This window comes from Poecilia reticulata, linkage group LG9 (assembly GCF_000633615.1).
Source record: "Poecilia reticulata strain Guanapo linkage group LG9, Guppy_female_1.0+MT, whole genome shotgun sequence".
NCBI lineage: Eukaryota > Metazoa > Chordata > Actinopteri > Cyprinodontiformes > Poeciliidae > Poecilia > Poecilia reticulata.
Window position 1 is genome coordinate 7,920,065 of NC_024339.1, and position 70,564 is coordinate 7,990,628.

Consider the following 70,564-nt stretch of genomic DNA (forward strand, 5'->3'; position numbering starts at 1 on the left):
GTATTTATTTTCTTGTAACAAGAAAAAAAAAAGAAATCTGAAATTGTAAAGTGAAAGAAAAATTATTCATAATCTTAACCATTTTTTTAAATCTGAAAAGTGTTGCATGCATTTGTATGAAGACTTTAACTACATTTTACTACAATCACAGTTACATGAATGTTTCCAACAGCTTTGCACTTCTAGGGAACAATTTTTTTTTTTACCCACTCTTTGCAAAATAACAAATTAAGTTCAAATTCAAAAGTACTTTATTGAACCCAGCTGCTCTACCGGAGAAAACAGGACGTTAAATATATTTCACACTAATGTTAAGGATTCATAACCCAAGCTCAATCAGAGGATAGAAATCACCTGTAAATTTTCAAGTTAGGTCTGGATTTAAACTGGAATATTGTAATTAATTAATGTTTTTTTTTGTATTGTTATTTTAAACCATTCCATTGTTGCTCTGACTGTATGTTTAGTTTGAGTAAGGTGTGTACAGCATCATTAACTAAATATTAATGAGTGTTTAAAATGTCTCCACAACCACTCACCAATTCATACCAACTGATTGATTGTCCTCCTGGAAGGTGAACCTCACTCTGACCTTTTGCAATTATGAACAAGTTTTCTGTCAGGATTTTTCCAGGTATTTAGCTTTAAACATCTATCAATCCTGTGCAGCTTCTCAGTTCCTGCTGATGAAACGCCTTCTCACGGCATGATGTTGCCGCCACCATGGTTTATAGTGACGTGCTGTTTTAGCTTTCCTCCACAAGCCGTGTTTTCCATGTAGCCCAAAAAAGTTCTAATTTTACCAGAGCATCTTTTCCCACACCAACTCATGCTGTACAAAGTGCTTTACAAAGAAGAAGAAAAACCGAAACTTTCACAACATTCAGAACAGTTCTTTCTTCTTCTATTTTTTTGTGTTAGCAAGCTGTACAATCATTTCATCTCCCTTTTCCACCAGAAACTGGAGTTGTTGACGCCTCCTTCTTCTCCTTTAAACTATTCCAAGTCTCCCCTCCCTTTGACATAGTGTGCCCCCGGAGGAAGCAAAGAGTCGTAGTATGTGGAGGATGAAACGCGGATGGAGACTCAATGTGTGAAAGATAAAGTGTGATAAAAATAATACAGCAGTGCTTTGATATGCTACATTTACAGGGGATCTGTGCCCCACTGTGCCCTCAGATGCACTAAGACACACTAACGGAGCTGTTTAGGCGAGGCAAGTGGGAGAAGGATTTACGGTGTCTGTTGTAAGAGACATTATCACTATCACTGCAGCTTTTTTGTAATCCAGTGAGGAAGCATTTGCAGTATTGCTGTCTCTTGTAGTGATGAAATGAGAACTCAAAAGAAAGCATCTTTTACAAAGTATGACGTCTAACAATTAATTTGACTGCTTATTTGGTTGGATGGAGTTTGTAGCAAGGGAAGACGATAGATGCTGGTAGACTGTGGCTTGTTTTATTTACAAATGCAATGATGTGATGAGTTGGTATCAAGGGTATTTCAAATGAATCAAACATAAACCAGTCTTTATGGTCACAATCAGTGCCTTGTAAAAGTATTTATACTGCCTGAACAGCCACGAGGTTCAATGTCTTCAACTCGAAGAAGTGCATAATTGTGTAGAGGAAAGAAAAGGATCCATCCATTCATTCATCCATTGTGTTCTACTTGCTTGAGTTTGCTTAGCCAGACATACTTGTCATGGTTGAATCTCTTCACTTGTCCTTATACATTTCTTTGCAAGAAGGGGTTCACCAGCGAGTTTTGTGTGAGCCAGGGTCTTCTCTTTTAAGAGAAGACCAGGAGACATCCTGATTGGATGCCCCAAACACCTTGATTGTCTTTTTTGGATGGAAAAGAGGACCGGTTGTACTCAGAGCAAGGGTCAGACAGTGGAGCTTTCCATCCTATCTCTAAGGGGAGGCTCTTAAACCTATGAAGGAAGCTCCTTTAGTTCATGTCTTACAACCAGAGATGAGGGTCCATATGCAGACAAATTGGTCAACTGATCACTTCCCATTTTTGCTTCACAGCATTGGGCCCAATACTGCAGACAAGTTCCCATCTATCCATCTCCCTCTGCACCCAACCATCGCTTCTGAAAACATCAGACTGGGTAAGGTGTGTACATGTCACAATCTGGTTTTGGAAACGTGGAATGTACTTTCACTGGCAGAGAAGAAGCTTGAGTGTACGGTTGAGTGATACCAGCTATAAATACAGTAGATAACCTCATCACAAAGCTTTGGTTCTCCTTGTCGACAATTGTAAAGAAAGAGAAGCACTGGCCTGGATGTACTGTCTAGAGATGGCTCCTAGGACTTGCTGACAATGTTTAAGCACTAGATGTTTCATACCTGTACCTGGTACCAGATAGCCTTGTCCTTCCAATTGGTCTGTCCAGACAACATACATCGAAGATTTCAATTTACGTTTTGTGCTTAAGTGCTTTTAGAAGACTCTGGATGTGGTTATGTTAGAGAGATAAAGTGGTATCCAGGGCAACTTCCGACACATCAGTCAGAAGCTCAAACCCATGCTCAGGATATGTGTATTTATCTAAATCAGAGAGAAGAGGAAGTAAAATAGTCCAAATGTGAATTTACGTCCTGGGTTTACTTGGGAAATATCAAGTGATCTTTATGTTTGACAAGTGGGATGTGAAAATCTCTGCAAATGCCTTAGAGATGCCCTCATCTCCACCACCTTGCTGCCAAAGAATAAACAGTCTGTCCTCTGTCAAGGTTTTAGTGCAGGGAGATATGTCTCTCTTCCTCTCTTCATCCTCTTCCACCTCTCTCTCTCTCTTCCTAATGAAATAATGGCATTCCTCTCTTCCCCCCAAAGCTCCCCCACTCTTCTTGCCACTCTGCTTAAATCGACACTTGGCTAGATTCTCCAGTGCAGCAGAAGCTGAGTCATAAAGGTTTCAGTGGCCTGATTTATGGACAGTGATGTGGATGAGGGGCTGGTGTGTTGCAGGTTGGGGGGAAGGGGAGAGGGTGGGCGGAGCGGTGGGTGAAGCATCGGAAAAAAACACTGGCATCAGCTCGCTGATCACAAAGACATATGTCAGCACAGAAACCATCTGCTGATTTCAGACGAAGACGGAAGGAATGCAGCTGCAGATTGAAACATGATAAAATGTTGATTGTGCAAGTTACCAGGAATCTGTTGCTTTGCTTTGTTTCATATTTAAATCTGGAATTGGTGTCTGATCAACCTGTATTTTTTATTTTATTTTTTTTATTTTTTTACTGCATCAATTGACTTGCTGACTATGCTGGTCTGCTCCAACACACACCCCCACTCCTCTTTCAGCCGTGGGCCAATATATCAATGCGGATACCAGCTATGGACTTCTGCCCATCATTTACGTTCCTTTTTTCTCCCTCCATTAACCTCCATTAACATTCAGTTGAAAATTAGGTGTGTTGTTTTAAGCTCTGAATAAACAGGCAGCTCCAGGCTAAAAAAAAAAAAACATGCATGCAAAATCCTTTTTTCTTGTTTGTGAGTCACACAGCTTGGGTATTGAGTCTAATTTTGTGAATATGCATTTTCTGTGTGTGGCGGAGATGATTTGAATTGACTCCTTACTGCACCCGCCTGTTTATGTAAGTGTAAAATGAGAGGCGTGGAGGCAGCTTCAGGTTGACAAGGCTTCAAGGCTTTATTGGGGTTCAATGCACATTTTGAGACTCAAAGCACTCGGTGGGGAGTTGAGGTAAGGCATTTTTAAACCGCGCGTTGCACCCAGAGACAGTTGGATAAGCACATTTTTGGTGACAGTTAAAGCACCTGCGAATAGATCCACACACAGCAGAGTCTATTCCTGACATCTCCTGTCTTTATTATTTCCCTTTGTTGTTGCCATGTAAACATGTGCATACATGCTGTTAGTGTTTCAAGTAAAACATACAGAGGCCTCAGTGACCAAATATTCCGAGTTCAAGAGGTTTGTATCTTTTGTTTTTCTTCTTCTTTTTTTTTTTCTTAGATGAGGCTTCTCTGCATATTGAGCACCAGAAAATTGATTTGTCAGTCTAAACTTTCTTGTCAGTTATTTTTGCTGATTTCTCTTCTTCGGCTTCTTTTTCACCTTCTTCCTCCTCCTTCACACCCTCTTCATCGCCTTCTTTTTGCTCACTGTCACCTTCCTCTTGGGGTTGGCTTTCTTCTCCCCCTTCTTCCTCCTCTTTTTCGTCTTTACCCTCCTCGTGATCCTCTTCATCTGTAAGGAAACATTTGAGCACAATGGAAATGTTCTATTCATTGTCAGAAAGGTAAAATGGCAACACTAACCTTCACCCTTTCCTTCCTCTTTTCCCTCTTCTTTTTTCTCTACTGCTTCCGCCCCCTCTTCTCCCTCTTCTCCTTCTTCCTCCTCAGCCTTTTCTTCATCCTCTTTCTCCTCTGCTACTTCTTCCTCTTCACCCTCTTCTCCCTCCTTCTCCTCCTCTTCCACCTGCTCTCCCTCCTCCTCCTCCTCTTCCTCTTGAGGAGGGCTGGACTCTGCCTGCTGGGCTTGGCTTGCGGTTATCACGTCTTCAGTGAAAAGCGACGGAGAGTACAAGCGGGAGCTGAGCAGGTACGGAGCCGCAGAGCTCAACAGGGACTGGGTGGAGACCTGCGCTCTTCCGTAGGCTGGGGCAGGGCCCATGGCCTGAGAATAAATGCTGAAGGATCCTTGTTTTGGCACGTTCAAGCGATTCTCCTCCCCTTCAAGGAGCTTCCTAGTGAGACGAGACAGCAAGCGAAGGTCTCATGGTTACAATGTGCTGCATAAAACTCTGCAGTGAGTGTGACTTGAGCACTTACCTATATGCTGCAATCTCAATATCCAGGGCCATCTTTACGTTTAAGAGGTCTTGATAGTCTTTTAGGTAGCGAGCCATGTCATTCTTGTTTGCCCTCAGTTCCTCCTCCAGTTGACCTATTGTGTCCTGCAAAAGGAGAAAGCACGGTAAAGTTCAAGTTGATCTGACAGCTAAGATGAGTTTACCCATTGCTCTTCTCCCCTACTTTCCAAAGTTGTGTTTGCGTACCTGCATTGCAGAGATCTCGCAGCTCTGTTTCTCCTCCACCTCCTGCAGCTGGTTTTCCAGAGCCTGGATCATCTCCCGGCAGGCGTCAATCTCCAGGGTTCTGTCTTTGAGCAGTCGGCGGTACTCTCCTGCCTCGTCCTTGGCACTGCGTGCACTCTCGGTGCTGCGCGTGGAGCCTACTGTCATCACGCTCATCTTGTTGCAGAACCAATCCTCTGCTGCTTGCAGGTTGCGTTGTGCCATCGTCTCGTACTGGCCCCGAATGTCACGGAGAGCGGCGGAGAGGTCTGGCTTGGAGACCTCCATCTCCACAGCCACCTCGACGCTGTACTGAATTTGGGCCTGCAGCTCGGCGATCTCACTCTCACAGAGACGCTTCAGGAAGGCCAGCTCGTCCAGAAGGGTACCGACCCTTTTCTCAAGCTCAGCCTGGCCCAGCACGGCTTCATCCGCTCCCTTCCTGGCGTCCATGAGCCGTCCTTCTGCCTCCTCTCTGCCAAGGACTTCGTCCTCGTAGCGCTTCTGGAGGTTCTTCAGCACATCCTCCATCTCATCTCTGTGGTCCTGGGCCGCTTGCTTCTCGTGGCGGGCCTCTTCCACAGCGGCACGAAGCTGGCGGATCTCGTGTTCGTACAGGGCCCGAAGATTGGAGGGCTCTGCCTGCCTCTGCCTGAGCAGCAGCAGCTCCGTGTCCAGCAGCTTGTTCTGCTGCTCCAGCTCATGGACTCTCTCAATAAAGCTCGCAAAGCGATCATTGAGGTCCTGGAGCTCAGCCTTCTCCTGGGTCCTCAGCTGTTTGAACTCGGAGCTAACTTGGACCGCTTGCTCAAGACGGAGCTCGGTGGCAGCTGCAGCAGGAAGGATGTGGGAGTAGCTCGAAGGAGCTCTGGTGGATGTTGTATAACTTCTGCGTGAAGATACATAAGACGGCATTGGGGCTGAATGCGTGGAGTAAGCAGACCTGGATCCAATTCCTCCTCCAGCTCCATATCCTGCATTGCGCACAACTACTCTCCGCTTGTAAGTGGAAGGTAGATAAGGGTCAAAGCCAGTTGAAGTCATGATTTCGGTGATCTGCCGCTTCGTGCCAGGGTATGTAGCTGTGTTGTCTGCACAGTGAGTCTGCATTACTCTGGCTTTTATAGAGCCCGTAATGACTGTGACTGTGACGTAAGCTTTTTTTTTTTTTCTCCATCCACAATGCTGACGGAAAGAATCGATTATGGTCCTTGCCAGCCAGCAGAGATGGGGAGGAGTGTGTGTGTGGGTAGATGAGGCGGGGATAAGTAACGATGGAGCAAAATGGGCTGCAACACACAGGGTCACCGAGGACATTAACAGTCTACTGTTACTCCTGAAAACTGCAGAGGAAGCTACAGTTTTACCGCATAAATCCTTAGGAAGATATCAGACTATTGATATCAGTCTATGTAGCATTTTTTGAGTTTTGCATCATTATTTTATATTTCACGTGACAGGAAAAGCTTAGGGATCAAACAATTGGGTGGTCCTGTAAAAGAAAGGGAAAAGGAAGGAATGCAGGTAGGAGGGTAGGACAGAAAAAAGGACAGAAGCAAGGAAAGAAAAAAGAAAAATGGAAGAAAGAAAGAAAAAAGAAATAAAGTTAATTGAAGTACTTCATGAACACGATTGCCCTCTAGCGGCCATGTGTTTAGTATGCAGCTCGAACATTACTGAGACATTTAAGTTTAAAAACATGTTAGTTTAAAAACGAATGATACAAATTCATATTTGTACGTTACTTGCAGTTTTTATATTATACCTTTCGTACGAAATAAAAAAGATCATAAAAAAAATCATACAGTGTCCTAAATGTATTTATTGCAATGGTCAGAAAACAACACCTTATTCACCCCCAGATATGCTACATTGTTGTAAATTCTCTAACAGCCAGGACGTACAGTTCAGTTCTCATAAACTCTTTGTATAATTGGTAATACATGTCAAACATTGTCAAAAATACATCGAATGTGATAAAGCGGAGGTACTGATCATTTTTAAATAAGCTAACAATTTATTTCTTCACCCCACTTTATCACAAAACATTTTTTTCTACAAATAAATTCACTGTTCTATGGTCATGAATTGGTTGGGTACGCTTTTTAACACTCGGGCGAGGGAGGACCTGGGGAGAACTGCTGACAAAGTGGAGTGGGAGGAGTTCTCATTTTAAACGGAGACAAAGCATTTTTCTGACAAGAGAAGGTCAGAGACATCTTACCCATATTAAAAACCACAAGGCGTAATCATTTGCACAATTAGCAAATGATCAAGATGATTATCTGGTTTTAACTTTAAAGAACACCTGCTGAAAATATGGGCAAACCAATCCGGCGTAACGATTTGCTTTCCCGGATGACGAATAGTGCGTACCCACTTTCCACATTTCTCTGTTGTTTATGAAATTCTACTTGTATCGAAGCATTTCATTGGCTACATCTATACACTCACAGAGTTTTGACCAATGACCGAGGATTTTACTAATTGGCGGGTAGCAAACGTCTTCTGCTGCAAACGTCCCGGGGTCCATGACTTCCAGCAACAAAGGATGATGAATAAAGTTGATTTCCTCATTTATCACTGAAATATAACCACTTCCGCATGGGTTTAATGTCCCGCTGATGTGTCAGGAAACTAAAGCAGGCACCTCGACGATGGACGGTAAGTTACAGAGGTTAGGAAACGACGATTTGCTCTGTGAGACACAAGCTAATGTTAGCTCCCTGAATTTGCTTTTGCACAATTAGCAAAGCACTATATAAATATAATTTAACATAATGTAAAGCATTGCTCTATATTATGTGAATTATAGTTATAGTCCAAACTAAAGAGCAACCATTGTGTTCGGGGTTGTAGTTCTGTTATTCAAATACTGAAATAAGTCCTGTGCTGTCATTATGCTAACCAGGCTATTTGAAGGGACAATTCGGTAAAGTTAGCTTAGCTGATACGGCTTGTCCTTTTATTTTAATTCTGTGTTTGATGTGTCTTCTGGGGCTATTATTATCCAGTAAATAGAATGAATAACTCACTAGTGAGCTTGCATTGGATTATGGCTGTTTTATTTAATGTTACAAATCTATTAGGTCTACTACAATTAATGAATTTATCTATAACTACAGTACCCGGTTAATGTCAGAAAAAACAGACATAATATTTCTTTTTTTAAAGAATAAAACTGACCTGAGTGGGATCATTGTGCTGTTACAACAGCGAGCGGGTGTTCAGAAGTTGCAGAAGTTGGAAACAGTTCCCAATTTAATATTCAAATACGTTCTTACAGCACTCCAAACCATAGCATTATGCTCCCACTACCATGCTTGAGAGTTGGCACAGTGTTACTGAATCTGAAAACCTTGGCATTTCTAAGAGTCTTTTTTTTTGTCTGTTTTTATGGCAGAATAATTAAATCTTTGTCTTTAAACGAGTTAATATTCATTTGACGGTGACAGTTGGGGCAAGATGGTGGAAACTTCCCAAACAAACTTCAGAACCGGTTTTGAAAATTTCACATTAGAATTCTCCTAAGCCCCAACTTCAATGCTATTGAAAGTTTAGGAATTACATGACTAAAAGCGGGAGAAACCAAACAATTTAAATGAGCCCTAAGACAATGGGTAAGAAGAAACTTTAAATATCCACATAGAAAAATGATAGAAAACTGAAAGAGTGTGGTTTCTTTGCAACAATTAAACCAAATATTAGTTGAGGTGCATGTATATGTATCAGCCAGCATGTATTACCATTATATTGAGTAGATTAGAGAAGATTGATATTAAATTTAAAGTTGTATTTTTGGTTGTATGGTCATGTCATTTCCGCCTTGATGAGTGTATGTAAATTTCTGACTCGCATCGTATCATTTTTTCAAACCTTCAGAACCGGTCGAACATTAGCCGTAACAGCAGAGGGGCTGCTTTAAAGATATTAAAATGGTAAGCTGCCATTCCGTTTTGCCTCGCCCACCATGTCATGTGATTTGTTGCTGCTAATGAGTTTGTTGCCGTTGACCTTTGCAGATTCGAATTGCGGCTCTAAATGCTGCTTCGACAGCCGCCGATGAGTGTCAGGACCCGCTGAGGAGCAGCAAGAGTCAGACGAAAGAGGCTCAGGTACAGACTGAATGACGCTGAGCAGCATCTACGCCGATCTTTGGGTAGAAATGAATGACCTCTTCTGACCTTTAATTGACTTCTGCAGGAAGCCGAAGCTTTTGCTTTGTATCACAAAGCTTTGGATCTCCAGAAACATGACAAGTTTGAGGAGTCCGCCAAGGCCTACCATGAGCTGCTTAAAACGCCGCTGCTCAAAGAGGTAAACTCATCATTTAAGTTGCCATATATGGTTGTAACCTGATGCTTCTAAGCTGGTGATTTAACGCTGCTGAATTGCCGTTTCTGTGCTTTGCCCTCGTCGTTAAATCTTATACACTGTTTAATATTTCAGGCCATGCCCTCAGAGGATCAAAGAGTGGGTCTCAAGCATCCTGGACTGATGCTGAAATATTCCACCTTTAAAAACCTTGCCAGTATGGCTGCATCCCGGGATGACTTGGAGAAAGCAATGGAGTTTTATTTGGAGGTAAACGCTCCATTCTTATGGTTAATTCTGAATATTTTTGTTCATGTCCCTGCTTTGCTTAAATGTTTAATTGATGTGAATAGTACTGATAAATATATATTACTACGGTACTTTGTTTTTTTCTTCAGGCTGTCATGTTGGACTCAACTGATGTGAACATGTGGTATAAAATCGGTCAGGTGGCTGTGCGACTTGTTCGCATACCTCTGGCGCGCCACGCGTTTGAGGAGGGCCTGCACTGCAACCCGGACCACTGGCCGTGCTTGGACAACCTCATCACTATTCTGTACACCCTCAGTGACTATACCTGTAAGTAATGCACATCAACACAAGCTTAATTCCCAAAGTGGATGTTTGATCCCCGACACCGACTTTTAAGGTTAGGCATTTGATACCGAGTCACAAGTCCTATTGTCCTCCGACCGCTTCCTGTCGTCGTCTTCGTCTTTTCTACCAGTAGTGGTTGTTAATGACTCAACTCGTGAGATATGAAAAGAGTATTTCCATTGCAGTTTTGCAAACCACACTAATTTCAATATAGCCGAAAACCAACCTCATCCTAGCACAAAAACCTCTTGTCAAAATATGTGAATGTTTTTCAAAGTTGTGTTTGTATTAAGCAAATTTGTTTTCATAATTCTAATTTGTTTAAATATATGGTCAATGGAAACACAACAACAGTTTAGATCCATTAACTTGATTTTAATGTGTCTAAAGGCCTGTAAAGTGAAATTTTGTCTCAAATTTTGGGTAACCTATTAAAAGCTACTGTAATGTTCATCAACTGAAACCAACACAGATTTCTACTTTTTCTAAAGACGCCTGTGTCTGTCTGTCTGTCTGTCTGTCTTTCTCTGTTTCTTTTTTTCTTTCTTGACCCATTCAGCTGCAGTCTTAACCTCTTGAGCTGCTCCTGTTGCTGATCTTTTAAAGCTGAGTGGTTTGCTTTAGTGTTAGGCTAACGTTCAGCATTAGTTTTTGTTCTAACTCTTTATAAATCTCATAGCTGATTTATGAGGCTGGAAATTTTTTTGTTTTCCAGCCTCATAAGTTTACTGCTTTTTGAACATTATAAAATTTAACGGCTTTGCTCCATCTACTCTCTGTTATATCTCCGATAATCTCAGCTGGTGACATGAACACGTGATCTCTCTTTTACGCTGAATGTCAATGTGAAGGGTTAAAAACACTTTAATTCGGAGAGAATAGCCCAGATTTGATTATCTTTAATCCAGTTTGGCTCACCATGCAAGGAGGAAAGGAGTCTGTTTTTTCGCTATTAGAGGTACAAATCATGTTATTAGTTTTGTCGAGGACTCCAGATAGTGTTTGTTAAAAAATGTATGTGATCAGCTTAAAGGGAACGAAGCGAGACATTTTTCCCTCTATAGTGTAAAATATTAAATATGCCAAGAAATTTGCATTTTTGCAGATTGTTTATACTTCATTGCCAAAGCCCTGGAGAAGGACCACTGCTACAATAAAGGCCTTGTGCTGAAAGAGAAAATCTTTAAGGAGCAGCCCTGCTTGAGGAGGGATACGATGCAGATGTTTACAAAATGGTAAAAAAATCTTTGATATAAGCTACATACCGTTAGTCTAAATCTGCACAGCACTGAAGGTTTTCATGCATTTTTCTGTTGAATTATTGCAGTGATATGTCCATTCACTATGTGGAAGTGGAAGAGGAAGAGCGCAGATCCATCATTGAAGAGGCTCTGGAGATAAGGAGGCGCAGACAGACCCTCTCTCACTATGAACCGAAACCAGACCTCGTCCTGGTTCAGCCACTGCACTGCCTCTCGTTAGTTCCTGTTTTGAATTACTCGAACTAGAAAAAGTAGTCCCAGTGGAATTAAGAATTTAAAATGGCGATCTTTTAAACCATGAGCAGACATATTTGTTTCTCCAATGAGTATATATTTTTTATGTTTAAATTTGAAGTCTCTTCTGTTTAACCTCAGGTGGAAGCAGGTCGGCGAAAGCTTTCTCGCAATGTACAAACATCAGACGACCTGCGAACCTCCACGACCGAGTTTGGGCTGCAGAATCGACCTGTCGGCGTACCACGATCCCAACTTTCCCCAGAACCTTCCCCAGCCAAGTAGCCCCGTGAGCACGGGCTTGGCCACGGTGCTCAGCAGCCCCAGCTCGTCCCTGCCGCCGGTCGCCTTCAGTGAGCCCGCCGTCCTGCCCCAGCCGGGTTCTCAGCCTCAAATCACCCTCGGTCAGACGACTGTGGAGATCACAACTACAGCTCCCCCTGCTGGTTAGCGTTGCTGGTTTACGTAATCTCTTTTGGGGAAAAACAATGCTGATTTACACTAACATTCTGTAATTCTTCATTTTCACACTTCTTGATCCTGTTTTATTTACCGCACTGTAAGGCGCACCTTCAATGAATGTCCTATTTTAAAACTTTTTTCATTATAAGGCGCATCGAATAGGCACTACAGTTACGGTTGCCACCTGCCCCGTATTGAACCTATACGGGACGCGATTTGTTCCTTACTCTACAAATGTGGATGTGTAATAATAAAGAAATGGTTCCCGAGTACTTTATATAGTAGTCTGCCCCAGTCATTGTTTCACTCACGGTGTGGGTGTTGCGATATTGTGCCCAACTGCTTTCTGGGTAACACAGAACAACCGACACGCTGCTGCCGCAGTCTCTGTCTCTTCCCCCGCCCCTCTGCCCCCCCGGGCTTTAAATGTATAGGGGCTGGTCCCTTGGTAACCCAGGTCGAAGCACCCCGGATGAATGTCTAAAGCCACTTTGTTGACATAAAGAAGGTTAAAAAAACAGTCCGACTCGGGTCGGCGAGRAGAGCCTTCGGCGACTGGGCCGGGGCGTGGCCGGACGATGGTCACCCTTCTCCGTTCACGCACAGCATGTTCGTGGAGAATGTGGTGCTAAATGACCTGCAGACGACCTGATTATCAGGTCGGGAGGTAGATAGGTSAGTCAAACTTTATTAACAAACCAGCGTTCTGACAGCTATCCCAGCATGCACCGCGCGCTGCTTCTTCTACGAGGGAAAATGAAGTCGGCGGCTGCTTACCGTAGTTGCTAGACCTGTTGTGGCTCAATATTGGTGCATATATAAGGCGCAGCGGATTATAAGGCGCACTGTCGGCTTTTGAGGAAATTGAAGGTTTTTAGGTGCGCATTATAGTGCGGAAAATACAGTATATTTTGTCTTGCTACAATTACAAACTGCTGCGTCTTTGTTGAAGTTTGTAGGTAGACCAACACAAGGTAGTTCATTACAAGTGGAAGGAAAACGATGTATGATTTCAAACAAATTTCTGAGAAGTATACAGTGCTGTTGGATTAGTATGCTCTTGATGCACGTTTTGCTGCAATTACAGCAGCATGTCTGCAGGGGGCATGTCGGTGCCAACTTTACGCATTTGGGAAATTTTTTTTCCCCATTTAGGTTTTTTGAGAATATCTCCAGGTCAGTCAGATTTAATGACTGAACACACATTTATGAATAGGGTTGCAACTAATAATTATTTTAGCAATTGATTATTCTGTCAATTATTCTGACATTTGATGGATTAATCAATTAGTCAGATTAAAAAGTTGGCACATCCTACAAATTGTTAATTTGATCTCTTAAGCTTTTTTTATACAATATTAAATATAAATTAAAAGATGCAAATAAAAATTTGATTCTTTTTTAAAAATAATTTAAATTTACTATTTTCATGAATTTGAACTGGATAAAGCTAAAACGTGAAGTGTTTTGGGTGTTTTTGTCTTAAATGCAAAGTATATATTTATTTTGTACAGTTTTGGTTTTATCACAGCTCTGACAGTGGTGTTGTTTCAGCAAATAACTTTTTTTATTAGCCTGTATACGCTTTTTTTTTTTTTTTGCGATTATTCGATGACCAATTTACTTGACAATTATTTCAATTATTAATCATGATTAAGCTGATTAATCGTTTCAACCGTTTAGAATATACCTAAATACAAATGCCGGTTACACTTCTCATTTAGATGTTTCCTTGAAAAAATTATTTGACACTGTGCATCCTTTTTATTTACTTCACTAATTTGTGCTACTTGTGTTGGTTGATCACACAAAAGCCCAACGAAATGCATTCAAAATTGTTTGTAATGTGCCAAAATCTCAGAATGTTGAAGTACTATGAGGACTTTAGCAAGCCAGTGTGAGTTTCTGTTTTATAATATTCTGTTATGTGTACAGCTGCAGGCATGGACATTTCCCTGGTAGATAAAGTGAAGAAGGCTCCAAAGAGAAAACGTGTGGTGGAGGACAGCGGCGAGACGGCCAAGCGTCGCTCGGCACGTGTTCGAAACACAAAATGCAAGAAGGAGGAGAAGATTGATTTCCAGGAGCTGCTTTTTAAATACTTACCTTCCAGGTAGGTTGAGCTAAAATGTCAAACCCTAAATATAAAAAAAAATATGTTGTTACATTATTTTCTTGTCTGTTTCAGGCTAAAGAAGTTTGATCCCGACAACGACGACGAGAGCCTGGGGAATCTTGAGACGCAGTGCGAAGGGAAGGATGACGTTCAGCCTGTTCACTGCTTACCAGCCGACTCTGTTGAACTCTTGGAGTCTGGTACGTTGTCCATGCACATCTTTAAAGTGGAGGCAGGCTATGCATCGAAACACGCTGATAAGTGAAACAGCTTTTCGTTTCTCTTTGTCAGAGCAACAAGATGTTCACAACTTCTTGCTCAATAATTTGAGCAACGGTGGCATCCTGGATCTGATGATGCGCTACCTGAAAGCGGTTGGTCAGAAGTTCATGGAGGAGTGGCCGCGGGGGCTGACCGCTGTGGTGCTGGAGGTTTATCAGACCTGGAGGAAGCACAGCATGGGCCTCCCCAACCCTCTTCTCAGGGACTGCAGCAACCAGCACATCCAGGTAAACAAAATAAGTAAACAAAGCAACCAAAAAAAAGACTTGTTAAATTCCTATCTCGGCCAAAACTATCAAGATGGCACAAACTTCAGGTATCAGTTACGGAGAGCTTTTCCATGCTGTCTTGCAACAAAATGGTTAATGTTTAGCAAAATTAGTGATAGGCCAAAACCTCATATAAGGAATATATACAGAAAAATTACAATTATGATTACTTCTGTCAAAACAGCCCTCAATAAAGAATCTGAAATGGAGATTTTGAACTGATTTTTATATATTTGTTAAATGAGTCAAGTACATCTAGTACATGTTATTTAAGTCATGTACTAGATGTACATGACTAGTGAACCAAATTCAATAATTTCCAGATCTACTGACTCAAACTTAAAATGTTTTTTCTTCTAGCAGTCAATGAATGCATCGTACGTAGGCAATATCAGGTTATGCTGATGATACTCTTCAGTGTGGATGTTGTTACAGTGGGAAGACAACTCAGAGTAGCTATTTTCAGTGTCAGCGAAAGAGCAGTAGCTGCTCAGAGCTAAAGGGAGCCATTTTCTATGGAGCAGTTTGGATGGTAATTCAGTGGTCTGGTTACTCTTTGACACCTTTCTTTTGTTTTGTTCTTTCATTACTTTAGATATTATTTTTTGTTATGTACAGGAAATGCTGACAATGAACTTGGCCTGTATGGAGTTGCAGCTGGAGCAGTGGTTGCACAACAAAGGGAAGATTGGTAAGTTAGTGATTTCACTCACTTGGTGTCAGGTTGTTTTTTGTTTTATTTATTGATAAAATTTGCCAAAAAAACCCAAAACAAGTTGACAAATTAAGTTTAACTTGCTTAGGAGCGGGTCTGAAATTAAAATGATAATATTCCTAAAGTCTCAAATGTAGCTTACTAAAGTTTGCATAAACCCTGTAATTGATGTTCTTTTGGATTGCTGCTAAATCTAAATATGTTTTCGTATATTTGGTATTAGGGGTGTAACAATAAACACATGTATCAGAACTTTTCAGAAAAGACCTTTCAGATTGGCCTCCATGTGTACCAAATGAATATAGCTTTGTTTTAAGGCTGAACACAAGCTGTTGAAGTGTGGAGCTAAGTTATGATTTGTAGTGCAACTTGTAAAACAGAACAACAAAACAAAACAGCGTCAATATAGAAGGAAATGAGGCCTAAACTAAAGGGTTGTCAGCATTATTCAACAAATAACGTAATTATTCAGCAGAAGGAACTTCAACCCCAAATGTAAGTAAAGCTGGTGCTGTAGGAAAGCTTGACTAAGGTTTAAATCCTGCCATCTAGCAGCATTCAACCAGCCTTAAAGTGCTGCACAGCAGCAGACATGTTGGCTGGATTTTCTGACAGCCAAACTTTTATGGTACATTTAGGGACTTCTGTCCACTGGATTGTCTACATATTGAAATGACTCCAAAGTGATGGGAACATGTTTTATTCTGCAATATCATCACAGTCTTATTTAGAAATTCCTAAGCAACAACCTTCATAATTTTCAGGTGGTTTTGTTGTTATATAATTTATCCAGGCCTTGGATTTACCTGATTATCCTTTCTTAATTGAAAACAATAAAACGAAATTGTCAGTTCTTCGGTAGCCACCCTCTTTAAATTTCTAAAACATCATAGGCTCAGACTATTTTAAAGCAGAGGAGTAAAATTTGTTTCTCATTATCAAAGTGTAACAAAAACCTTATGAACTGTTCCTTTAAAGCATACTGAAACAGGTGAACTTTTGTCCCACACTAGCTGTTCGTTATGGTTGGTTTTCAGTCATGTTGTTCTGTCTTGGCCAGTTATCCCAAGAAGAAATTGCGGCGGTCCCAGCAGTGAGACGGGTGACTCCGAGTTTCCCGGGCAACACTTCCAGGGTGACTTATTAATCCTGGCCCTCGGCTCGTCCCAAAGAGATCTGTTTGGGAGCAGCTGGTTGGACGTCATGGTGCGGGTCTACTGGCTGAAAGCACGATTCTTGGCCCTGCAGGTAAAAATCCAAGGTTCCTGGTTTTGTCTTTTTCACACAGTCTAGCCAGAGCTGATGTGTAATGCTGAATTTTTTTCATTTTCTTGACAGGGAGATATGGATTTGGCCCTCGAGAGCTATGATGTTTGCATAGGGCTGTTGCAGAGCAAACCAAAAACCGCTGATGGGAAACATTACACAATCAACCTGCCAAACCTACGTGTAGATGCAGCCATATCCGTGGAGGAGGTTGGTAAACGCTGAAAAGACATGGTCTCAAATCGTCTATATTCCATTACTCAAAGTCTTAATGGATTCAATAGATGCAATGTTGCAAAGTTCATATGAGGACTTCCTGCTCTGAATGATTTTTTTTCCCCTGATCCCATGTACAGATCGACAAGAGGCTGAAGTCGCTGGAGCGTTGTCAGTCTTTAGAGGAGATCCAGCGACTCTTTGAGTCGGCAGACTTTGAGTCTGTTGTGCGCCTGCTGCAGCCAACTCTTAATTATGAGAACAGGAGCAAATCTCTGGAGTTTGTCAGCTCGGCGCCAGAGCGTCCCGCCCAGCTGATGCTACTGCAGGTTGGAAGTGCTACAAAGCTCTTCACTCAGCGCAGAAATTGTGGGTTTAGTTACCACATAACAACATGGCAGCAGATTATTTATTAGTGGATCTCAAATGCATTGAGAAATATATATATTGTAGACTTCATTCTAGGAGTGCACAGATAAATTGGTTCCACTTTCCTTAATTTTTTGTAGGTTGATTGATACTTGCATGAGAAACCAATCTTTTCCACTTATCTTATCTGCATCCACTGAATGTCAGCCAGTCTCCCTTCTGTCTGCTGTGAGAGAGGACTGACTGACAGACCTGCCCACATGTCTACACACAGCAGTCACTGCTCTGTTGCCAACTTGGTAACTGTTGTTACATTTACCTCCTTTTCATACAAAAAACTCAGCAGATCAGGCTTTTTAAAGATCGTGATAGACCAGAAAACTGCACTCAGTTCATTCCTACTGGATCCTTTTCCCCCTTTGTCTGTATCAGTCAGTCTGTCCATCCATCCATTTATGCAGTCAGGTTATTCATCCTTCTATCAATCTATCGATCCTGCAGGCGATTTATCCTCCCTATGACTCTAGCTGGCTCCATATTGAATCCTTCAAAGTTATAAGAAAGACCACCATAAATTAACGGGGAAGTTTTACATTTAATTTTGACTATTCTTAGTTAAATCTTTAAGATTAGCTCTAGAAATATGGATCAACAGGAAAAAATGCATCTGAACCCAGCCTGTAGCTGTTACTTTGCTGTCCTTACAATTGACATAGTAGGGAAAGTAAAATCCAACACATCTGTCTAGATTAACTTTTGAGGTATTAGAAAAGCCGATATTTCATATCGTATCGTGCTTGAGTTTTGGTAAACTCTTTGACTTTTTGTCGCTCCTCCACCAGAACTCCTTGCTGAAGCTGCAGGACTACCGGCAGTGCTTGGAGTGCAGCGAGCTGGCTTTGAACGAAGCCCTGCAGCAGCTCAACTCTGCTCCAGGCGGTTCTGCTCCGAGCAAGGAGGAGTGGGTCAGCACCATCAGGAAGCTGCTGGATGGCGTCGAGATCTGCTTCACAAAAGAACCGGAGCTTCTGAACAAAATCCCTCACTTCTCAAGCATGGCCCGACTGGCAAACAATCTGATTCAGGTTCGAACGACGTGAAAGGAATAATGCATTAAAAACGCGTAACCTCAATAATTACGTTTTTATTGCTTTATTCTGATCTATTGCATGTTTTTTTTTTTTTTTTTTGTCTTCCTCCAGCTGATTGATCTTAGCATGAGTACATCAGATGATCCAAAGGAGCCTTATTTTTTCTCAGTTCTGCCTTGGATTATCTTGTATCGGATTATCAAACACGAGGAGGCTGCTTTTGACTGTATGCTTCGGCAGCATATATCTTTAGATGACGACGAAGGTGTGTTAAAGTCATTGATTTCCCTCACTGTCTTTGTTTTTTTTTTTCTTGTATCATTAACGCTGCGACGTCTGATTTTCAGATGAACCAGAAACTCCTCTGCTTCCCTCGTCTCTGATGCTTTTGAGTACAGCTCACGAGTATCTGGGTCGTCGGTCCTTATGCTGCAGCTCAGACGGAGCCCTCCTAAAGTTCTTTGTAAGACTCTACAAGGCCCTTAGTTGGCAAGCATTCGCAGAGAATTGAGAAAGTATTGATACTTTAAAGTGAAAATCTATGAAAATTCAAATGTTATCAATCTACTATCACAAATTGGCATGTGTTTTAAAAGTTCTTTAATTACATTTGAAACTTGGAGAAACCTTGTTTTTTTGTTTGTTTTTTTTTTAGTTCTTTCTTGTTTGCAAAGTAGCTCAAGCTCATCCAGATTGGGGCTTCCGTTTTTCAGTCTTAATGCAGATTAATTGGATTTTGTTTTATAACCTAACTGTGCATTGAATTTCAGGATTTAACTTAGAGGTGTTCCAGCAAAGGGAGCTGAAAAAATAAAAATCTAAAAACTGAGACATTTATTTGTGAACATTTTAAAAACGATGTTTGTTCCTCCCACTTCACATTGAGAACTGTTTCGTATTTATGTTAGTCCGTCACATGGAATCCCAATAAGATTCAAGGAAATTTGTGGTTTGCGACAAAATCTGGAGGAGTTCAAGAGGTTGAAATACTTTCTCGAAAGTTTAATTTAAGAATGTTCTAAGCTGTTTTAATGGTTGTTGGGTTTTATTTTGCAACTTATTTGTTGCAGATAAGGGTACTGGAGAAAGAATTTGCTGCTTCCAGCAACAATGACTCCCATCCCTATAAGGAAGAGCTGGAAATGGCCTTGGAGCAATGCTTTTTCTGCTTATACGCATATCCCAGTAAGAAGAGCAAGGCACGCTACCTGGAGGACCACTCATCTCCACAGGTCAGGCCTGTAATTTCTACTTATTATAACTGTCTTTGCAGAATCAAATAAACTAGTGTCTCATTTCAATATTTATGTGTAAGTTTGCGCATCAGAGTTCCACAAACTAAAAGTCTGCAGCAGCAGCAACAAATGTGGCTGAGCCGTTAGGAAGATAATGGGCAAAGGGTGATGAAGAGGTGGTGCAATAGTGAAGAGGTGGCTCAAGGCTTTTGACTAATTGCTATTTCTCAGTTGTATTGCCAAACTTATGTAAGCGCAGGCCATGAAAAGGAACAGACTGCCGATGACGCAAACGAGCGCCCTCAATGAACCTCTCGATGCTGAAACGGTCAGATATATCAATTAACATTGTTTGCTGCTGAGCCACACAAAACAGGTGTCAGTGAAGTAAATTGAGGCCTTGAAGCGGCATTGTTAGAGGACTGTTTTTCTCTTCTGAAAGAGCCATGACAAAATATTTGCAAAATTCTGTTGTTTTTTGTCACTTGATGAGCAAGCAGTTCGGGCTTCATTGTGCTTAGTAGTTTATTTGCAATGAATTTATCTTATTTTAATCTATAACTGCTATAAGAACTAAATAAATGATGACACCAACAGGCTTTTGTATTTGTGCATAGCCCCTGAGTTTATCACAGCTGCAAAAAATCTGTTGAATTAAATTCAAGGTTTGGAATGGCAAGAGGAAACAAAACATAGCATGGAATGAGGGGTCCACCAATAAATGGGCCCCAATTTTCTTAAAGCCGCAGCAGGTACCTTTTTTATATGAAAAAAACAACAAAATGTTTTTTATATATTTGTTAAAACTGTCATAACATAATAAAATTAAGTTGCTCTGTTCTCCCTGTGGTATTACATCCATCTGCAAAAATGCACCTCTCTTGGTCAAAAACAACCAATCACAACCTGGAAGAGGGTCTCACTGCTGTCAGTCACACTCATGTACGCGCTGCTCAATGTATTAATGGTAGAGAAACGATGTATCATTAGGAAAACAGTTTGTCCGATCACTAGTGTGATTTACAGCGCTAAGACCCTCCTCCTGGCTCTGATTGGCTGTTTCTGACCGAGAGCGATGCATTTCTGCAGATGGCAGTGGGAAAACAGGGAGAAGATAGAGCACTATAGTTTTTACAGATTATCTGTTTCATATTTCGCTGTGAAGACATGGCGACATTTTTAACAGATGTATAAAAAATTATATGTTTTATAAAAAATTGCATACTGCCGCTTTGATTTTGGGAGATCTGCGATTGGCAGACATTTACATGTGATCTTATCTGCTTTTATCTACCTTCACAAATGTCTAAAAATCATCCACTTACCCCTTTTGCTCTGTCATGTGAGAGGGCTGAATGACAGACCTGCCCACCAGGTTATGTCTGCACATTAGGGCTGAAACGATTCCTCGAGTGATTCGAGTACCTCGATTATTAAAATTCCTCGAGGAAAATTGACCTGCCTCGAAGCTTCGTTAATTTATGTTTTATCATTTAGTGCACCGTGTTTCAGCCGGAACATTATTTGCGTTGCGCGGAGCTCTGACTTCCGCCTCTGAGTTGTTGACGGAAGCTACGTTTTAGCGGCATAACGTCCAATCTTCAAGTTCGGCCTGCGGGGATTTTACTGATTGGTGATAATTCCGGGTTTTCATCGTTTTTGTGGGACCAATAAACATCCTTAAAATGACCGGCGCGATGCCGGGAGTTCGGCAGCCTTTCTGCTCTGGAGCTGCTGGTTGAACGGCGGGAAGAAGCTGAGGAGGATTTATACAGGTGAGCGGAGAGACTGAACACGGCGGGCGGCTGAGGGTTGATGCTTACAGGGTAAGAGCAGCTTTACGGACGAACCGCACAATAAACTTGTATCATCCCGGTCTGAACAAACGGGAGGCGGAACATGGCTGGTAGATGAGTTTCTGAACGGAGGAGCCGTAAATATCCCATATTGCTCCCCCGGTCTACAAAAAAGTAACTGGTAGGGAAGCACAAATGTGGAAAAAATAGACTGATGTTGATATCCGATAGTAACACTGGTGTTATGGAAGATTTACCAATATTTTATTTCATAATTGTTTTTATCCGATTACTCGATTAATCGTAAGAAAAATCTATAGATTACTCGATTACTAAAATAATCGTTTACAACAGCCCTACTGCACATGCTCAGTCAACAATAGTCACCCCACTGTGTTCAACTCAGCAACTTTGCTGCTATGTTTAGCAACTTTTCAGACAAAAGAAATGGTCCAAAATTGGAATTGGTCAGACTTTTTAGAGATTGGTGATTGGCCAGAAAACTGCAGTTAGAGCATCGCTACATGAAATAATATAGATATTGCTAAACTTTATTCCCTGTTCCGTTGCTAACATCTGTCCATATGTTTTTATCTGTCTGTCCATTCACCTATTTATGTGTTCATGCATTTGTCCACCTTTTTATCTACCTAATTTTGTATTTAAATCCCGACCATCAGATAAAAGACTCCAGATCTACAGTATATTGTGTACTTTTAAAAATAATTGCATATCTAATAAACGGTATAGAATGAACAGACAGAAAACGGATGTGGAAAAGTATGAATTTATGACGGAATCAAACTGGAAGAACCCAGGTATTCACTTTGTTTTTAAATGGTGAGTTTTGCAATTCCTGCTTCCAGCCACAAGTGGGAGTCGGTGCATTTAGTTTGCAAGCCCTCCGAGTGTAACTATGTACATACCACAGTTGTAGAGAAGATTTGCCCACTGATCTGTTGCTAATCGCTTGACCTTGGAGCCAGTTTTGTGTTTGTTTTTTTTCACAGGTTGAGCTTCAGTGGAGCGACGCTCTCTTCATGTTCCAGTATTTCAAACCAAAGTCGCTGCCCGAGTTCGACAGCTATAAGACCAGTACGGTGTCTGCAGAGCTGGCCAATCTACTGAGGAGATTTGCAAGCATAGCTCCCCCAAGCGAGACCCCCACCTTCACCATGGATGAAGTGGCAGCCTACATCGAGGACATGACTGAAAAGGTCAGTTTGGGTGGGTTACACTGAACGTAAGCGGAAGTTACAAGTTATTTAAGTCTTCATTTGCTCTTTCAGGTCCCATCCCTTCCAGCAGGCAGCCCTCCAGCTCCACCAATCATCAATGAGATCTACTACCTGTTGGCTGACTATCACTTCAAGAACAAAGAGCAGTCCAAAGCAATCAAGTTTTATATGCATGACATTTGCGTTTGTCCCAACAGGTACAGCATTTCTTCACATCTTCAGTAATTAGATCCATCTTCAAAATACCTTTCTCTGCTGCTCAGGCTCATAATAATCTTCTCGGTTACATCTAACACTTTCAAAGAAATGTTTTTAGAAGTGGCTTTAACAACAAAACCGTCTTCACCTTGCAGATTTGATTCCTGGGCTGGCATGGCTTTAGCCCGAGCCAGCCGGATCCAAGAGAAGCTCAATTCAAACGAGCTGAAAAGCGACGTTCCCATATGGAAGCACTCCCAGGCGGTGCTGAACTGCTTCAAGCGGGCCCTGGAGATAGACAGCTCCAACCTGTCCCTGTGGATTGAGTACGGCACCATCTCCTACGCGCTGCACTCTTTCGCTTCTCGGCAGCTCAAACAGTGGCGAAACGAGCTCCCTCCAGATGTCGTTAAACAGGTGAGGCCTAGACGGTTTATAGTGCAGTCCCTCTAGGATGTTGCCATGTTTCGATTCGCTCATCATTGGCAATTTTTTGGTTGTCGAAATTATCGCAACTTTTCTGCAAATTTGATCAACCAGCTTAACGTTTTCTGCATTTCCTTCTTTTCTTTGCCAATCACTGCAAAGAAATTTTGAATTTTGACCAATACTGTTAACCTCCTAATTTCACTTCTTGTTTCACAACATCTCTTGAAACCTGAAATCGCAAGATAAAAGCGAACTCTAATGTATTAATTTTTTGTTGGAAAAAAAATATTTTGATAAGTTTTGTAGGATTTGCTTCCACTGCGTAAACAGTTCAATGTTATTTTCACTTTAAATATGAAATTTCTTAAAATGCTGTTTTTTACTGGAAGCAGTTTTAACTGTTTTTGTAAGACCATGTTAGAACAAATAAAGTAAAAAAAATTATCAACTCTAATCACAACTTTTTGAAAAAAATTGTCACAAAAATAGTAATTTTAGCCTGCAACAATTACAAAAAGGCAACATCCTGGAGGAATTGATCATTTTCCCCATGAGAGTCTACTTCATTGCCCGATGTTTGGTGTCATCAGTTGCATTGTGCTACTTTTGTATTTCCTCCCCACCTCCCCCCCACAGTAGATCTTATTGATATGCCGCCTTGAGAGAAAACCCTAAGTGTTTGTTTATGTGTTTGTTTTTATTTCAGATGGAGGAAAGAAGAGACTCAATGCTGGAGACGGCTTTTCAGTGTTTCCAGGGGGCCTCCCGCTGTGAGGGCGACAGTGATGAAGAGGAGTGGCTCATCCATTACATGCTGGGGAAGATAGCCGAGAAGCGCAGGAAGCCCCCCGATGAATTCCTGCAGCTTTACAAGAAGGTAAACCTGCTCATCTCTCTTCTAGCGCTGACAAAACTGTAGAAATAAATGTTTTAAGCATCAGCTTTGTGATCAACTGGGAATCAAATCTGTATTCTATGTTTTGTCTTTTGTTTTCTGGGTTTACAGGCGGCTCAATATCTACACGAAGAAGCTGCTCGGTACCCGAGGAAAATTCATTATCACAATCCTCCTGACCTGGCTATGGAGGCCCTGGAAGTAAGCGAAGTTTGGCTTGCTGCTCAGAATGTGTCCAGAGAGGCTCCTTCTGTGCATTTTTATTATATTCAATAATGGTTTCTGAAAGAATTTGTGTTTGGAGCTATTAGCTGCATCTTTACAACATTAAATTTCTGTTTTCTTTCTTTTTTTCTAGTTGCATTTCCGCTTGAGTGCATCCATACTTAAATTGCTACAAGCTTCCGAGTCAGAGCTGGATCACGAGTTTTTATTTAACTTACTGGTGGAAGCAGCGACCGGGCCGTTTGCAAAGGGGGAAGAGAAGAGCATGCCAAGCTTGCCGAGGTCCAATGAAAAGTAAGCTTTGCTATTTATCCATCAAAACAACAGCTGATCCCACAGTGTGTGACTTTTTTTTTGTTGTTGTTTTTTTTTCCCCATTTATCTCCAGAGAGAAACCCCCTATGATGATGGAAGAAGAATTTAACTGTTCCTCTGTTTGCATGGGGAACGTGCTCAGCTCCTCCCTCCCCTCTGCCGTCACCCCAGGTGTGACATCCCCTCCTTACGTGGCCACGCCATTTGACCACGATTACGCCAAACGCAAAACACTCCGAAGGCAGCAGTGGCAGCAGCAACGGCATGAGGAGCAGCAGGCTGATGGTACAGTCCCAGTCCTAGACAGTGCTTCTGGGGTTGGGCTCTTTTGCCGTTTCTGCACTGGGACAGAGAAGGGCTCCCACTGGGGAGCAGCGCTCAGATTGCTAATCACCATTCTCAATGGCTTTGTTTTCAGTCACTATGGTCCCCATGCACTGGGTGATTGGGATGTGGTGAAATGGGCAATATGGCTACTGATTATTTGGCTAATACGCTTTGCATGGGAACAAAAAAAAAAAAAAGACTGACGTCTTGGTTGGTATGTGCTGAGAACATTTGGGCTTATGTGTTTGCATATTTGTGAGCATGTGGGGATGTAACATCAGTCTCTTGTTGCTTCTTACTCTCTACACAATCACCTTGCCTCTCTCTGAGAATTTAAATGTGTTTCTCTCAAAGCATCTTCAGCTTTTTGTGTCACATTTGCACATGTTTGGTGTTGTTTCGGCATCCATTGGCTGCTGTTGTTTGGCAACACACAAGAAAAAGCTGCAGACTTGCTGTGACCCTGATTATAGATCATGTTTAACTCATTTGCCTAAATATTACACTATTTATCAGGCTGAATATATAACTGACTTTGAACACAATTTTAATCAGCCTTCTTTGGAAAAAAAAGAGAGATTCTTAAATAATCTCATTTATTTAGTTTTGTGTTCAATGTTGCAAAAACTTTGTAGAAATTGACTACAGAACCATTCAATAAATTATATTATTGAAAAGTTAATTTATTTCAGGAACTTTATCACTAAGTGAAACAGATTAATGACACACAGATGGATGTTTGAAAACCTCATTTGTGTTATGATGATTTTCTGTTTACAGCTAATGAAAATATAACATTTTAATATGAGAATATTACATCAGACCATTAAAAAAAACATATTTAATACAAAAAAGAAGCCGTTATGAAAAGTATGCTTAGACTGTCAACTTTCAAAAGGTATTTTTCATCTAAAAAATTGACCTCATTGGAACTTATATTCTAATTGATTGATTGTGACTGTAATGCCCAATTTTTTCCGTTTTTATGAACTATAATATAAAAAAGTATGAGAATAGCTTCATAAATATTTTATTTCTGAGCCTTGCTACCATCTCTTATAATTGATAGTAGCAAGGCTTTTAAGGAACAGAAGCAACGTCAGAATGCATGTAAGAGATACCAGACATTTTAGAAGTGTTTTTTTTTTTTATTAATCCAAACCTATTACAATTTCCACATTTAAAACAATGCTCAGAATCATACAGTAGCAATTGGTTGTGTGTATTGCTAAAAAGCTTTGTGTTTACATATTTGAAAATTTTAATTCTTACCTCAACTCTGACCCTTCCAACATATCAAATCCCAACATATTTCATCACAGACAGGAGTTGAAAGCTGTTGTCTTGTCAGCCTTTCTGTTATTTGATGAAAACTCCAAACTCTCTCCCTCTTTGGCTGCATGGATCAATTCCAGGAATATCACAACAGTAGAAAACATGGTTTTGTTTAAAATGGCTCCCTACATTTTTGTTCTTTCGCTAACTTTAAGCACTAAAAATATCAGTCTTTGAGTAATTTTCGCTCAGTAACAACATCCATACCAAAGATTGTTGCTGTGAAAAAAGCGTGTAAAATTATATTTACTCGTTCATTAGACGGAAATTGCTCCAAGCAAAAACAATACTACTAATACTGCTTTTTTTTATTTTGAGTACATTTTCTATTTTTATTTATGCTTGGAACTGTTGTAAAGTTTATTTGAGCGCAAGAAATATATTTAAGAAGAAAATTATTATTATTTTTTTCAGAATAAGAATAATAAAAATGTAAGCATTTACTATTAAATTAAATATACACAAAAGTTATTTTCAGGATATGAAACTGCACAAAATATTGAAACATTAAAGCTCACAGTCGAAAAAAAGCAGCAGCCATTCTCCATTTGATTTAAAAAAAAAAAAGTGCATTTACTCACTCAACCCATTCATGTAAGTTCAACTTAAACGCTCAAATAATGGAGCCATATTGCCCACGTTGCCAGTTTTGTCACCCTTTCCAGATTCCTTCTTACCTACCTACCTACCTACCCACCTGCCTACCTGCCTGCTACCTCTTTGCCTGCTTGCTTTTACCACCTGCTTCGCCATTTATGTGCATGTAGTTCTAATGAAGTGATTGTTTTTAGCAGCCGGACGAGTTCAGTCCCCGAATCACAGTCCACCAAACTGTCTGGTGTCGTATAATCACATTTCATCGGGAGTGCAGTGTGTGGGTTAATTACGCAGAAAACGAAAATAGGAGATATTCCAGCATCTTACATGGCTCATGTTTGCTCTCTTACTAATTGGGTACAATTTCTAATTATGGCCAATTAGTGTGAAAATGTCAAGTTGGAAAGAACGTGGCTTCCATTTATTGGCTGGAATTAGAAAATACCTCTCCATGCACATTGCTACGGGTAGGTGTCCAACCTTTGACTTGATTCCTGCTGAAAGTGCTCTGAGGTGAATGTAGAATCTGATTCAGACATGCTATTTTCAAGTCATAACCAACAATAAAAATAAATTAAATTTGGAGGTCATAGCATCTGATTTATTTTTTTCCTTTGAGATATTTAGCAGCCTTTCAATGTTTAGCTACATGCATGGAGTGCCTTGTGGACATTTTCATAGTAGTGGTGGGCATTTATCGTATCATTTTATGAATTATCGTGATAAATTTCTTGTGATACAATTTTTTATGTATTGTCTTGATAAATTCCAATTAATGTTTAAAACCCCCAAAATCGACCATATTGTTGAGATTGTTAGTTTTACTATCTTCCCCACTGTTTGTTTGATGAAAGTGTCAATGAATATCAAAATATTTGGAAATATATTTAAATACAGTAACTGTGTGCAGCTTTGAGATTCAAATCACACTTCAGTGTTGGCAAAACTAAAGTTTAAGATTAGCGCAACTACCTTTTTAGTTATCATTGCCCACTCCTGCTGAAACTAAGTTACTCACTTATTTACTATTTAGGTGACGCCTTAAAATAATTGGTTGCACTGAAATTAATTTAGGGCTATCTGAGTAAAATGGGAGGCGGGGAATAAAAATGCACAACTTAATTTTCATGTAATGTATAACACTCCCCCTAAAAAAATTAAAGTTTGAGCCTGACAAGTTGTGGGGAGGAAAGTTGTAAGTGGCATCAATACAAGTATTACTATAATACATGCACTGTGTATTTTGTATCATTTCAAGCGAGGAAATGCTTGTCTGAATCAGGTTCTGCATGTTCGAGGGGATTTTTAAAAAAAAATTTTCCAATCATTTAAGGCTATTGCTGATTTTTTTTTTCTTTTTTTTTTTTTTTTTCCGAAGTCAATTTAGAGCTGCAAAAGTGCTTTCTCACTATTTTTTTTCAAACCAGCTTCCTCATATCTTCAACAGCCTCACCAGGGTTTGACCATGAATACTGCCTGCCCAGGTCTGCAATATGGCTGGCTTCCTTCAATGGTACTCTCCTTCCAAACACCAAAATAAAAGTGCTTTCTAGTAGCAAGCATTGAATACACAACTCTTCAGTTAACACAAACTTTTACAGTACCACAGTAACTTTGCTATTGACTCATGACTGTAAATCTTTTTTAAAAGTCCCCTGTGTGCATTTGTTTTGAGTAGCAAAGGTCTCTTGTTTCCTAATTAACAGTTTCCTGTCAAAGATTTTTTGTTGAGGCTGCAGAACATGGTAATTAAGAGGAATGCTGGCATTTTGTTTTTGAACCTTTACTAAAACAAACCATCTCTCTTAACAATATGTAATTAGTTATGCACTAATAAAGATCTGTGACTCAGAAGTTATTTCAGTTGAATGATTATATAATTTTCTCTCCTCTTTGTAGAGCAGGTAGTGTTTGGTATTTAGAGACAGCAACTACCATAAAAACAGTGGTACACACGTCATTCATTAAATTTTTAACAGCATAATCATTTTGTTCACATTGTTTCATTTGTGAAGGCAATCCCACATTCTTTAGTCTGAGGCCATGGAAATGGCAGAGTAACCCGTGTTTTTGTTTGTTCACTCAGAGCGGAGCCAGGACAGCGAGGTGGTGTTGCTTTCTGATTCCAACTCCACTCAGGATGCCTTCACAGATCCCGCCAGCTCCCAGGACACCAGTCACAGACCCGCCTCGGTCAAAGCCAGTCCATCGTCATCGGAGAGCACGACCCCCGTGAAAGACGGCCAGCCCGCCTCTGAGGACACAGGTAGTCGAGACTAATCTTAGAAACGTGATCAGATTTGAGAGTCTTGTTAACGCTATCCATAACGTTAACTCTTCTTATTTCATTTGTAAAATAATGACCTGAAATCACCAATCCTATATTACTTTGCAAAGATTTAAAATTCAGCTCTCAGAGCCAACTTCCAGACTCGTCCTCCACGTCACATCTGCAGTTGAAGACTATTTAGCAAGTTTAGCAACTTTTCTGACTAAAAAATGAGTGTCGGTCAAAATCAGAATTATAAAGATTGGTGATTGGCCAGTAAACTGCAATCAGTGCACCCATACTTTGTATTTTTGGCCATAGGATACCATTTTTACACTTGTTAAACAGTTTACAGCTTAGCGTAACAAAGGGGCAGCAGGCAACCCTGGAACCAAAGAGCCGAGACTAAAGGTGTCCCGATACAACCTTTTCACTTCCAATACAATACCGATATTGCAGCTTAGAGTATATGCCTATACCGATATTGACCCGATGCGATATTAGCAGGAATTATACATATTGCTTTTACTGCTTATTTTGCAGTGTGGAATGTTAGAAAATGGTTGATCATGTTATCTTACTCACGCAGAGTACAATAGTCAACAACAAACACCATGAGATCAACTGACCCATTTATTATTAACCAAAGGGTCTGTGTGTAGGATACAAGCGCTGCTGGATAGAAATGCTGTGGTGTACTAAATTCTGGAGGCGAGTGCTTCTATTGGAGATTTTAGTTCTGGCCTGATAGCCGATATAATCAGATACAAATTTTTTTGTCTGGTATCAAACCAATTTCCGATACAGATATCTGAATAAGTCAGATATCTGTATCGTATTGTACTGTATTTATTTGACTTCTGTCTTCAGTTTTACATAGAGACCAAACCGGCGTCCAGACGGAAGAGAAAGTTATTCAGGAGAAAATTGTCGGCATGGTGGTGGAAATTCCAGAGGGACCGGTCCCTAAGCTCCCTGCCGACCCCTGCCCTCTTCCTCTCATCATCGTGGCCACGCCGCCGAAGCCAGCAGCCCCCCAGCAGGGCGCCGGCCAGAACCCGGCCAGCGAGGGCAAGAAGAAGCCCGAGCCCCCCGCTGAGGCGATTGAAGTGCCCAAAGCTCTGCCGGCAGAACGAGCCGAGCAGAGACGGACGCTGGTGGAGATGTGTGTCCGCGTTCTGGTTCTCTGCCTTAGCCGCTTCCCTCAGCACTACAAGTCTCTCTACCGCCTGGCCTACTTCTACACCAACAGCAAGACTCATCAGGTCGGTTTTACTATTACACCTTTCTGCTGCATCTCTGACAGTATTAAGAGTAAATATTTGGGTGTAAACACGCTAAGATGTGTTGCGAATTTATCATTGACTTTATTTATTTATTTATTTATATTATTGGACCTGTGAGCACTGCAGTGATGCACCGACTTTGTTGGCTGTAAGCCTCTGTGGGCAGAGGTGTGGGTGGTGGCGCAGTCCTCCATCAGCCAATTTGGCATAGGAAGACTGCATTGAGCTTTACTGAGATAGCGACCTTCTGTCAGCACCGTGTTCAGTATATTGCAGCTCCAGCTAGGCATGTCGCAATAAATCAATTAATCGAAATAAATTCAAACAAGGGCTCGATAATTTAAATTTGCGTGATTGTTTCTCTCGTGTGTCTTCCAGTTCCAGTGTGAAATGTTTGCTAGATATTACAGTTTATTGATCTTTTGAGAAGGTGTTCTTGCATTATTATGCCATGACATTACTTGAAAAGCATCATCGTTTATCACAATAACTTACCATCCAGCGAAATGTATCATGACAGGCATCGCTGCGGCTCAAAGACTCAAGTTTGGCCATGTTTCACAGTCAGCTCGTTTGACCTTTCTGCTTCTGTGGCCTCCAGTATTGTTGTTCAATAATTACAATTATCCTCATTGTGAGCTGCAAAAGGAAGTTTGATAAATTTGTGTTTTCTAAGCTGAAAGGGAAAGGTTTGCCGTTTATGTAACTCTTTGTAACACTTCCTTTTGGTTCTTCTTTTTTATAGTCAGTGGAGTTTTCAGCAGTTTGGTTGAAAGCAAATGTAGCCTGGCAGGGACATGATGACAGTCACTTGATGCGTGGCTGTTTACACAGGTTGCTTAGCCGCCCTCACAGCGCCGACACGTCCAGCGTTAAAAGCCTCTTTGCCACTTGCGCTCTCGGAAACTCTTCTGCTCGTTTTCACTGACCGTTTTTAATCCTCATTCGGAAAAAAACGGCAGCGAGGGGCGTCTTTGGTTTTCTGTGCCATTGTGTTTGGGGGGGTTGGGGTAGCAGATAACACCAAGGGGCTTTGGGTTGGTATCTTTTCAACCACGTCTCTCGTATCCACACTGATTTGTGAGTCACTGTGCTGCGAAGAGGTCTGCTTTTTCCTGATTGCAAATGAGCAGTCCTCTCCTCTTCTCATTTAGATTTATTGGGTATTCATTTTTTGTGTTTGTGTCTCTTGGTGTGTGTGCGTGACTGCGTGTGTGTTTATTCAAAGTATACATGCAAATAGATGTTTCTGTTTTTTCTTTCATTTATTTTCCATCACAGAACCTACAGTGGGCCAGAGATGTGTTGCTAGGAAGCAGTGTCCCATGGCAACAGCTGAAGCACATGCCAGCACAAGGACTTTTCTGTGAAAGAAACAAGACAAACCTGTTCAACGTAAGTCTCATGTATGGCTCATGTTATTCGAATTCGTTTCAGGTCACTATACTTTGTTGTTACATTTGAGCCTTAAAACAATTCAACACTTCAAGATTTGAAAATCCTAATTTCCAAGTATGAAAAGCTGATATTAAAGCTGGAGTATTAAGTTCTGAAAAAACATGGACTTAGCCTGAAAATTTGAGCAAACGCGCCGTACAGGTCCCTCCTCCCGTGCTCTGTTCTCCCTCCACAGCGAAGCCTGGAGAGAACACCATAAATTAATTGTCCTGTAAAGTTGTTTCTCCTCCATTAGCACAGCTGTAGCACGACGATAAACTTGAACAACACTGCTTGCTGTACAGGAGAGAGGTGTGAGCATTGCGTACAAGAGCATGATTGACAGTGCTAAGACATCTCTCTTGGCTCTGATTATCCATCCATCCATCCATCCATCCATTTTCTTCCGCTTATCCGGGGTCGGGTCGCGGGGGCAGCTTCAGAAGGGAGGCCCAGACTTCCCTCTCCCCAGCCACTTTTTCCAGCTCCTCCGGGGAAATCCCAAGGCGTTCCCAGGCCAGCCGAGAGACATAGTCCCTCCAGCGTGTCCTGGGTCTTCCCCGAGGCCTCCTCCCCGTGGGACGTGCCCGGAACACCTCACCAGGGAGGTGTCCAGGAGGCATCCTGACCAGATGCCCGAGCCACCTCAACTGGCTCCTCTCGACRTGGGGGAGCAGCGGCTCTACTTTGAGTCCCTCCCGGATGACCGAGCTTCTCACTCTATCTCTAAGGGAGAGCCCAGCCACCTTGCCGAGGAAACCCATAAAGCTCATGGCCATAGATGAGGGTGGGAACGTAGATCGACCGGTAAATCGAGAGCTTCGCTTTTTGACTCAGCTCTCTTTTCACCACGACGGACCGGTACAAAGCCCGCTACACGACAGACGCTGCCTCAATCCGCCTGTCGATCTCCCGCTCCCTTCTTCCACCATTCGTGAACAAGATCCCCAGATACTTAAACTCCTCCACTTGAGGCAGATTAGTTATGACTCTGATTAGTTATTACTCTGATTAGTTATTTCTAAACAATGCAAATGTCAGTAGGACAACTGGGAGCATCCAGAGGGACTGCCTTCAGTTGTTATAAAAATGCTGTATATGTCAAACATGACTTAAAAGAAATTTGACTGCGTAATTTAATGCCTTGAAATTTGGCCTCTGTCTTTTTAAGAACCTTCTGCTCTTTCTGACACTTCCCCTTCAGCACGTCATCACAAAATCCCTTCTCTTTCAAGTCGTTATCATGGTTCTTACCAGCGTTACATTGAGAAGTAGCTCGTGTAATGAGCCCAGCTGATGTGCAGTTCCACCAGATGTTTGCTAATTCCTGCTGGCTAGTCTGAAGGAGCTGAGTGAGGAAGTCGCGGGGCAGGAGTGCTCTGTAATTTTGAAGCTCGGCTTGGAAACTGCGTCTCGAAGGTGGCGCTCGGTTGCACTACTCGTTTTGCGCAGGTGAATAGTTGCCATGGGAGATTAAAGGAGTTTTGCATGCATGAAAGAATTAAAGGCAACACTCCACATATGTTTTTGATGAGGAAATAACATAACACGATGTGAAAACTGCCCTTTTAAATCGACTTTAATCCATAGAAGCAGTATGATGCAAACGTCTAAGAAATTTAAGTTGTCTTGCTTTAAAAAACTCTACAGATGATGAACCAAGGTTCTGTGATGCCTCGTGTCGAGGCTAGCATTTGTCTACCAAGGCCCTTGTTTGTGGAGTTTTCCTCCACAATGTAACGTGTGTGTGAGATCAGTTGGTAACTATGTTGTCCGTAGGGGTGTGGTTGTCATTTGTTTCTGACGTTATGACAGACGGGACCTGTCCAGGTTATTTAATCCACTTCTATGTCTCTGAACTGCTGGGATAAGTGCCAGCTCTTACCAGAAAGATTCCCAAACAGTTGACTCGTTTGTTTCTGTTGGGCTTTCATTTCAGTGAGAGCAAAAACGCTCTGGGGATTTCCTTTCGATCAGTCGTCACGTACTGCTGACAGACAGCTCAACCCAACCAGTGGGGAGATGGGGTTGTTTCTTCATGCTAAATGGGACTAAAAATATTTGTGCACAGTCTCTTACAGAGAATTAAAAAAATTGTTTGAACAATTAGAGATTTTAACCACTAGAGCAGAGAGAGACGGGGGAACTTCAAACTCTCTTCTCCATCGATCATAACACAACATTTCTTTAAGGACGAGTGGCAAAAGTAGTTGAGGTGGATTAGCAGAGCTTGCCAACAGCTAAAGATGTCATCCAGGACATTTTATAGTGAGACATTGTCTCTATGAATTTGTTGTTGGCATGCCATGGCTGTTAAGAGATCAACAGTCTTCAGTCAGAGGCTTCTTTTTCAGATTTGTTGCATAACTGACTGCTACTGGAGATCCTTCTTGCCCACAGCATTATCATCCACGACGCCTCTTTGATATGAGTTGCGACATTTAATTTCCCTTTCAAGTAAATAAATGTTGAGTTTAATCGAATGATGGAAAATGTATTGCTTGAAAGTCTCCAGAACTCTAATATACCTTCAAACCGGAACTTGACCTCTTCTTTTTCTTGTTAGAGTTGAATTAAACCATGCGACCTATTAGTTGTATTTTCCCCTCACATGTAATCATCCCCTTGAAGTAACCCCCACCCCCTCCCCTCCTCCCAAAGGGTTAGTGGAAACAGACACTTCTTTATTTGTTGTAACACAATAGGAGATTGTTGAAATATCTGCCTCTCAGAATAACAAAACCAATGTCGAGTCACTAGAGCTGCAGTTTAAATTATTAAATCATTGCTCTGCATGTCAGTTTATTTACGTTTTCCACTTGACATGGACACTTGACATGCATTTTTCATCTGCTCCCCGTGTTAACCATCAGAGCCTAAAGACCTCATTCAGTCACTCTCTTCGGTAGCGAACATTCGGTTTGACGTAGTTGAATCTTTGGGCTGTTGAGTGAAATGCTGATTTCGTGGAAAGCTCCCGGTAACAGACTGTGGATTTGATGTGGGCCGGGTCTGAGCTGGAGAAGAACTCTGCCATGCTCTGGCTCCCACTGGGTTCTCACGGAGCCCCTTCTGGATGCAAACCTGCCACCGCGGCTCACCAACTGTTTGAGCTTTACAGTCCTCTTTGAACCAAACCCGCGGCACCAGACATATTAACGTTTAACTGTGATCCAACACACACAGGCACACATTTTCCTTTATTCTAATATCTAGTAGATATTACAGAATCAGAGTTTCTGTAAAATGCATCTCTTTTTGTCTCTACACATGAAAACGGAACTAAAACTAATCAAAGTAAGTTATAATGGCAAATACCTATTGAAAATATTTGTTATTTCTGTTGACAATAAAATTAGCTTCTGATTTTACTAGTCAGATCAATCAATTAGATCTGACTACTATCGAATATAACTGTAGTTATGTGAAATGGGACTAGAAGTTATGAATCATTTTCTATTCTAGGATGAATATTAATTTAAGAAACATAAAATCTTATATGATCTGGGTTTTTTAAGTTACTGGAATTGACAACTAAAGTAAAAGTAAAAATACATTTTAAAAGTTAGAAGATTGACTGAAACTAAATCAAAATGTTTGGACAAAATCCTAAATCAGATTTTTTCTTTCTTCTTCCTTTCCGTTTTTGTTTTGCCCATATGCAACCATGTCCAACTATTTTAGGGCATTTTGAACAGTCTAATTTTGATCTTTTCACCCAAAGAAATTTTTTTTTAATGCGTCGCTTCCTAGTACTCAGTTGGATATGTATTTGATAGTTTTCAAAGCGCCTGCACTCTGAACAGTCGCGTTGCATTTTATGTCATTAACGTGAGACATGCGTCATAATTCTGTGCCACCAGAAGCCAGACGCGATAAGTCAGGGCGTAAACAAAGCTGACAATTTTAACTGTAAACTTATGAAAAAAGTCTGTCAGCAAAGCGCATCACGTCACAATCCCACCACTCCCAACTGTGACTACACGTCCAAACGGACTTCTCTACAGAAGTTTCAGTCAATTCTCCAACAAAGGACATTGCTGTTATTTATATATCTTTATTAGCTTCTCTCTTCTTATGATCTTGAGACATTACTGTCGGCTCCAGTTGCTGAATAACTTTAAAATCGATCCATAGACATCTCCATCCTTTATTACTCCCGTAAACAGTGGCTTCTATGTGACATTTACATTCTTCTACGCATTTGGGTCGCCTTGGAGCCATAATCCTTTCACATGGATCTGATTGCGGTCAGATCATTCAGTAGTATGAACGACTACCCAAAATAGAAAAAAAAAAAAAAACACTGTTTTGCAAATAAGAAATGCATTCTAGGCACCCAGTAAAATGTGATTCTACAAAGTGTTGAATCGCTTTTTGTATTTGTATTTCTTTAAAAAAAATAGAAAAACCATAATATAGGTAATTTCGATGAGTAGGATCTTGTCGGCTAAAGAGACTCTTAGAGCTCCTCACAAGAGTGTGAAAGCTGCGTTGTGTGGGATCCCATCACACATTGTGTCATCATACTCAAAATACTGTGGCTGCAAAAATGCAAACGACTCTCTTTGATGTGGTTTGCTTGTCCCCTTTGGGCTACGGTACTGACATGGTGTTACAGTGAGAAGGAAGCCTCAATCCGCTGACAGGTCACTTTTGAGCATCAGAAACTCTTGAACGCTAACAAAAACAATCTATTTCCTATTTCCACGGGATTTACTCTGCCTATAGATTACTCTGAAAATGCCTCACTGTAGCTTTACTTCTACATCCCCAAATGTAGGTTACGGTGCCCCACATTGGCCTCATGGTTTGGCTGAGTTACATTTACTGGGGCCTCCATAAAGTAACCTACATACTGCTGTAACAAAATGAGCCAAACTTGGCTGTGTTGCATTATTTATAAAGGATTTCTAGGACTAGCCCAGGTTTATCTAACCAATAAACATGTGGGTGATTTATGCTTGACCAAAAAAAATAATGCCTCATATAAAGGTGTGGTAATATCAATATTGTGATATCTGGAGCCTTTGGTTGCTGTTCTTTTCTGTACATTTACACGAGCAGTTTTTTATTATTTATTTATTTTTGCCTTTCACCCTTAACAGATGTTTGTTTTTGGAGTTGAATTGTGCAGAGTAAATGACACGTAAAATGTGCAACAAGTTTTGAAATGATATTACTTTCTTTTATTTTCTTAACAAAAGAAAATGTTAGCATTTTGACAGGACAGCGTAGAGGTTTTCCACATCCTTAAAAGTCTTGAATTCATGTATCAGAAATTAAGACCTGAAAATGTCTTAAATTCTTCTTTTTTTTTCACACAAATGAAGGTAAAGTTAAATACCGTATTTTCTGCACTATAAGGCGCACCGGATTATAAGGCACACCTTAAATGAATGGCCTATTTTAAAACTTTTTTCATATATAAGGCGCACCTCATTATAAGGCGCATAGAATAGACACTACAGTTACGGTTGCCACCTGCGCCGTATTGAACCTATTCGGGACGCGATTTGTTCCGTACTCTACAAATGTGGATATGTAATAATAAAGAAATGGTCCCCGAGTACTTTATATAGTAGTCTGCCCCAGTCATTGTTTCACTCACGGTGTTGGTGTTGCGATATTGTGGCCAACTGCTTTCTGGGTAACACAGACCAACCGACACGCTGCCGCCGCAGTCTCTGTCTCTCTTCCCTCGCCCCTCCCCCCGGGCTTTAAATGTATAGTATGGGGGCTGGTCCCTTGGTTACCCCAGCCGAAGCACCCCGGATGAATATCTAAAGCCACTTTGTCGACATAAAGAATGTCAACAACACAGTCTGACTCGGGTCGGCAAGGAGAGCCTTCCGCGACTGGGCCGAGCGTGGCCAGTCGCTCGGCCCAGGGTGCGAACGGAACCCTTCTCCGTTCGCACACAGCATGTTCGTGGAGAATGTGGTGCTAAATGACCTGCAGACGACCTGATTATCAGGTCGGTAGGTAGATACATAGACATAATATAAGAGTAGATGCCTCATGGACTGCTCTCGCCTATTGTCGCTGACGAGATTTAGGACGGCCATCTTGGAGCCGTCCACCACTCCACTCAGTGTTATGTGTTTAGCAGGCACAATGACGTATCAGCGCATTTAATCGATCATAACACGCTTTTTTGTTAGTGGAAACCATATTCAAACATCTATCAAAGCTACATTTATAAACAATTGTATGTTTTTAATACATAGTTCAGCATATTTAAATATGCTTAGTGGCTATAACAATAGAATAGGAATGGAATATTCTGATATTGATGTATGATGAGCATATTACAAAGCACACAGCCGTTCATAATTTATTTAGTAAGATCAATACATATTTATATAACTATACAAACACAAATAAATAATGATTAATACTGAATAATATAGGGCTGCACAGTGGCGCAGTTGGTAGAGCTGTTGCCTTGCAGCAAGAAGGCTCTGGGTTCGATTCCCGGCCCCTCTGCATGGAGTTTGCATGTTCTCCCTGTGCATGCGTGAGCCCTCTCCGGGTACTCCGGTTTCCCCCCACAGTCCAAAAACATGACTGTCAGGTTAATTGGTCTCTCTAAATTGCCCCTAGGTGTGTGAGTGTGTGTGCATATGTGTGAAAGAATTACATATAAATAATAGTCTTTACCACCTGTGTAAACTTTGCTGGTGAATGTTATAACACGTAATATAAGATTTATAATGTGTGTTACATTGTTTCGTTTCTAATGCAGGCTCTTGTGTCAGATAATCTAAGTCAATGTTAGAGAATAATTAATTTTTTTAGATTTACAGAATCTCAGTTAGCCTTCATAGCGGGGCTGAACCCCGTATTACACCAAGCACTGTAGCTAATATTAGCTGGTATCTCGCCGGTGGACATAAATACAGTAAAGTAATATTCCAGTCACAGAATATACACAATAATATGTCCATCTAACTTGTGAAATGTTGTCTGTGGAGCCCTCACATCAATAGTCCATCGATCCGAACAACAATATCCCTCAGTGCTGAGGCATCTTCTGCTGTTTTGATTGAGCAAAGTAGAAGGGACGACCGCTCCAAGATGGCCGCCGTATTTCCTGCGCCGGAGCAGCCAATGCGGGGTCTACTCTTATATTATGTCTATGGGTAGATAGGTCAGTCAAACTTTATTAACAAACCAGCGTTCTGACAACTATCCCAGCATGCACCGCACGCTTCTTCTTCTACGAGCGAAAATGAAGTCGGCGGCTGCTTACCGTAGTTGCTAGACCTGTTGTGGCTCAATATTGGTCCACATATAAGGCGCAGCGGATTATAAGGCGCACTGTCGGCTTTTGAGGAAATTTAAGGTTTTTAGGTGCGCATTATAGTGCGGAAAATACGGTACATTCTGTGACTTGAGCCGATTGAGGCTAACACCTTTGCTAGTTGCTGTTTTTGCTTCTGTTATGAGTAATTATAAATTTTCCACTGCTTACAGCCACAAACAAACCCCAAAAATTTCAGTTTTTGCCAGCCTTGATTGTAATACAGCAAAATCTCCAAACCATCCATCTATATTTAGTTTTTTGTCTTAAATTTCATTCAAGGTGGCATTACAAAGCTCTTTAAAAGTCTTACATTTGACTTGCTAAAACCTACAGTTACTCTATTCACTTGTAGTGTTGAGTTTATTTGCAGAGATTAAAAAAAAAAAAAAGCATCGAAGATATTATTTTTTAGTATGTAATCCCAATACTCTTATTGTATCATAGTTATTCCTAGAAAGGGATGAGGCTTACTGAATATGATGCGTGTCTCTCGAGCCATTTACGACTACATTGGAGTCGTCCGTGCTCTTTCACTTTTACGTCGTGCTTCCTTTCCGCACACCACGCACATACTTGCATCTTGCGTATTCTTCCTCCCACCGGTGTTCACTCTGAGAAAATGGATGTCCGTGTTTTTTTTCTTTCTTTCTTTTTTTGATCAGAATAAGAATAAGCCTTCCTAGACAATTTACCTGCGTCTAGCAAGACCCCCTGAGTCTTGTTACATTAACTGAACCCCCCACCCCTCTGGGGAGTGTGTGGGGGAGGAGGAGGAGGGGGTGGGAGGCAGTTACTCTTGCATTACTCGCTGCAGTTTGACGTGTGACTCAAACATTTGTGTGTGTTCAGCTGTGCAATGTTCTGTAGGTGGAGCCTTGCTAAGGAGAACATTGTTTTGGTTAGATTTTTTTCTATGAGGAGGAGTAATGGTTCAGTGAGTCTATGTTTTGGAAGTTGATATTTGGATTTGCATGTTAGAGGGTTTTTCCTGGCTGCTGGCATGCATTCCTTTGCCGCCGTTTTACTCCGTTTAGCTGGTGGAGACTTGTTCTTTCACTGACACAACAGGAAGCAGGAAAAACAAGGTGTGTTTACCCCGTGTGTGCGTAGGCGTGCGTGTGTGTGTGTGTTTGCCGGCCAGCTGGAGAGGCACGAACACAGTTGAGAGGAAAAGGTGAGGGCTGGTGTCCTGCACAGCTACTGCTGCTAAATGTAGGATTTAATTTTCAGAACATTTTGATTGTAATGTTTGTTTTTTTCCCCTCTTGTTATACTGATTAAGCAGCTCAGAATAGATTTTCCTTTAGGTCTGTTCATGTTCTTTTACTGTTGCTCAGTCTACAGGTTGATCACGCTCTCAACCCCACCCCTAGTTTGTTTTTTTCCCCTCCACTCTTCTCCTCTCTGTTTCGTTCTTTCTCCTCATTACTCTCTCTTTCTGTCACTCCCCTGTTGGTGTGTGTTTGCGTGTGTGCGCGCATATAATGTGGGTGTACACTAATGGGAGGGCTTTTCTCCTCCAGGCTCCGATTGGCTGGCAAAGGCCCACAGTGATTGGCCCTTCTGCTCTATATAGTGGGAGAGAAAGAAATCGAGGAGGAGGGGGGGAGAAGGAGAGAACTCCAGCAAGCTGGGGTCAGAGTAGAGCGCAGCTAAAGTGCGTGGGCGTTTTTGTTTTGAGATGGCAGGGTTTGAAACCAGGAGAGGATCGAGTCAGCTCGTCTGTCAGCGGCATCCCGAGCTCATTGCCCCTGACTCCGCTGCTGTTTCTCGTCTTGCCAAGGCAGCTGCCATTCTCTCTTTTTTTCTGTTCTTCTTCTGCCATGTGCAGCTGTGCTTCCCTCCTCTTCTTCTTCCCCTCCTCCTCAGCGGCTCCCGCCACCTCAGCACCCGAACACAACCCGCCACTTGCTCTTAGAGCGTGAGCCTCTTGGGGTTTTTTTTTTTTTTTTTTCTCAGGGTGGAGGAGCTGCCAGGGCTGCTGGTGCTAGCAGGAAACTGTCCAAAAGAGTACTAGCACAAGCGCTGTGGAGTAGCTTTCTTTGGTGATGGTGAGTTGCTTTGTTGCTTTTTCTTGTGACTTGCGCAATATAATTCCTGTTTCTAAGCATGCAGAGCTGCTGAAGAACAGGTTTTTTGTTTTTTTGTTTTTTTCTGGAGGAACCGGACACTTCCCCAGGAATCTCGCTGTGCTTTAAAGTTGCAACTCTAAACAGCTTTTGTGAAATTCTCGTGACTGACTGAGCTGCAGTTGTTGGCTGCTGTGTAGGTGACTCTTCTGCTCCAAGGCGAATGTACTGAACAGTTTGTGCAACTTTCTCTCTGTTCGTCTTTGGACTTCTCCTGTCATCAGTGGCGTCTTAAAACTCGACCAGAACAAGTAGATTTGGGTCAGTTGGGTTTTGGATGTGGCTCCAGATGTTTGTTCGTTTTAAGGCTTGCAAATGACCAAGTTTAACTTTTATGTTGTTCATCTTCAAGGAAGAAAATATATGTGATGGTTGCATTTTGTGATGAATTCTTTTGCCAGATACATAAAGGTGTCAGAGTTTTGCTGCCAGTTTTTCATTTCCCAGTTTTTGTAAACTGATACAGATTGGAGTCAAAACGGTTTTCCTTATAAGAACATCTAAAAACAGTGTTGTTGTTTTTCTCATTCCATTTCTTCCACAAATAATCATTAATTTATTCAAATTCACAGCAGAGGCAGCATCACACCCCATGAGTGAGAAAGCATTTGCTTTAAAAACTATCTCTAGCATCTTAGCTGTTAGCACAGTTAGTGCTGATGGAGTGGCTTACATTACTAAAGCATCAGTCTCTGCAGCTATTGATTAGAGAGTAGAGATACATAATATCAGAACAATATTAATAAAATTGCAGTGGTGATACTAATTACAATTAATGCACTTTTTACTCAATTAGGAGCAGCTGATCTCCATTCAATAGCCCAACTGTATTATTGCAATGAAGTGTAAACTTGTGATAACTTCAAAGATAATGTCCTGCCAAAAATCTCTTTGGCTTTGTTTGCACACACTGTCATTGCAATAACAATTGAGATTTATGATCTTACAGATGTAGATTTTTATCATCGGATTTATAAATTCAACATGAGTCTTTGCACGAAAGACTAAAATTGAGCAATTAGCTGCATTAGCCTACTTGCTATCCACTTAGTCTTGCTCTCTCTCTATTAACATGGAATCAGCGCGTCTCGACATGTTGTAGAAAATACTTCTCTTTACTACCTCCTTACATCTTACTGACAGTGAAAGTGAAAAAATGACTTCATTCATCAGTAACAACTTCCACACCAAAGTGAGCAGCTTTTACAAATAGACAATTTCCTAACTGAAAATCAATTTGGTGTTTTCTCGTTGGCCAACATCGCAGCACGTTCACGTTTAAATGTTTGACTTTATAGTCTTTTAAAAAAAAACAGATTTCTTTCTTGAAAAGATTCTGACACTGTTTCCTCTTGTTCGCTTTGCTTCTTGATCCCAGTCTGACGGATTCGTGATGTGTCGTTATATCCGTGCCAAAGCTGGCACCGTTTTTCAAGCAGCCATGATTTATTTTTTTTCCATCCCTGATTGAAAACAAGTGGAGGGGGGGGAAAAAAAAGAGAGATGCTTAAAATTATTGCAGTAAAAGTCTTACAAATCTGCTTTAGCTGGTGGGTTGCAGAATAATCTGGGTAAAGCCACGGCTCTGCTTTCCCTAAAGAGATTTGTTGTCATTGGATGGTTCTCTGATGAAGAGCAACTCTTCCGCATTAGATATGTCTTTTTAAGTGCGCGTGCCCCCACCACCACCCACCGAGCTTGTTCCTCTCTTGTTAGAGGCTTTTCATAATCTGTACATTGAAAGGGTAAACCCTTTCTAAAGCTCTGCTTGATTCCATCATGTAACAATAACAAATCTTCTAATCAGAGAGACATTAGTCCCATATTCTCCTTACGTCTGTTTTTGTAGACATCTGTCAAAAAAAAAGCAGCTCAGACCGTATCATAACATAGCTTTTTAAAGAGCAACAGCTTATTGAGAATTCACTTAAAATTTTTCAAAGAGCAAATGAAAACTAAAAGTTTAGTTACTTTTTTGTTTGTTTGTTTGTTTGTTTTTACCCCTCCCGCCCCTCAGAAGACTTTCTGTGTTTTGTTCAGATAACCCGATCTGACGCCTTCTTGCTTCGAAGGCTGTGAGTCCGTCCCAAGGATTTGTCTTTGTCGTGTTCCTCTAAACTGGCTTTGAAAATGTCATCTGACAATCTGGAGTTGTCTGTTAGGGGCGCTCAGCTCCCTCTTGCCTCCAGCAGGAGCGGATGGCGCCATCTCATTTGTTTAGCTCCATCCTGATACTGTCATCTCTCTTTTTCTTTTTTTTTTTTTTTGTTTCACACACATTTCTCTGTGTGCGGCCTGAGCTCTGGGACACGTGCTTTCTCTGACTGTAGCTTGTTCCTCCGCCCGAGCACCATCTGCACTGGAGTCAGTAACTTCAGAGGACCTCGGCCCGCCTCGGCTTTACCTGCTGAGAGGACATGTGCTCTCTGCAACAGGACGCTTCCATCAACAAAGAAAATCCCTCATCAGTTCTTGGCAGCTCGTCTGCTGGTTTGTTACAAGTGTTGGACAGAACTGGACACTAATGAGGCTGCCTATCATGTGTACCTAGAGAGAAAGTTTCCCCCAATTCTTTTCTTTCCACCTGGTGCAGGGACCAGATTGTCCACATTGTCTCTCCGGAGGCCTTTCTGTCTCCTCATTAGGGCTTCTTTGAATGGTGTGAACTTCACTTCCACTAGTTCTCCCTCCTTTCAGCACTACTTTTTTTCTTTCTCTCTGTCTTGTTGCTAATTGTTTCCACGTGTCAGAAACTCCATTTGTCTTAAAGGCAAAGAGGGGGGCATGCAAAACCAGGCTTAGATTAAGAAACATGACTGCTTTTTAAAGTATTTACATAACTGGTTGATTTTATAATCAGCATTGGCTTGATAAAATCATTAACGCCCACATTCATGGCGATAAGGAATGAGGACGTCCCGATTGGGTTTTCTTTTTTATTTTTTGGCCCTGATTTCAATCAAAGATGTTTAGCAATGGGGAACACAGAGTAAAATACTAGACACTGTGTATTCAGTAAAACATCACATTACAAACTATCCGGTATTACATGGTCTACATTGTGATTTTTAAAGCTCTCACCCATGACATTGTAGATAACGCAGTCACTCTTTGTTTTCTTGATAGTATCAGAGTTTCTGCAGATCAGCCTGAACTTTTCCTAGTTTTAATAAAAAGATCATTTTTCCTAAATCACCAAAGACTTTCATTACTTTAAGTAATATCTGGTTTGTTATCATATTTTAGATGCAGCTTGTTGAATGCGCTACTTGACAATAGTATAATTTAGCCAGTTGGATAGACTTGCACTGCCTTTGATGCCCACAACACGCATTGATCGATAACCAAGATGCTAAGATTCAAGAAAGGGGAGAGGACATTATCTTACACCCAACGTCCAAGAGCAAATGTGTTTTGAATGAAGTAGTTTTAGTTTGGGCATCGCAATGCATCGTGAATGTATCATCATCGCATCAGTATGTGCAATATTTATATTGCAAAAGCCTGTTTGGAGTGCAGGTTTTGTTGACTATATTCAAAGAGTTATGAACTTGTACTTTACATATTAATCAAAGTCCGACGGCAGGCGCTCATGTCAGACAGAAATAGCTTTGGCCAACATGCTAATGATTGCAGAGTCATGGAAACGCAGTTTCCATGAAAGTACATCACATCTGTTACTTTTATTACAATACTTAAAGATATAGCTGCCATTACAAGATTGTCTAATATCGTACAGTCTTCCATAAAGACAGTGATGTTTTCACCTATTGACCCTTCGCGACTACGTCTTCTTCTGCTTGCTCAAAGTCGGGCTAATTTGTCTGTGAAAGTAGCATACCTAGTTGAGGTTCATAGATGGCAGTATTTGCAAAAGGTGGAAATTGCTAGCTTAGAAACCAACTCGTACCTTCTCCCTCCTAATGTGTTTAATAAAATCTGAGATTTTGCCTGAATTTATTCCACATGATATATACCGCCATCAGCAACAGCGTTTCCCATTACACTGGAACAGATTTAAGTGTACAAAACTTTAGATGTTTACCTTTTTTTTTTTCATACACAATAGGCTACATCAGAGGTTCAAACTGTGGGGCACGCCCCGTAGGGGGGGCGGCGCGCCATTGCAGAGGGGGGGCGCGGGAAGCAGTCTGGATGAAAAAAAACAAAACATGAACGCTGGATTTTTACCTTAGAATGGCCAACTCTCTGTTATTCCTCTGTCAATTTGATAGAATAGGTGCTTCCACACTTCCCATATCTGTGTCCTCTGTCACTTTTATCAGCAGTTAAAACTGTTTAATCTGTTGTTAACATGTGGTAACCTGTTTTTCCGAGACGCCTTTAAACGCAACATGAGCGCCACGACGCTCCTGCTGGGTTTACACCTGTGCGGCAGTGAAGGAGACCTGCTGCTGCTGGGCAGAGCTACGCAGGTGTGTTAGAATCRYGGCAGCAAACCAGCAAAACGCAAAGAACTTTTCACAGTTTTTCCCCCAAACTAACTGACTGGGTTGAGTAAAGCTGTTGGATACAGGGAATGTTAGCTAAAAGATGACTAGCTAATATCAATACAGCACCTTAAGCTTAACAAATAGCCTGTAGGCTACTGATGTTGTTGTCTGTGTCCAGCTACGTACATTCATTTTGCCCCCAAAAAAGTCGAATCCCTCCCCCGTTCTTAGAGACAGAGAGTCTCTAAGAATACATGATGGTGGGATCAGACGTGTATCTGCTCCATAATTCAATGTTTGATTGTATTCCAGACAGATATTACTCATGAAGTATATGAACCTTAATCTTCCTATTTGTGACAAGTGTTTGCTGCAAATTTGCAAATACACCAAGGATTATAGCACTGTGACCATTTTTACAAGGAAATAAACTAAATAAAAGCAATATTATTAGGACTTAAGTTTTACATTTTACAGGTGTTAATGTGCGTATCGGTTGTTTTAGCGAAGTCGTTTTTCCGCTTTCAGAAGACCATAACATTGCAGTAGTCTGGAATGCTATGCTAACATTAGCATGTATCCTTTCTTTTTTATATCACTTGTTGATCATTAGGCTTTTTAAACTGCAGGTAGGATTTCAGAAGAAATGTTTTTTCTCCTTGCTTCGTAAATGTATTCCTTTGTTTTCTTACAAAATATCAGATGGCAAAGTCATAAAATGAAGTGACTGCTGTTTCAGTTGTCCTAAAGAAGTTGGTACACCTTGAACCATGTGATCTGAGCAAAGTGTAAAGACCAGGTCACATGACATAGGTCTTGCCTGTCCTGCTGATTATTTTAAAAAAAGTCCTTATCTAGGGCAATGAGCCCATACCTGGAATTAGATCAGGGCATCCATAGTAAGAAATTTGAAGTGGAAATGTTTGTAGCAATAATGATGATGACGGTAAAACGGTAAAACCTGACATTCTGCTTTGCTTTGTGTCTCCCCTTTCTCCCTCCTCAGGGCATCTGGCGTATTCCAGTGGATGAGATTGATCGCCCAGGAAGTTTTGCATCTCATATGAACCGCTCTGTCGTCCTCTTGTTGGAGGTGCTCTCTCAGCTTAAGGATCACAACACTCTGCTAAAAGTCTCTTTCATGCTACACAAAAACCCCGACCAGGGAAAGTAAGGACGCCACTTGTGCGATCACACCAGTTTTATGTGATGTTTTGTCTTTTGGCTTCACGACGTCTCTTCTCGTTTTCCCACGAAGGAAATATTTACGGGATGTCGATCGCCAGGTTTTGGCCAAGAGTGCATTTTTCCTAACTGTAAAAGTTCTGGAGGACAACCTGAGCAGTCTCACGGGGGTAAGAAGGAAGGAACAAGTTGCAAAACGAACCAACAGCCACGGCTGGTTTGTGGTCGCAGACGTCCGGCACACTCCTACTTCGTGTTTTCTCAGCTTCTGCTTTCTTTCAGGTGTCTGAGCAGCTGCACAAAGCGCCCGCGCCCTCCATGGGGGAGATGACCACAACGGACGCATCCAGCAGGCCCGGCCCCGACGACGGCAAACATGTGCTGCCTAAGAAGCCCGGGCTTACAGAGGGAGCCTGTGTCTCTGACACTGGACCCAGGGAAGCCACGCAGGCTCAGCTGACCGCGCCGCCAGCAGCAGCAGCAGCAGCAGCAGCAGCAGATAAAGGGAGTATAACTCAAGAGGGCTTTCCTGGGAAGCCAGAGACCGCCAGGAACGACGGGAGCAAAGTGGGGCCAGACGAGCCGATGGAGATGGAAACCTGCCTCTGGAGGCAGCCCTCTACCACCACAGACTCTCAGGGCAACCAAGCAGAGACCGAGGCCCCCCTGAGCGGCTCGGAAGCCCAGCAGAAAGCGACTGAAACCAGCCGGGCGCCGCCAGAGCTGTCTCTGGAGGAGCTGAGCATCAGCTCGAGACAGCAGCCGACGCTGGCAGCCGCACCAAAAGTCACGGCGGCTGCAGGTGCGACCGATCAGGCCTTACTACGAAAGCCAAACAGGAAAAGGAAACTCATAGAGGATGTGGAGTCCGGAAAAACCCTGCTGCTCGATGCCTACAGAGTTTGGCAGCAAGGGCAGAAAATCATGACCTATGACCTGGGGCGCATTGAGAAGATCATGTCCGAGACGTACATGCTCATAAAACAGGTAAACCTCTCAAAAATGTCTCCTGTGCATGCATGAACACACTCTCCTCTGGTATTTTCTTGTTTGTGCGAAGTCATTCGTTCTGAACATGAACCCTCTTTACTCGACTTCAGTTTGTCGGGAAACCCCTCTACTAACAGAATTAGTGACAAAAGAAGAGGGACTTTCCCCGATCTGCGTTTTCAGGGACTGCTACAAAGAGCCACGTGTGTTTTTTTTACTCTCTATAACCTAAATTCAGCCTTTGTGATTACTATCACTCTGTTCTTATTCCTTCAGCAGGAAACTGAGTCTAAGCATAGCTGTTTATGTATTCATATCATGAAATGGCATTTTTATGCAGAAATAACTGGGTCACACTTGTGCCAGACATGGGCGGGTTTCTGATATCAAGGCAAAGCGAGGTTTTAGCTAGAGCTGCAAATATTTAGTCATCACAACAACAGTGTAAGCAACATGCATGTCATGAAGACTTCAGTAATTATTCACTAATTATGCCATAAATGCAAAATCTCTGCTTGTAAAATATTTGTTGTTTGTGCATCATTATAAACTTTGATTAGATAAAGACGTGGTGTGGCGGGAATGTCCTCGACCAGTGGCAAACGTTCAATAAGATGCTGCTGGTGAAATGTAAATAATTCTCCTCCATTTTCTGAACGGACCACTCGTCGTCTGCGGTTTTTTGTTTGCTACAATCTCAAAGCAGAAAGTTTGCAAATAAGAAAATTAATTATTTCTTATTTATTGCAAGTCCTGCCAAAAAAAAAAAAAATGGAGTTCACTGTTACGGGTAAGTTGTGTTTCTGTCAAATCTGGGCGGTTCGTCTATAATTAAGTCCAGTTGAAACCAGATGTTTTCTGTTACACATGCACACTATAACAGACTGCAACTACAACATTTCCTTCAACAAACAAAATCATGTCTCCTAAAAGCACCTCCGTTCTATTCTGCTGCCTTCTATTCCTTTTTTTTATTATTCTACACATTGGTTACATTATTGTTTTATTTTGATTCACTCCTAACGTGACGATCTAAAAAAAAAAACACTGTGTCACGTGTTTCAGACAAGGCAGCGCTTCCTGCCATCAAACTGTCTCGGCTCGACAGGTGACAAATGTCAGCGACTCACTGTTTGCCAATAAAGAGGTTTAGCTAGACGTCATCCGTGCAGGCAGCTCTGCCTCGTAAAGAGCTGCGGCTCCTGGGCGTAATCAAACTCTGTCTCTTAACGACATTGTGCCGGTTCTTCATCCATCAGGAGCCACGCTGCTTTAGTCTGACTCTGTCTTATCAGAGGTTCACTCACTCCATAAGTCCCCTTAATGCCTGTGATTTTAAAAATTTCCCTTCACTACAGCAATTAAAAGAATTTCAAATGTTGACCGTCTGGCGTGGAACTCGTTTCTCCCTTGATAAATATCATAACTGTGATTGGGGGAATAAATCAAAATGAGCCACTTAATGGCTTTCATTGCTGCCAGAACATTTTGCTGTCTGGCTCTTGTTACGTGAGGCAAACTCCACCTTCTCCCCTGGAAGGAAGATGGATTCCTCTTTTTTTGAGAACCGTCCAGCTGATGTAAGCTTTTAACAGAAGCGGAACATGGAGCATACGCTGGCGGTGTGTGGTTTTAACAGCGAGAGTCTGAAAGGAGGCAGACGTGAAATCGAGAAGCTGCCGCGTGCTCAAACTTGACTCGGTTTAAACAACTAATAAATTGGTTAAAAAAAAAAAAAGAGCGAGAGAGAGAAAATGCTCGGGGGGCTCAGAACTTTTGCAAACAGCCTGCTGCAGGGAACATGGCCGCAGTCGGTTCGTACAGCTCTTGGGTCTGCAGCATTGAGCCGTAGCCGAGGCCACAGACTACCACAGTCCCTGGTTTTTGTTTCTCTCTTCTAATTATCAGAAGCTTTGTTGAAATCCTGCTGGTTCTGATGCACAACTCGATCCTGCTGCTCTGTGCTAATGTCCCAACTCTGCCTGTTTGCCCCAGGTCGATGAAGATGTAGCTCTGGACCAAGCAGTGAAGTTCTGCCAGATACAGTTGGCCACCTCAGCACAAAGACAGGTAAGGCCGAGTTTTTCCACCAGCTCTTTATCTCTTCAGTTCCTTTTTCCACTGAGGTAGATATGAAACCGTAACGTCTAACTGCCACCTCAAAACTTGATTTTATTATGATACTCATCAGTACTTTGGAGGCTTTTTTTATTCAGTGTCTGATTGTACAAAACTGCTGTTTTTTTTGTTTTTGACAAATGTAGTTTATGTAGCTATCCTTTAAATAATCTACATTTTTGTAGGTTAATATAGTCCTTGCTTAACACTCCTTATAAGTCCAAAGGTTTTTGCTCTAAACCAAAGTCTGACATTCTGGTTTAGAGCGAACAGCTTCACTGTTCAGCATTTTGTTTCATGATTTGTGGCCTAAAAGAAATTCAGACCTGGTTACTATTCAAGCAATTAAAAGTTAAAATTTTGTACTCGATGTTCAGAAAGTTCTAAAAACTCAAGGAAAAAAGTCGAGTCATTTGTGTCTGGGAAAGAATGCGATTTTGAAAAATAAAATAAATACTTGTAGGAACCATGTAAACCTGCCAGGGATATGGATATTTTTGATTGCAACTGTTGGCTTGGATTATTAAAATATCAGTGTCCATTGAGAATATTTCCAAATCCAGCATATTTTGTGAAAGAGAATAAAAAGGCAACTTTGTGGTAGTACGTTGAGCCTTACTGTTACCTGCTGAAAGTCTTGCTCTCTCTCGCCGTCCGCCAGCCTGGGTGGACCGGAGAAATGTCTCGATTATACAATTTAATTTAATAAGCTTCTTTACATCTTTCTCTTGATTTTTGTTTTCCTTTTGAGGCAAAACTCAGCTGATTCTGGTCATCAGCTGATTTTCCTGGTTCGTCTCAGTCGAGCGGAAAACTCATCGGCAAATTTCTTTTCTTTGCCTGATTACGGAAAGTTTAAATATAGATGTTCCGTTTTCTTATTGGAGATAAGAATGCAGCATCTGAAATGTGCTAAACTGATTAATAATGCGGTGATTCCAACACTTGAGGTCTGTCCCTTCACAGCCTCGCCAGAGCTAAATATAGCCTCAAGCTTTGCTTTATGCTTCATCTTCAGCCTCTGGGTTTTGGCCGAACACTTCATTGTTTCCAGCTAAACGCCGATCACTTACACAACCAGTAAGCCTGTAGTTACAGGAACATAATGAAGCTAAGAGCAATTTAAAAAAGCTCATCCAGCTGTAAATTAGCTGTTTTTAGCTAGAACTGCACTTGTGGGTTTTTTTTGGGGGGGTTTTCTCCAACATGCTCCTCATCGAATCCTTACTTGCTCTGCTTCGTTCTGTCGGAGTCTCCCCCATTCCTCTCTCGTCCCTCCTCCTGCCCACACAGTTATCAAGGGTCTCTCTGCCCACATCCTGTTGTCACGGTGATGTTCCCTGAACCTCTGGTTCATGAGGACTAGATGTTGACAAAATAAATCAGGTTTTCTCAGTTCTGTGATCCTAATTTCTCAAAGATTCATGTCTGTAGTTGTAACTTGACAGAGAGAACAACGAATTGTGTGTGTGCGTGCGTGCGTGTGTGTGTGGGGAGGGCGTAGGGTTTAAATCTTATTGAAGCAGCTGTGTGACTCTTCTATAATGAGCTTTCTGTGAAAAAAACAAATATTTTGCTAAAATTCAAATATTTTGCTAAAACGTCTTGCAAAAATATTCTCACCTTTTTTTTTGGTCATATTTTATCACATTACAACCGCAAACCATGACGATTGTGACCAACAGTAAGCATTAAATCAAAGCGAAACTGCACATTTTCTTTCATATATTGCTGCCATTTGTATTCAGCCCCTCCTACTCTGAAACCCTTAGATAAAATCCAGTGGAACTTATTTTCTGGGGGGAAAATTAGATGCACGTTTGTTCAGATTTTGCTTTTTAAGAAAAACATAAAACCTACATTCATTATTTTCACCTTGCAATATTAAAAAATAAACATCCCCCACCCCCAACAAATAAAAATAAATAAATAAAGACCCACCACCTGAGCGAAGGTAAACAAAGCCAGATATCATGCGGACATGTTTAAACAGGTGACCTGTTCCTATTAGAGATGAAGTGTTCTCCCCTACAGCGAAGATATGAATCAGCTAATGCTCTCAAAAAAAAACTTACTCGCCGGTGTTACGCAACTGCTCTTAATGTGATACTGTCGTGCCAACAACTGCTGTCGTGTTTTCGTTTCGGTCGCGCTCCCAAGCAGCGGATCTCGGCTCCCGTCCTCGCCTGCTTCCTCCAGAGTCATGCGTGTCCGTCCGGCCCCGGCACAGGCAGCGCTGCCCTTATAGGGCCGAGCCGGAGAATCGGCTCCTTTCCATCGCATGTGTGTACGTTAGCTCTCTGCCTTTGATGCCATATTGGGAGGAAAGCGTCTTTTCCTCTTCCACTCGTTTTTTTTTTCTTTTTTTTTTCTTGTAAATCTGTTTATGCTTCTCACATTCTCCTGAAGAAATGAAATGCTTAAGCTCTTCGGAGAGCCAGCTTAGGGCTGTGGCTTTTCTGCTCCTGAGTGTGATTAAATGTGAAATTTTATTTAATGATGAGGTAATGAATATTTAAAAGTGAAGTTGGGGGAGGAACTGGTTCGTGGTTTTCAAACTTTCAAGTAGCAATCTGAAAAGTGTGGCATGGATTTGTATGCAGCCCCTCCGAGTCGGTGGACATTTATTTATCGTGCCGCTCGTTATTTATTGTGATAAATTCTGATTTATCGTTGTCACAATAAATTCCAATTAATCATTTTTTTTAAATTCCGCAAAACTGCCAGCTTTGTTAGCTTCACTATTGCCTCCGCAGTTTTTCAGTCATTTTGAAAATACAGTTAAATGCAGTGTGTGTGTGTGTGTGTGTGTGTGTGTGTGTGTGTGTGTGTCTGTGTGTGTGTGTGTGTGTGTCTGTGTGTGTGTGTGTGTGTCTGTGTGTGTGTGTTCACTAATTAATCAGACTTCTTTATGTGACTGGTGTCCTAAAGAAGCGTATTACAAATCAAATGGGTTTTTCAAGAGCACAGTTTGTGTTTGTGAGGCTACAATTTCTCTGCCATGCAGTCAGAGCCACGCTGTTAGTCTTAAAAACAAAGTAATCAATATTTCTTCTTATCGTTGTTACAACAATACTGCATAACAGTGTGATAAAACCTGTCCATATCGCACACCCCAACCTGTACAACCTCCTTTCACAGCAGTTACAGCTGCAAGTCTTTGCATAAGGAGACGGCGGCTGATTTTCAGATGTTTGCAGAGGTAGATAAGGTCTGTGGATGAGATCAGTTTCACATGTAAGTATCAGCTGATTGCCTCTGATAATAAACGAAGGTATTCCTACAGCGTGATGCTGCCACCATGTGGGTGGGATTTCCACGGTGTCATCCCAGTATCAAGGCCTTTGCGTCAAGTAGCCAGAGTTCTTACCTCCACCTTCCTATTAACTCCGACTTAGTTCCCCACTTCCTGCCAGGTCCCCGCAGCATCATGCTGCCACCATTATGTGTCGTCGAAGGGTTTCAGTTTGAGCTCAGTCCGATTAAAATCTCAATAAAATGCACAGAGGTTCGTGGATGTAAATGTGAGAAAATGTGAAATGTAGTGGGCCCCCCTTGCACTACACACTTTCTCATTTCTGAGCAGACCGGAGGGGCGCTTGAGGAACCTCCGTGTACTTTCTCGCGTGCGCTGCTCCTCTAAATGCACCGAGCCCGACTGACTCGGTGGTTTCTGAGCTGCTACTGATTAATTCATGAGCTGTGAATCATCAAAGCCGGAGCAAAGCTGCGGCTGCTGCTGCTGCTGCTGCTGAGGCATGAGCGATCCTCTCCTCTCTCGGTGAATATTGCTGCGTGAATCCTTTGGGAAATTTTGCCACACTCAGCTGTGACTCAGAGCACCGTTTGACTTCAACTCCCAGAAGGCTGCTGGGATAAATGGCAGATGAGCCAAATTACCGTGTGCAGAGCGCCTTTCTGCTATGTGTTTGATGGAGTTCGGTCCAGTGTTCTTTTTTGTTTTTCTCTTTCAGCCGTATCCCTTTAATTATCAAATTAACCTTTACCACAGAAACCCTCTGAAGTCACTGCATTTACTTTCTGCTCTCCAATAAATGCAGCTATAACTTATGCAACAAGCACCGTTTTCTTTCTTTCTTTCTTTCTTTCTTTCTTTCTTTCTTTCTTTCTTTCTTTCTTTCTTTCTTTCTTTCTTTCTTTCTTTCTTTCTTTCTTTCTTTCTTTCTTTCTTTNTTCTTTCTTTCTTTCTTTCTTTCTTTCTTTCTTTCTTTCTTTCTTTCTTTCTTTCTTTCTTTCTTTCTTTCTTTCTTTCTTTCTTTCTTTCTTTCGAAATCAAAAACTCGAGAAGGTTTATTCATTTCTTCAACTGTGCTCCTCTGTGTTACCATGACAGCAGCTGTTGGGAGCAGGCTGGCCGTCGTCGCAGGTTGTTTGTGCAGCTCTTGTGTTTTTAAGTGGTCCTCTAAAGGGCGGCCAGGAAAGTGGCTCAGAAGAGCTGAGCCCATTCAGCAGCATGCAGGTACCGCAGCCTCCGGTCCCCTCAGGGAGCGCCGCGCCGCATCGCTCTGCGCAGGATATTATTAGCTGGACTAATATCGCTGATGTATGTTGTCTGGAAAGTGCTGTTCTGTTCAGTGTGGATCACCCTTTTTGATTTTTTTCCTGCCTCCAGCCTCAAGGGGGATGACGGTTTGCTGCTCTTTTGAAGTCCAGCTGCTTTAACAACATCAACTCTCCTTCTTTCCGTCTCCAGCAGTCGACAGGAGACGCCCCGACCACGCCCAAGTACACCAAGGAGCACAGGGACCTCTTCTTCCCCGCCGCCATGCCAGCACCCGTCCTGCTCAGCCATCCCATCTGCCACCCGCTGACCGCCCACGACGGCCAGGCCAGAGGGGCCTGCGAGCCGCTCAGCAAGGTGGCCCGACCCCAGAGCTCAGGCTTCCACCACGATCAGCCGCAGCAGAGGAGACCGGCCGGCCCAGCCGCCTCCGGCGCCGCCACCACGGTCTTCCTCCCACCTGCAGGTACGACGCCCTAATCCCGACCCATCTAAAAAGCAACTTTATGTTGCCTTTTTTTATATTTTCTTTTTACACCAAGTTATTTTATGTTTACTTTTTTCCCATGGGGAGAACATCTTTGTCTACAAATGCAAAGAAAAACACATGGAAACAGAATGTGAAATAAAACAGGAAGCAGGCATTACAGGATGTGATCCATGCTTGAATAGTCTTATCTTTGTATATCTAAAATTAAGGCCTTAATTTTTTTAAAATTAATTTAAAATCCAAAACCGGCCTTTTGACAGGACTTTTAAATTTGGTAAATTCAGGTTTTTGTTGTTTTTTTTTCTTCTCACTGGACTTTTCTGTCGGGCAAAAGTTTGAGTCACACTCAAACATATTTGTTGTGTTCTGTAACTCACTGCTAGTGCTAATACACTTGCTAACTAGCTAGGTAGCTAGCTTTTTTGTGTTTATCATGGGTAAATGCAAATTGATCATCGGTTATCTGGACAAAATTGATACATTTCTGGGTCTTTAATTCTGTGCAAAATGGTTTTTAAAAAGTCTTAAATTTGAGTCGGTGAAACCTGCAGAAACCCTCTGTGCTTTATGATCAGTTCAAAATATTCAGTGACCCACAATATTCATGTTTGGAGCGTTTTCTGTTTGTACTCTTGCACAATAGTATATAAATAAAGTTAGAATTCCTTAACAAAAACTAAAAAAAAAAAAAAAAAAGGAAATTTATATGAAATTTGCCATTTGATTTCATGTTTTCTTCCATGTAGCCAGCAGGGGGCGCCTGCAGCCCTCCTCAGCAGCATTACGTAACAGGGGTCTGTGTGCAGCTTGTGTTTTGCCTTTTGGGCTTCGTCTGTCCCCCAACAGGAGCTTCTGTCAGCAGAGTCCAGACTGAGAGTCTCTTCTGTCTGAATGAGCTTCTGCGAGGATTTGCTTTAATCTCGTCATGAATATTCAATTTGAGCCACGTTTAATATCTGCAGGAGTAAATCCATCAACCTGCTTAAATTTACCGTCTGATAATCGAAACTTGCAGTTCGGGTCTTTAACATCAACATTTTTTTTGTGTTGACTTTTTCCTTGTGAGTTCGCATTAGCATTTAGATGTTTAATCATGGTTTTAGAGCCCCTTGAGGCTGTTTTGTTGTTTTACACATATCGTGGGGTTTTTATACCGGTTTCTTACTAAATCAGCCACAAATCCTTTAACATATTAACATTATTTATTTTTTGAAAAAGCTCTTAAACATCATTTTCTTTGTACCTTCCAGGACTTGACGCCGTCTTTAATTCCCCTGAGTTCGGTGACCTTTCAAAGTGTGCAAATCCACACAAAAGTGTGTTTTGCATCAGCAGGGATTTACATGCAAACAGTTGCCTCCCGCAGCATCTCACCGATGTAAATTATGTAACGGTTTCCAAGGCAACAATCACAGAGTCGTAGTTCAGTTGTTTGTGTGTATCCGTTTGCCACGACTGCGGGGGAAATGTTTGTTTTTTTTTGTTTTTTTTTTTGCGCTAGCAGGGAATCTTAAAAATAAAAAATAAAACGCCATATTTTTGTGTTGTAACAAAGTTTGTACACCTTTTTAGCAGATTTTCTAATTATTGCCGGTATATGAAGTAATACATTCATAACAATACATGGAAATAAACTGCTAAATTATTAGTTCGTCAAAACTTCCCATGCAATTGAGTTTCAGCTATAGTGCATTTTTAATCTGTCCTTTAATTGTTTTAAATAAAATTAATGTTTTTATTACATTTTTATTTGGTTGTTAAATATGTTTTGTAACAAACAATGGGGCATATAATAATTTTACTTGAATTCGTTAAATGGTAAAATAATAGTTATATATTTAATTATGTTGTAACTTTATGAAAATAATACAGTTGTGTTTATTGTTATAGTTGTTTATTATTTTGCTTCCTATTTGAATTGTCTGAGTCGTCAAATGGATCTGGCATCTTATTGGTTCACCTGCACAGCAACTCGGCTGCAGACCAATGAGATGGTGAATATCAGTGTTAGTCCCGCCCTCTGATTTAAAACTAACTACTAAATTAATATGTGCTGCAACACAAGTCTGAGGAATGACTAAATACATTTTCTATGTGGTTTTACTACACAATGAAAACAAATTTGAACACATTTACCCATATTTAATGAATTCTGTCGTCTCTGAAGCGTTGCGTTGTCGTATGTCTGTGAGTAAATGTGCGCCATGTTGTTTGACCCCTCAGAGGAGCGGGAGGAGCCCACAGAGGGGCTACTGTACCGCCAGCAGGAGTCCCACCTCTGTCAGCAGATGAAACTGGCCTCCGTCTCCCAGGGCCAGGAACCTTCAGCTGCCTGGTTTCAGGAGGAAGCGGCAACATGTAGCACCACGCAACCTTGTTCAGGTCAGAGCCTTTAAACCACACGCATTCATCTCAGTTCCTTAGAAAACCATCAAAAAGTTTATATATTTCAGTAATTCAACGCAAAAAGTGAAAGTCGTATTGATTCAGTACGAAACATATGTCGACCTTTTATGCCTGTTGGTTTTCGTAATCATGGCAAATGACAAGCTAATAATTTCATGAGATCAATAAAAACTGAGGTTTGACAATAAGTCATTTCAAGGCATCACTAAAGTAGCTGGTTGTTCACAGTGCTGCGTCTAATAACGGTAATGGAAGGTTAAGTGGAAGGAAAAAGTATGCGGTGAGATAACTGCACCCATCTTAAGAGCTTGGGTGAAACTAAGACCAGCTGCGGTTTCATTACAAATGTGTGCAAAAATTTGTCAACATTCTGCTAATGTCCAAAAAAACAAGAAGAAGATGATTAAGAATCGCAATTAAAAAGCTTGTTTATGCGATAAGTCATCAAAAAACGTGTACTTCCTGTGTCGTCTTCTTCGTGTTTTCCGTCAGTGGTAAGATCCGGTTGTTGATCATGTGACTGGTGTGACATACACTAAAAGCCACCTCATCCTAACACCAAAATGTTTTATTAAAAAACATGTGTTTTGGTTGTTTGTTTGTTTTTTCCAAGATTGATGCTTTTCCATTAACCAGATGTATTTTTGAAATGTCAAACTGCTCCGTCATATGGCCAATGGAAACGCAGGCAATGTGTGTCGCCAGCTTTTCAGATGTGCAGCGATTAGCTTAGCGACAATATTTTCACATGTTGTGATGCCTTTTTGAACATGACAGTAGAAAAGTCATCTTTATCCCAGGTACACAAGAAGTGTGCATTTCTGTAGAAATAAAAGATGGCTCCCTACCTCTGCCTCTCTCTCTCTCTCTCCCTCTCAGACCAGACGCAGTACGCCAGCAGTGAGCAGTCCAAGCTTCCAGACCCCAGCCGGATCCGCTCCCGTGTCCCGGCGAACATGCCAAAGCTCTTCATCCCTTCCACCGTCACCAAGTTCCCCCCAGAAATCACGGTAACACCCCCCACCCCCACGCTGCTCTCCCCTAAAGGCAGCATCTCAGAGGAAACCAAGCAGCGGCTGAAGGTAAGCTGCTCCTGGCGCCGGCCTCCCTGTCCGTCTGCACGCAGCTCTGCTGAACGGCGCCCTCTGCTGTCTGTCCCTCGTACAGAACGTCATCCTGTCATCCCAGTCCGCTGCCACGGTGAAAAAGGACACGCTGACCCAGCCGGTGCTGGAGGTGCAGGAGACGTCCAGCCAGGAGTCGTCTCTGGAGAGCGAGTCGGACGAGGAAGACGACTACATGGACATCTGAGCCTGAAACTCAAGATTAAATTTCAATTTTTAAACAAAAAATAATAATAATAATTGATTCCTGAGCAGCTTTCTGTGTTGATGCTTTGGTTCCCTCACGTGCCATACAGGGGAGAAAAAAAAATCTCCTCTTCAAACGGATGAAATGCAGTATTCTAAGCCGCTGCGTGGTTGCTACGGTTGCAAGGAGTGTGTCGGCGCATGACGGACTTTGAAGGCTTTCGTCCCACAGCATGCCTGAAACTAATGCATATCACACGTCAAACTTCTTCAGCTCTCTTGCTTTACATCCGACCCGGCAAAAAAAAAAGTTCGCCTTTAACGGCCACCAGCAACATTTTTATGCATCTTTACTACGTCGTGTGCATTTTTTTTTTTCCCCTCTCCAAGCTGCAGCTAATCGCTCGTCTTGAGCACTTTCCTGTCACCGTTTACTCCGCCGTGACATTCTGGTCTCAACAGCGCCGTTGCGTTGCTACACGATGCATTGGGTGAAACCGGGAGGGAGGACGGGTCGGGACGGGTCGGGACGGGTCGGGACGGGTCGGGACGGGTCGGGACGGGTCGGGATGGGCGGCCGGCCGGCCGGTTGGTTGGTCACGCTCCGGCTCCGTCCGTGGAGCCAAACGATCCACGAAGCCTCATAACCTGTAGCAGACTGAAAATGTTTACACTGAACACTTGGGACGCTTCTCAGTTGGCACTTAAATTTGTGTTTTTCGTGTTATTATTCTGTCTCTTTCGTGTGCATTTGTAGCTACGAAAACACTTCTCGCCAGGATGACGTCCTGCCACCAGCACTGATCCGAATAACGAGAGGAATTAGCTTTTGTACAAAACAAGAAAAGAAAAAAAGGAATCTTTTGAATGTTTGTTGGATTGAGCTGGACGGAGGAAGGTGCCGTAAACTCTACCCGACGTCAGAGGAAGCGATACGCACCACGACGACGAGGACGACTCTCCAATCTTGATGCCTTTCCACTGAACTCACTTGCGGACAGTTTGTCACTTTTCTTTGCCTAAACTCAGAGGAAGACGCACCGAATGTTTTTTACAGATAGTTTTCTATAAAAAAAAGAGACTAATGTTTCTTGAAAGCCGCGTGTGGTCATTTTTAAAGGAAAAGGGCACAAATAGATTAACTGTTCCCACCCTGCTTTGTTATATTTGTTCTTGGGGTTGTTGTGACGGGCTTTGGGGGAATGAATGTGAAGTGGGTTAAAGTCCTGAGAACATGTTTGAATGCATTATTGATGTCAAACCAAATATATATATATATTTGAAAAAAGTTTGTTGTTTGAGTCTTTCAACCAAATCAAACCACTTTGTTTTCTTCATCCAGACGCAACTGGAGACATTTCTAAAGTTCGTAAAGTGAAACTTGTAGATTCATAAACTGAAAAAGGCAAAAATCTTGCCAAGTATTTTTGGGGTAGTTTCTAGTGCAGAATATTTGAGTACGCTTGAAATAAGTCAAAAACTTACAAGTAACTTTTCAGCAAGCTATAGACCCTGGCTTAAACTCAATTTTTAAAATTGATGGAAAAAGTATTAGTTAAAAGTGAAATAATCTGCCAGTGGAGCAATAACCCATTATCTTTAGAGACAATTTTCTGTGGTTTACCTGTTAATGCATGACACTCGACCAGATTAGTTTTATTTATTTTGCTAAAGTCTAGAGATGAAGCCCTGCATCTTCAGTCCAAATAAAAACTCTCAGCTCGGCTTTTGGAAAGCTTTGCGGTCAGTGGCGGTTCTACCATGTTTGCCACCCTGGGCGATCTTCCACTTGGGCACCCAACTTGGTGTTTTGGAAAACGCTGTGAAAACAAAACATTAAACCAATTCGTCTGAATGCCATGTGTATTTCATAGATTTAAAAAAAATTTTTTTTTAGATATTTAAAACAAAAAATTCATGTAAGTCTATTGAAACTATATAACACTTTTAATACCATTATAAAAGTAAAATTTGTTTCAAAACACAGAGTGACATGAAAATAAGCAATAGCAAACTCATTAAGGGGGCAACTTATTTTTTTCATTGCCCCTGGTGAGATGCCACCCTGGACAGTGAGCCTTATTAAGGAGCTCCACTAGTTGCTGCTCCACATTTTAAAAGGCATATATTTTTTAAATAAATAAAAGCAGAGTTCCGATCATTTAAAATACTTATCAAACAACATTGAATGTGATGTTCTTTGGGGGGAGCCTCCATGTTGAGCAGCTGGCGGACCTCCCCGCTGCTCAAAGGGCCCATACACCGTGGTGTGAACCGTCTGACGCGAGGGAAGTCATTAGTCTTCATTAGCAACTTCCAGGAGTTTCTTATGAAGTGCTGTGAAGTTGTCATTTGCTCCCTTTGCCAGGAAAACTAGATGTGAGGTTTGTTTTCCTACGCGGAGGACGAAATGTGAGCCTGCTTGCCCGGCCCCTGCTGCGCACTTTTCAGATCCTGGTTCCGACGGATGAGGAGTTGAAAACGCAGATTTTTATTCTTGGTGTTAAAACGGACGCAGTAGTTCTTGTCTTCCTGTTGGGAATCTGCTCCTCTTGGTGTGCTGCTCCACGTTATGTCAGCATATAAAAAGCTATTTTTAGAAGAAGTATTGGCTCCCTTACAGAGTTATTGTTTTCGTCACACTTAAATGTTTCAGATCACTACAAAAAATTGTTTTTAAATTGGACAAAAATAAATGCAAAAATTATTTCAGATTATTTAATTCATTAAGGAAGCAAATTATTATATCAAGCTGAATATATAGATATTTTTTGGGGTCGAAAGGTTGCCCATTTGCTTCCTATTTATGGAATTGCATAAATAAAACCCAAATGACAACATGAAGAATCATCACGCTCTGATTAAAATTAAAGAATAGATGAGAAATAAAGTCATTAACATCTATCAGCTGTTTTCAAGGCTTTATTTGTAGCATTTTGATCAAGGGCTTTTGGATTATGCTAAAAAAAAAAACAGTTGTGCTTCCATTCACCTTAAAATTGTTCAAATTGAAATTACTAAACTAAATTTGCTTAACAGAAACATGCCAAATTAAAAAAAAACTAAAATGGATCTATAAGATGACGCCCTGGGCAGCTGCCCATTTTGCCCATATCAGAAACCGCCACTGAATTGAGGCACCACAATTATTATTTTTTTTCCAACATAAGTCAAATATCCACAGCTATTGATCCAAAGAACATCAGCAAGTTGACTTCTGAAATGCTGGAGTGGCTTAGTCAAAGTCCATACCTCCAATCAAGAGGTCGTGGCATCTTCACCTTAAACGGCCCGTTCCAAATGTGACTCAGTTATTCTTCCTCACTTATGTAAGAGATTAACGCAGGTTATCGCAAATTGGACACTTTTGTTTTGAAGCATTAAAGGTGTGACGTCATTTTATGATTGAATAAGAACAACCGAGTGAAAAAAAAGATTAAATAAAAAAGTGTAATGTTTCCATCCTTGGCTCCACTTTCTCTACAGTAAGAAAACAAATCGTCTGGTTTTGCATCAAAAGGCCGTCGCTGCGTGGCTGATGTGAGCGAAAGGTGTGAGATTTCTCGTCAGTTCACTCCAGGGGCCCTTTATGGGCCCGCTGCAGAGCCGTCTGATCCCCGGGCCCTGGCTGTATATTGGCAGCTGTTAACTGGAAGAGCGCACAGAGAGCTCCGTGCAGCCTGGGCAAATGGCCGAAGGCCGACTGCTAAAAGAGAAAAAAGAAGAGAACTGGAATTTACCCAGGGAAGGATTCAGATATGAGAGGAGGAAGAGACTAGCTTTAGATAAACTGCAGTTTTCTTTGGGCTTTCAGTGAAGCTGTTGCAGTCTCTACTCTGCTGCAACACTAAATCTTTCCAAGTATTTTTGCTCTGGTTTCTAGTGCAAATATCGACACATGCAAACAGGCAGATGTACACTGCAAATAAGCACAAAGTGGTTTTACAAAATGTTGAAAACCCAAGTAAAATCTCTTCTACTTTTCAGCTATTCACTAGTTTCTGTTGCATAAAATACACAACTATATGCAGTTATCACACAAAGTGAAAACTATCTAGAGGGATGAATAATTCTGCAGGGAACCGGAGCTTAACATAAAAGCAACAACTATAAAAATGTATTTGTCCCCTTAGATCTTTTACTCTTCTATTGCTTTTACAAATCAGTCATGATCAACAAAATTTGCCATTTTTGACAAAAATTTTTTTACAAAAAACCTTTAATGTCAGCAGGAAACGGTAGCACAAGCGCTGTGGAGTAACTCGTTTTAGGTCAATAATTAATTAATACTGATGAAAAAGTTCTAGTTCCACGTGCTTTAATCAACATTATGGAATTATTTACCTAAAATATGTGCCTTTATCTTGCTAAAAAAAAAAGAAAGTTACTTACAAGTTAGTTCTGTCTTAATTCAAGTGTACCAAGATATTTGCACTAGAAACCAGAAACACTTGGTAAGATGTGTTTTTGCAGAGCGCTGGGCTTCTGCAGACAGCCACACTGATTTGTTGCGCCGTCCAAACGTCCCTGCAGGCTGGATGTGATGCAAGCCTTCCCCCTCTGCCATTGCTCTTCAGTCCTCTGGCCTTGTAGCGGCCACACCTGTCACCTTTAGACACCTGTGTGTAACAAGGCTGACACTGCTGCCGCTGAAACGTACACCTCTGGGCCCCGACACTGTGACTCAAAGAGATCCGATCTCTCTCTAATTTCCAAACGCACCGTCCTTCCCTCCTCCTTCGCCTCGCACGTACGAGCCGCTCAGATGCCCCTCGTGACCTCTCCGACCCCTGAGGCAGTCAGAGGAGAGCTGAGGAGACCTGTGATTAATAACTCCCGGACAGCAACTGGGTCTCTCTCACACACACGCACACACACACACGCTGCTCTCAAAATCAGAAAATGCGTCCTCTTGCCAGTGCTGCTGAGTTTCAGTGAACTGAGGAGCGCTGGGAGACATCAGCGCGATTAAATGACTGCATCACATCTTTAAGTGCATCTTTACAACCTGAATGCTCGCCATTTTATTTCACATTGATCTCTGCTCAGAGCTCGTCAATATATTCGCAGTGGGTGGAGGCGGTGGTGGGGAAGGACGGAGCGTCTTGCACTTTTTTGTGGACTCTTCCAGTGCATTGCAGATGTACTCAACCCCTACTTTTTTTCTTCTTTTTTTTTTATTACGCTACAGCAATCAACTTTTTATGGGATTTTATGTGAGAGGCGAAGATGGCGGATAACTGAAGTAGATATGGTTATCAAACCTACATTTTTTTATATATATACATCTGAAAAGTGTGGTGTGCTTTTGTAATCGTCATCATCATCAACTTTATTAAAGACACAAATAGGTCCATATGAAAAAAAATTAATAAATAAAATACAAATAAATATAATATGGAGTTCTCAGTGAACACCATGTACGTTTCGCATAAATTACAGATTCATTTGGGTTTACCCATGTAAACCCAAAAGTGTGAATGCAAAAAGCCACGTAGGCTTTTTACATTCACACTTTTTTCTTTTCTTTTTGGGGAGATGGGAATACATAATCAAACTCTCGTCCGCCTAAAAACTTCGGTCTTGATTCGGTTGAAGAGAACGCTGTTGTGGTTCAAATGCAAGTGTGGATGCCAAGCAGACCGGAGAAGGAAGGAAACTATAGCACAAGGAAGAAAGAGGTGTATTCTTACACTTCACTACACAGTGTTAAACTATTAACATAAAGTCCTAATAAAATACAAAACAGTTTGTGATTAGCATGACAAAATGCACAAACGTTCCAGTATTTTGCAAGCTGTCTCTCCAACTGCATGTCTGCATATTGCTTTCAAGCATCTTAGTTATTCTTACAGTAATAGGGCCGTAAGACGCCGGGCTGTAAAAAGCTGTGCTTACAAAGGCCATTGTATGCAACGCAGACACGAGAACCAAAGAGGAAAAAAATACGGTTTGCGTTTCTTAGCCTGAGAGGAGATGAATTCAATCCACGCCACAGGAAACGAGAAAGGAGACTGACATTTTTTTCTCCACCCCCTTCTATGCTAACGCCTGTAATGTGTTGCGGTACAAAGAACTGCGACACCTGTGTATTTTACCTGGAAGTGGATAACAAGTAGGAGAGCCGGCGTTTGCTCTCCTACCCCTGCAGGAGCCCATAATTCATGCCTGGCTTTGAGCCTGTGGTGCTAACTGGCTGCTGATTGCCCACCCATACACTGGGCTTTCTCCTCATGCAGAAACTGGCTTCTTCAAGGGGAAACCATCTTAATGAGATTATCTGTCAGAGGCATGGGCCTGTCTAGACCACCCAATACACAACCGCCAGCATCGTCCCCCCCACTACTTTCCCGCGGTCCAACCTGAGGATGGCCTCAGGTACGACTTACCTGCAGGAACAGTGCATGGTATCACCACACCATTATGGGTTCACACAGAGTTTCCCCACCCACTCTGTAATTTGGTAGAGAAAAGAAGTGTAAAAGGGGATTGTTATGTAATGTGACGTTTTACCCACTTTCACAAGCACGTTCCCCATCTCACTATGTGTATTACTTTTGTGCTCCTAAGGATCTCGTTCTTTTTGAGAGAACAGCAACACATTATACTTGACCACCCTTTCTACTCCATTTCTCTTAATTGCGTCAAATGACTCGCGCTGAGTGTTTACCGCGTCACACAAACACACCAAGTGGCATTTCTGCCATCGGTTATGTGTGTGTCAATGATATTTACGCCGGTTTCTGGAGCTGCCGGTTTCTGGAGCCGCTGCCAGAGCCCGATCTGCAGCAGGAAAGTCCGTTCATATTTGTTTTAAAGTCTCTTAGCAGTTAATAAAGGCGCATTTCCTCCTTCCCCCTTCCTGTGGGGACGGTATCAGGGCTCTGTTAAGTCTCTTTGATTTCCAGCACCCCTCCAATCACAGCGGGGCTCTGACTCATCATTGTGTCACTTCAAAGCCTGGGAATGGCCCTCCTGGCTCCACCTACCAAAGGGTCCCCCTTAAAAGTCATGGTCACTCTCTCTGGCAGCATCTATCTGATGCGACAGGACAGAACTGTTTGGACTCACCTTAAGCTGCTGGATTTGTCTTCAACACATGAGACGCGGGGGTGGACGGCGGGGGGGGCTACAATTTGGATTTACCCAACATTTGGATTGCTTGTCATCCTTTCATGCATAGAAATCCCACACTTCTCCTGTCTGGCCACTGAAACTGGAAAATGCAGTCCATCAGGGGTGAGTTCCCGACGCCTTTTTATTGAATTGTAAAGCAGAATTGAACCTGTTCTCCTCAGTTCATCCCTGATGAAAAACTCAACCCCTTTTGGTGTCAAATGTCTATAGTAAATCTTACTTTGCCGCAGAGCTAAAGTCTAACTTCAGCGGTCCACCTCCTGCCTCCATGGCCGCCGGCCCTGACACCTATCTCCAGGGCAGCATCAGGATGACTCTGGAAGACCTCGAACTGTGGAAGACGTTCCATGAAATTGGAACGGAGATGATAATCACAAAACCGGGCAGGTGAGACTGGGATTTTCACGCAAAAAATATTCAGAAAGATGTTGCTTTTCTTCATTTGTGTATTCTCTTGTGTTTTCAGGAGGATGTTCCCACACTGCAAACTGAGTTTATCTGGTCTTATTCCGTGTGCCAAGTACATCTTACTGGTTGACATGGTTCCAGAGGATGGCTTCAGGTATAAGGTAAGGCCTATAAATTATAACTGTGTTGTCTTGACTTGTAAAGATCCCTCTGTGGTTAGCAGATACCCCCTGTTCATTACCCCCCTCCCCTGATGTTGCACATCAAAGACCCCTATCTCTTCCTGTTTTTCTATCCCCCGCTGGGACCTCACTGTACTACCCCCTGCCTCCATGGGTGGTATCCTCCAGCCGTCACTCTCAGAGCAATCGTGGGAAGTTAGGGAAGATGAAGTTTCTTCTGTAAATCACCTTTTCTCAGAGGCTGATTGACTTACGATGCGTCTCCTCCCCTGCAGTGGAATAAAGAGAAATGGGAGGTGGCAGGAAAAGCGGAGCCTCAGCCTCCCTGCAGGACGTACCTCCACCCAGACTCTCCGGCCCTGGGGAGCCACTGGATGAAACAAAGCGTCTCGTTCCTCAAGCTCAAGCTCACCAACAACACACTCGACCAGCATGGGCATGTGAGTATTAAATAATCAAGGGATTTTCCAGTTTAAAATGTTGAGTTTAAAAAGATCTCTGGGGTAATCTTACCCTGACTTGTCTGCAGATCATCTTGCACTCAATGCATCGCTACCACCCTCGTTTCCACGTTGTCCAAGCAGACGACCTGTTCAGCGTCCGCTGGAGTGTGTTCCAGACTTTCACCTTCCCAGAGACGTCCTTCACTGCAGTCACTGCCTACCAGAACACCAAGGTGAGTCCGTTTGGCTCCACAAAACCTTGGTTGTCTCCTATAGAGGCCAGCGGATGTTGGTTTTAATTCAATTCTGTTTGGGGCAGATCACAAAACTGAAGATTAATCACAACCCATTTGCAAAGGGTTTCAGAGATGAGGGCACTAATAAAAAAAGGTGGGTCTCAATTCTGCTGAACATATCTAGAGAAATCCTGCTTGTGAAATTGATTTAAAAAAGCTGATGCTTCTCTTTAGGCGTGCAAACAAAAACCCTGCATGTCTAGAAAAAAGGGCCAAGATACCAGGCGTGTTGAACGAGGACTCCAAGGACAGCAGTTCGCCAGGTACAGCTTCAGTCTTCCTTGTGTTCATGGATTTCCTTCCTGTCTTGTATTTTTTAAAGGTTTATTGGCTCTAGTGGCGTGGCTGCACAGTGGCGCAGTTGGTAGAGCTGTTGCCTTGCAGCAAGAAGGTTCTGGGTTCGATTCCCGGCCCGGGTCTTTCTTCATGGAGTTTGCATGTTCTCCCTGTGCATGCGTGGGTTTTCTCTGGGTACTCCGGTTTCCTCCCACAGTCCAAAAACATGACTGTCAGGTTAATTGGCCTCTCCAAATTGTCCCTGGGTGTGAATGTGTGTGTGCATGGTTGTGTGTCTCTTTGTTACCCTGCAACAGACTGGCAACCTGTCCAGGGTGACCCCGCCTCTCGCCCGGAACGTTAGCTAGAGATAGGCACCAGCAACCCTCCCAACCCCACGAAGGGACAAGGGAGTAAAGAAAATGGATGGATGGCTCTATTTGGCTTTATTTGATAGTGAATTGACAGGAAAGTGGGTATTGAGAGAAGGGGGAAGACATGCAGCAAAGGTCGTCAGGCCGGGAATTGAACCTGCAACAGGACTAAGGCCTCCATATGTGGGTTGTGCTTAACCCCTGCACCACCTCAGCACCCCTTGTATTTTTATTAAGTCATCCATTGCTTCGTGTCTTTTCAGGGTTCTGCCAGTCATCATATGATGGCTACGACGGAGAAGAGAGCCGCCTGGCCAAAAGGAAAGACGAGGATGCTGTAAAGGAAGAGCGGTACTCCCCCTGGGGCGCCGAGAGGCAGCAGGGTGTGAGGACCGACTCTCCCGCCGGGACGGACACTAGAGATATCTACAACACGGAGCAGCTCGTTCCCACTCCTGCATCCTACCAGCTGTACAGGTGAATACCGCTGACTTAACGCGTCAAATAGTAAACCTACATCCCGTTGAACCGGACATTCACTGCCATTATATTCTCCAGGGCCCACGAGTACAGAAAGTCTCCGTCCCCCTCCTCCAGCGTCGGCAGCAGCGTCACTGGATCTGGACGGAGCAGCTTCGAGTCCAGAGTTCCCGACATTGCCACCGTCCCCGATCACAACTCCTCTAAGCCTGGCCCTTCCCACTGCGGGCCCCAGCCCCTGCCGGGCCCCCAAGACTATAGCGGAGTGCTGAACATGACCATGGCCCAGGCCGGCAAGCCGGGGGTCATCGGCCACCACATTTACAGCCCCTACAGCACGGAACAGCCGCTGGGCCAGTGGAGCGGGCCGGGACCTGCGCAGTATCCCCCTCCTCACCCTCTGACCGCCGACTACACCACGCAAGCTGTGCATCATGGCTATCACCATGGCAACGTGGGCGAATGGAGCCAATATCCGCTGTTCTCTTACTCCTGCTGGTGAGCAGGCTCCTCAGCGTCAAATGATTGAGAGCTTATTAAATCTGACGGCTGATGTGAGGCGCACAGACCCGACAACGCATGCCCCAAACGACGCTGAAGGCCTGACACCCGCGGCAAGAGGAAGGAGGAGGAAGAGGAAGAAATGTGGCCCAGCGGGCCTCGACTTTCAGGAGAAACTGAATCTCTCCAAACCTCGGAGCCCTGCGGGATGACCGTTCCCGTCTATTTATTTTGTCTTTTGTCTCATCTATGGCGTAAATATTATTTTTGTACAGAAAAAGAAGAATTAAACCTAAGTGTGCAAATTATGTGTGTCTATGTCTTGTATTGTGAAGCGAAAATAAAAAAATCTTATGCGATACTATTTCTTTGTTGTCTTGCGTTCTGGTTTTCATACATTCCCAGCACAGACGCCGCTGACCGGCTCTGCCTTGCAGGGATGGAACATTTATACTTCACATGTCAACTCAAGATTGGGCGTATTCCGACGTATACTAAATTGTCCAATTTCACATCAAAGGTTTAGATGTATTTGCAGTGATTTTACTTTTAAGCCAGACATGGCTGGAAGAGACAGTGGGAGCTCGGATTCTCTAATTTGTGCACAGACTTCAGTGAATTATAGATCAAAGTTTTGGATATTCTGTCTGTGGATGCTAGGCTTTGATCCAGCAACGTTTCTGCCTGCAGAAAGTTTGCTTAAAAACACCCGGCGCCTTGCGCAGTCAGAGCCGCTGGTGCCGCTTGTTTGTGTTTCCACTAATGGGGGGGCTGCTCTGTCTTTTCGGACGAGCCCAGCATGCATTAAAGTGACTCCGGCTCACCTGCTGAGGTTTACCCACTGCCACATAAAGCACTGCACGACCCTCGTTCTCCATGTCAATGAGCCTTAAAAAGCATGAAAATGGGAGCTGTTGGTTCCTTTTCACTGTTAAAAAACACAAGCAAGGCCTCTCACCTTCAGCCTGAGTGGACGTGAGCTGCTAATGACTGCCGTAAAATACAGCAGGGGAGAGTGGGGGTGGGGAGCCATTTAGTGTAATGTGGGTTTTACACGGCGCTATTCATTACTGTAGGTCCAAGCTTCCTCACCTACTCCCTTCAGGCGGGCTAAACCAAAGACTTTTAACAATGAAGTTTGAATTTCAAATTTGGATTGAAGTCCCACGCGTCGGTGAAGATCCTTCTACGTTGAAAATGTGAGATGTTAGTAATAATCCCAGTATGTTCTTGCTATTATTTAATAACTTAACATACTTCGTTCATGCAAATAATCTCTATTTAAAGGGGCAGTATTACGTGAAATCAACTTTTTTTTAGCTCTGCATCATGTTGTGATGTTATGTCCTCATCAAAAACATACCTGGAAAGTTGCCTTTAATTTTTCACTCATGTTCGAGAAATCCTTTTAATCTCCTGTGGCAACCACTCAGTGCTCCTGTTGACATTTGTGAACATTTAAACATGTTGATGTGACGCTTTAAGGAGCAGGAACCCCTTTAAGTGACAGAAGCCCAATTTCAAGACTTTTTGAATTGAAAACTTTAATTTTGCCGCGAGTCTTTTGGGTCAAGCCTCCTTCAGGTTTGCAGACATATAAACCAAGGCTTTTGCCTGTTTTATCTTGCTACAGGCTCTCAACTGAATGTAGGTCTGGACTTTAACTAGGTCATTCTAACAAATGTGATCTAAACTAAGCACTATAATTCT

At 42.1% G+C, this 70,564-nt stretch overlaps 3 protein-coding genes across 6 annotated transcripts; 2 read left to right on the forward strand and 1 right to left on the reverse strand.

The window, feature by feature from the left end:
- Positions 1 to 3,651: 3,651 nt before the first annotated feature.
- Positions 3,652 to 6,595, reverse strand: neflb (neurofilament light chain b). Its single transcript, XM_008417531.2, has 4 exons — positions 5,052 to 6,595; positions 4,825 to 4,949; positions 4,309 to 4,739; positions 3,652 to 4,237 (listed from the first exon to the last, which is right to left on the reverse strand). The coding sequence occupies exons 1-4, from the start codon at positions 6,384 to 6,386 to the stop codon at positions 4,050 to 4,052; spliced, it is 2,079 nt and encodes a 692-aa protein (XP_008415753.1). The 5' UTR covers positions 6,387 to 6,595; the 3' UTR covers positions 3,652 to 4,049.
- Positions 6,596 to 7,554: 959 nt separating this feature from the next.
- Positions 7,555 to 59,067, forward strand: cabin1 (calcineurin binding protein 1). 4 transcript variants are annotated; one of them, XM_017306768.1, is made up of 39 exons: positions 7,555 to 7,733; positions 8,952 to 9,007; positions 9,092 to 9,184; positions 9,273 to 9,386; positions 9,519 to 9,653; positions 9,782 to 9,962; positions 11,086 to 11,215; positions 11,308 to 11,457; positions 11,618 to 11,922; positions 13,874 to 14,051; positions 14,127 to 14,254; positions 14,346 to 14,563; positions 15,224 to 15,296; positions 16,381 to 16,568; positions 16,659 to 16,796; positions 16,943 to 17,131; positions 18,014 to 18,256; positions 18,374 to 18,527; positions 18,610 to 18,725; positions 19,333 to 19,494; positions 22,304 to 22,510; positions 22,583 to 22,728; positions 22,885 to 23,146; positions 23,865 to 24,035; positions 24,165 to 24,254; positions 24,412 to 24,572; positions 24,667 to 24,878; positions 28,300 to 28,365; positions 28,939 to 29,118; positions 29,992 to 30,386; positions 31,689 to 31,802; positions 46,743 to 46,906; positions 46,995 to 47,091; positions 47,204 to 47,908; positions 49,907 to 49,981; positions 54,744 to 55,017; positions 57,265 to 57,423; positions 58,327 to 58,529; positions 58,615 to 59,067. In XM_017306768.1, exons 2-39 carry the CDS (start codon positions 9,005 to 9,007, stop codon positions 58,756 to 58,758), a joined length of 6,723 nt encoding a protein of 2,240 aa, XP_017162257.1. In that variant the 5' UTR covers positions 7,555 to 7,733; positions 8,952 to 9,004; the 3' UTR covers positions 58,759 to 59,067. The 4 variants fall into 4 exon arrangements, with proteins under 4 accessions (XP_017162257.1, XP_017162259.1, XP_017162258.1 ...); XM_017306770.1 differs by having other exon boundaries at positions 24,667 to 24,764; XM_017306769.1 differs by lacking the exon at positions 28,300 to 28,365.
- Positions 59,068 to 64,292: 5,225 nt separating this feature from the next.
- Positions 64,293 to 69,353, forward strand: tbx16 (T-box transcription factor 16). The gene is made up of 8 exons (XM_008417706.2): positions 64,293 to 66,281; positions 66,361 to 66,463; positions 66,760 to 66,924; positions 67,014 to 67,160; positions 67,247 to 67,317; positions 67,398 to 67,486; positions 68,137 to 68,350; positions 68,432 to 69,353. Exons 1-8 carry the CDS (start codon positions 66,163 to 66,165, stop codon positions 68,853 to 68,855), a joined length of 1,332 nt encoding a protein of 443 aa, XP_008415928.2. The 5' UTR covers positions 64,293 to 66,162; the 3' UTR covers positions 68,856 to 69,353.
- The last annotated feature ends 1,211 nt before the right edge of the window (positions 69,354 to 70,564 follow it).

Bases quoted from the DNA above. Each gene is read 5' to 3' on its own strand.
- neflb (XM_008417531.2), bottom strand. From the start codon at position 6,386: ATGTCCTCGGTGACCCTGTGTGTTGCAGCCCATTTTGCTCCATCGTTA. The intron at 4,950-5,051 runs GTACGCAAACAC...CTCCTTTTGCAG, and splicing joins GCGAGATCTCTGCAATGCAG to GACACAATAGGTCAACTGGA. The intron at 4,238-4,308 runs GTTAGTGTTGCC...GTTTCCTTACAG, and splicing joins AGAGGAAGGAAAGGGTGAAG to ATGAAGAGGATCACGAGGAG.
- cabin1 (XM_017306768.1), top strand. The intron at 15,297-16,380 runs GTAAGTTAGTGA...TGTCTTGGCCAG, and splicing joins GCACAACAAAGGGAAGATTG to TTATCCCAAGAAGAAATTGC. The intron at 22,511-22,582 runs GTCAGTTTGGGT...TTGCTCTTTCAG, and splicing joins TCGAGGACATGACTGAAAAG to GTCCCATCCCTTCCAGCAGG.
- tbx16 (XM_008417706.2), top strand. From the start codon at position 66,163: ATGGCCGCCGGCCCTGACACCTATCTCCAGGGCAGCATCAGGATGACT. The intron at 67,318-67,397 runs GTGGGTCTCAAT...GCTTCTCTTTAG, and splicing joins GAGGGCACTAATAAAAAAAG to GCGTGCAAACAAAAACCCTG. The intron at 68,351-68,431 runs GTGAATACCGCT...TATATTCTCCAG, and splicing joins GCATCCTACCAGCTGTACAG to GGCCCACGAGTACAGAAAGT.